Source organism: Dermacentor albipictus, chromosome 1 (assembly GCF_038994185.2).
Source record: "Dermacentor albipictus isolate Rhodes 1998 colony chromosome 1, USDA_Dalb.pri_finalv2, whole genome shotgun sequence".
NCBI lineage: Eukaryota > Metazoa > Arthropoda > Arachnida > Ixodida > Ixodidae > Dermacentor > Dermacentor albipictus.
The window spans coordinates 457647368-457719456 of record NC_091821.1 but is presented as its reverse complement, the minus strand read 5'-3'; positions in this window follow the sequence as shown (position 1 = coordinate 457719456).

The following is a 72089-nucleotide window of genomic DNA, read 5'->3' as shown; positions in this document are numbered from 1 at the left end:
CAACAAAAAAGCAATAGGAAACAGGTGAAATCACATAGCGCTTTATGTCGCCTCTTTTCTGTACTTCTTTCTGGGAGGTGTATGCATACATAGACTATATAGAAAGCATTTGCTAAATTTTCTTATCGGGGTCGGTTGTTTCATTGGTGTTGGTCGCAATTGTTTGCCAATGACATAATATAGGTCTCGGCTTTCAAAGATACATATATCCCTATGAATATATGTATACCAACTAACGCACACAAGCCGAAAAAAAATGTATCTAATGTTTTCCTTATTTCCAAATCTAAAACTGCCAGACAAATTGGCTCTATCGAAGGCATACTTACAACAGGTATATTTTTGTTTGCTTTAGCTGAATCGATGGCCGTGTAGACCATGTATGCCACGCTTTGTAATGCCAGTACAGACATGCCAGCAGTGACTCATTAATATGCTCCAATTGCCTGAACTCATATACTCAGTGGCTCATAACATGTATTCTGCTGGTACCGACTCGGCCACCAATAAACTCCAAAAACATGATAGCCAGCAGACATAGGTTCATTACGGAGCTTTAGCTTGAGGTCCAACATTACGGAAGGCTGCTGTTCTAAGCCTGTAGCTGCAACCCTAGGTCCTAGTGAACCAAGTGGCCAAATGAAAAAAAAATATCGGCATGTGAAATCATTTGCATCAGATAACATGGCGTGTTCTGCGAAGACGCACGATTCTATGATTCTTGCCGCAATTTGCATAACGCGTCGCTCGTAACGTCTAGGATAAAGCAGCCGGATTTATGCAACAGTGACTGTGTCAGGTGCAGTAAGTTCCGTGAAGTTGTACTTTTTGTAGCACTGCGCATAGTACTGTACAGTTTTTAGAGCGCAGTACTGAGGCGCCCGTTTCTGGGTTGAACGTCGGCGTCCCTCGGCGTAACCGCGTCAAAGCGTTCGTTCCACTGCTCGCGCGTTCGTCGTATTCTTCCACAGCTGGCTCTGATGCCACTCATCATGCCAGCGTTCCCATACTGCTGCCCCTCCCTCTGTGAAGGCGCTGACGGCAATGGGCCGTGGCTAGCCGGTGCGGTGGTTTCGGTCTCACATTAATAAAGCGAAGCTTTCTTTGCGTTTTTCTTCGACCTGCTGCTGCTGCTGCTGCTGCCGCCGCCACCGCCAGGGACGTAGTTGAAACGTGGCAATATCACAAAACATAAACAGGCATGCGCTATCGGTGTTTGGTTTAGTGACATTGTTTTTAAGAGCTGTGATTCTCAAAACTGCGGGGAGCAACCCTATAAAGAATGTAAGACAAGTTATGCGCCGCGCGTAGGGCCTGCGCGGTTGTGGTTCAGAATGAACATTCGCGAAGCGACACCCGCGGAGTCCACACCAGATTTTTTGCGTCACAGGGCGCTTAACGCTATCGCGTTAGTACATTACATGAGTGTGGAAAAATACGACCCGAGAAGCTCGGGTCAACATTTACGCCGCGTCGAATGTGCACAATGCCCTCTGGACGCCGTAACTAGGCATGACCCCACAAATGTAGTGCAGGAGTTGCCGCGCTCCTCTCCGTGCTGGCCCGCAACGGCAACGACCGTAGAGGGAGGAGGTGGGGACAATGTTAGTGAAAGACTAGAGAGAGAGAGAGAGAGAGGAGGCAGTTATGTGGGCTACAACGCTAGAACCTGAAGGAGACGAAGACTCGCATAAAGCGTAGATCGGAGCAAGAACAAGCACAAGCGGAGCAGGCACAGTAACATTTCACATCACGTCACGACTGTCATACACAAGCGATATATCACCGCAAGTAACGTTAATGAACGCAAACAGCAGACAAAGCTTCCACAATGCGCGGAATCTGCATATTGTTTGCCTCATTATATCGGGAAAGGAAAACACTGTCGATCTGCGCTCAAATTCGCATTAGGGTGTATCGTAATCGTCGGACACTTTTTTTACTATAAATAGTTCAATAACTACGCACATATGGATAGTATTATTAGCATATTCGAGAGTTTTAAATCACTTGTATTTACACTACGATTTCCTGTGAAAGAATGATGAACCAAAAACCGGAGCAAATACAATACTTTGGTACTCTGAACTATTTTCTCAGGTCTGTTCCTGGTGTTTATGATTTTATGCAAGACGTCTACATGAAGCCGTATTTTCGCATCGCAACGTATCTGGGCGGTATTCTCTTGGGACACTATATTGTCTACAATAAAGACAGCATCGCAATGAGAAAGGTAAGTGATTAATATTCACCTAATATATCGCGTATATATGACAAAATTGCGCCGGACATGTACCATCAAATAGATTAATACCGCTGATTCATGCCAATACAAGGCATCGCCCTGGCTACACTTTACCCGTAGATCCGCCTCTAGCACGCTTTATCCTTATCATCGCATCGCGCAGAAATCGGGTGAGGCTCCAGTTCCTATTGCTCGGCAGGTGCTTTCCTCCGCATTCCAGCCTGACTTGATCTATCAAGGAGGTTCCGCGCCTCATCGAAGAGAATGGTCTCCACCAGCAAACCGTCACCGCGACGCCGTGCGTGTGATTTCAGCCCTTCGAAGGCTCACGCTGATCATGGCAGATCAAGCGGAAGCGCCCTTGAACACACTTGATCAGTTCATTAAATAAAGACGCGAAGCACGGGCAACGGAACAGACTAGAGTTGCTTGGCTGTGGACTTGGCGAATTACAGGGACCCATCTGCGTCCTTAGTAAATGAACCTTTATTGCCGCTACCAACATGGGGATACTGCCGAGGGGCTAAGAACAAGACCCTCAGTTGAATTTGCAAGGTGGATAAACGAAATTCAAATTCCGTGAGCACCACTGCACCTATGGCTTCCTGTTCGGAACTTCAGGAAGTTGACCTAAATGCTTGTGTGAATGTGTTCCATTCCGCGATGGCCTGACTGCACTGATATCATCGCCAAGATGAAGCGCGCACGAAGCGTCATTCTGTACACCGATTGCACGCAAGTGATGGGCACATTCCGTCGCGTCGACCTGTCAGCGGGTGCTGCGACGGAGGTTCATCGATATGCGGCGCATTTCCCATGCCGGCTTCGAGACTACCAGATTCGTCGATCTAGTGTTCGTGCTCATAACACAGGAAACGCCGCGTGCCATTCGTCGAAGGTCGTGCACCCGTTACCATTGCTGATGGTTCCACACTCTTAAATTGTGGGCGTTCACAAACAAATTCTCCTGCACACCACACCAGCTTTCATAACTCTGTGCAGTTCTTACTTCCCGGGCCTGGCTTTCCCCGGGCCCAGTGTTACGAGGTCACGCGATAAAGTGCGCGCTGGTGTAGCAGAGCACGCGTCTCCTCCCCTAACGCGGCCGTGGCTGCGCATGGCTGTCCTCGTGGCTAAGCGCATAGGGGGCTCGCGCGCCATATCGTGGATACCATCTGCGGCGGGTACAAACGCTATGCGAGAGGTTGGAGGGGTTGGGAGCAAGACAGCTGGCGGCTTATCTTGAGGCCATTGTTGGGGCTGGCAATACATCAAGTTTCGGAGACGAGGTAAACCAAACACAGCATGAAGCTTTTGATCCCCCCCTGCCACCAGGCTTCGTAACGCGAGCGCTGAGACCGCATCTGCTCGCGGTCATCCATTCAGATCTCTTCGTGCTTGCCTGTACGCGCGGCACACCAGGCTCCTTAGTTTAAAAGCAAATGCTCAATGCAATTTATGGGGCCGATAAAACTCCGAACCTTCGTTTAGTTGTCCGATGCTTTGGAATCACTATCAGCGCTTCGCCTTCCTACCAAAAGTGGAAATTTTTCATTAATGCTCTTCAGGTACCCGGCTAGCAATATTTTATCTTCTCCAAAGAATTCATCCTGGTGTAACCGTACACCTGAGCTTCGCTTCTTTAAAAGTTCATGTTGACTTCGCTCAACGTGACTACAAATGTTTGCATTGACTCTTGCACACGCAATAACTTGCACACAGCTTCATAAATGGAGGGTGTCCAAACTATCATGCACAAGTATTTAAAAATATGCATACATCACGTGCCTGGACAGAACAAGCTAATAATGTTTGATGTCGCTTCGACATACTGAGACTATATTTTTTGCATTCCGCCTAAATACATAATTAATCCTAATTAATTGATCAACTTCTCAAATGTTCGATATACATGAAAAGTGTCAATGAGAAAATTCTAGGGTAAGATTAATAACGATGCAGCTTTCTGTTGCTCAATGCGTGCTACACAAAAGTGGTTTCCTAAAGTGAAGAAAGCCCGCAAATACATTACAAATTGCTGCGGGCTTCTTTCACGCTCGGAAAGACACTTTTATGTATCACGTATTGAGCATCAGAAAACGGTATCGGGAGTTTTTTATGTTGCTGTACTCTCTTAATTTACTATTTTCGTGTAATTATAATGTTTGATACATTCCATATTCAATTAAGACTAATTATGTAGTGCCGTGTGGAAGAGGGTGAGTAACTATTGAGAGAAAACCACGAAGTCCCGCAGCTCGGAGAGTGTGAAATAGCGACCAACGCTCTTGGACCAAGACTGTTGCGTAGCTTCACTTGTAAGTAAACCCCGCTATAGTTTGGTGGAGGGGCAGGGTAGCCTCCCAATCACCCAACCTGCAACTACGAAGCCGCATCTTACCTGCAGCGCCAGCGATGCCGGAAGAAACCACCACTAAGGGCCCCTCCCAGACTCAAGCCGCCATATGTACCGGCGTGGTGCCTGAGCGTCACCAACCGATATTCAGCAGGATTGACAACCAAGTCATAGAGGACTGGTTGGCCACTTACCAGAGGTTGAACGGAGTCAACAAATCGGACGATGCGGCTAGGCTGTCCAATGTAATATTTTACTTGACCGGCGCCGCCAGTCTCTGGTTCCGAAATCACGAAGCGGAGATTAATATCTGGGCGTCACTGAAGACAACTTTTTCGGAAATCTTCGGCCACCCGGGCGCATGCAGGCTCCGCGCAGAACAGTGACTTCGTGAACGTACACAACAATTCGGTGAGAGCTTCACCAGTTATATTGAAGGCGTCGTCGACTTGTGTAAGCGCATGAAGCCGCCGATGCACGAGTCGGATAAGTTGAAACAAATCCTCAAAGGAGTAACTTATCACCCGTTTTAGATGTTACTGGCCAAAGTCCCACAAACCGTAGCAGGTGTTGTCAGTTTGTTCCAGAGTTCCGACGAATTGCGCAAGCAATGCGCCCAAACTCAACGCCCTCTGGAACACAACGGCTCGATTGCGGCTTTCACTCTGGGTGACGAGAATGCACTCTTGATTCAGACGAAGCAGCCTGTGCGTGAGGAAATCGCCCGACGGCTTACCATTTGATCCAGCACGCCCGAGCAAGCACAGGCCAAACATCTGGCCTCAGTCATACAAGTTATAGAAGATGAAGTCACTGACGCTTTGCCTTCCGCTCCTCCGCCACCACTTGAGTCTGCGCCCTTGACTTTCGCTCAAGTCGTCACTGCCGGGTCGCCTTGTCGGCCAAACTATTCTGCGTCAACACCCGTTCGGCCACCACCGGTTGCGTTAAGCAGACCAGTCCCCACGTTTTCGTATCCACGGCACACTGCGGAGAATCACCCAAGTTGTTATTATTGCGGTTACAGAGGACTTGTGACATGCTTCTGTCGCCGTCGCCAACCTGTTCAAACGAACGGCTTGCTACCGTCTGCGTACGATCCTCGACGCTTTAACCTCACAGCGCGGCTTCAGCAGTCCTCTTCGCCGAAACGGCTGCCTGCCCTCAGCTAGCCGCCGACCTCGATCACCCCGACGTCGCTCTCTGTCACGTATGCGCCGTCGACCCTGCCCTCCTGACGCGAACATCTAGATGCCGCAGTTCCCGAGGCATAGACTGCGTCGTCGTTAACTCCTCGAATTTCTTCAGAAAACCTCATGGAAGTTGTTGTGAAGGGATTTCCTACCCTTGTACTTCTGAACACTGGTGTTACCGTTTAAGTCATAGATATAAAACTTTGCCGATCGAAGAGCAAGACTACCACGACGCCAAAGGCATTGTCCCTCGCTACCGCCAGCGCACACTATATTCAGCCGTCAGCCGCTTGCACAGTCCGCGTAGTAATTCAAGATGTTGAGTATCCCGTTGTGTTTCTTGCGCTACTGGCCTGTTCGCATGATGTCATCGTCGGTTGGCATTTTCTCCCTTGCCATCATGCTGTTATGAACCGTGCTCCTGTCGAGGTGGCGTTTTGGCAATTATTTCTGCGACGTCTGAACCTACGTTAGGAAAGTTATTTGTCGCCGATGATATGAACTTACGACCCAGTAGTACAGCCCTAGTTCCCGTGTGCTGTGCCCGTGTTGGTGAGTCTCCGACGGGTCGATTACACCCTCCGAGACCGCTCAACAGCGCAGGAACCTCGCGTTGCCACTTGTCGTTCTTGACATATCCAACGGCGCCATATACTTGTTTGTAACGAATTCGTTGCCAGTTCTATCAACGTTACTCCGTGGAGAGAGCACAGACACAATTTAGGCATTGGACGTATCCTGTATCTTCTGCCTAGACGACGCGGACAACTTGCATCTTGTGCCCTGACGCCACCGACTCGTACGCCTAGTCGCTCATCTTGAAGTATGTTTGGATCCGCAATCGCCTACAAAATTGCAGAGGCGCACAGCGGCAAACGTCTTGCACTTCTACGGCAGTTTTTTGGCTCATTTGATTGCCAGAAGACGTCATTAGGCCGAACACACACTGTTTTCCATTCGATTGCCACCGGTTCACAAGCGCCTTGGCGACAGTGCCTTTACCGCGTATCTGCAGCTCAGCGTCGTGGGATCTGCAAACAAGTGGACGACATGCTTCAGCGTGGCATCATTCAGGAGTTCTGCAGTCCGTGGTCGTCGCCTGTTGTTCTTGACAAGCCAAAAAACGGCGCGATACGCTTCTGTGTCGATTACCGCCGAGAAAACGATGTTACGCGCGAAGATGTCTATCATTTGTCACGCATCGATGAGGCCAAGGACTGTTTACAAGGGGCCGAATTCACTAGAATTCACTTTCACTAGAGTTAAGGCCCGGGTATTGGCATGTCTCTATGACACCATCCGATCGCCAGAAAACTGACTTTGTAACTGCCGAATGGCTGTACGAATTCAATGGTATGCCGTTCGGCGTGTGTAATGCCCCAGCAACGTTCGAAAGGATGACGGAGAGTGTCTTGCGTGGGGGCAAAATGGAAGACAAGCCTGTGATACCTGGGTGACGTTGACGTTTTCTCCCCTGATTTCTACAGTGACCTGTGTCGTCTTTACCAAGTATTCGGCTGTTTGACACGCACATGACTAACACCAAGAAGTGCCGATTCAGAGCTGGAAAACTCACCATCATGGGCGACGTAGTCTCCAGTGAAGGTGTCCTTCCTGATCCGCAAAGACTTCGTGCTGCTGCTGAATTCCCGAAACCTACCACCGTGAAAATGCCTCGCAACTTCGTTGGTCTGTGCTCATATTTTCGCCGCTTTGTAAAGAATTTCACGTCTGCAATAGCGCCACCGACGAAGCTGCTCACCGGTGATGGCTATCAGTCTGGTTGATCACCGGCGTGTGATAAGGTTTTCGCAACATTACGTCGTCTCCTGACTTTGTCGCCCATTCTACGTCACTTAAACCCCACCGCTCCAACAGCGGTACACACACATGGCAGTGGGATCGGTCTTGGCACTGTACTTGCCGAATAAAAGCGGGTCTTATATGAGTACGTAGCTGCATGCTCGAGTCGTGCCCTAACGAAGGCAGAGTGGCACTACTCGGTTACCGAAAAGGAATGTTCGGCAATTATTTGTGTGTTGCAAAAATTTAGCCCTTACTTGTACGGCCATTCGTTTGATGCCGTCACCGATCACCACTCGCTCTGTTGGCTGGCTTCATTGAAGGATCCGTTGGGTCGACTTTGGTGCTAGGCGCAACGTTTAGAACAGCTCGATATTAGCGTCATCTACCGCTCAGGACAGAAGCACGTCGACGCACTTTCTGACACCTTCTGACGTTGCACCTGTTTCCCTTTCCGTATCTCCGGTCGATAACATCAATATCACTGACATGCTTTTAGAACAGCGCAAGGATCTTTGGGTAGCCTCGCTGATCGACATTCTCGCTATGCCTTTGGCGACACCATCCCCACGGCTCTCTCATGCGCGTCGTCGCGAAGTACCTCATAATGCGCTCCAGGACGTCATGTTGTACCGCCGCAACTATTAGCCAGATGGTCGTAAACGGCTTCTTGTTAAGCTCGCCATTTCCGCTCCGATCTGTACTCTTACTTCCACGCAGACACACTAAACGTGCACGCTGGCGTTTTGAAAACTTATGATAGACTTCACCAGTGATTCTACTGGCGTGGAATGTACTCATACGTTCGAAAGTACATTCGTTCCTGCATTGAGTGTCAATGCAGGAAAATAACTTGTCACACGCCTGGGCGATTACAACCTTTGCCGTGTCCAGCTCGCCCGTTTGATTGAATTAGCGCTGGCCTGCACGAGCCCCTTTCTTTCACCCCCGCGGGCAATGGTTGCATTATTGTGGCCGTCGAGCATCTCACTCGTTATGCCGAAACCACCGCTCTAACAAGAGCTTCAGCTCGTGATAGAGCCTTATTGATCTTGCGCAGGTTCGTTCTTCACCACGGCGCGCCACGCGACTGGCTTAGCGACCGAAGTCGTGTGTTTCTTTTGAAAGTCGTCCAAGAGCTTCTTAGTGAGGGCGATACTATTCATCCGCGGACTAATGGCCTGACGGAGCGCTTTACCCGAATACTCGGTGACATGCTCTTCATGTACATAGCTTCGGACCATTCTGGTTGCGACTTCGTGCTTCCTTTCATGATATATGCATACAAAACAGCCACACAAACCAACCGCTAGACTCTCCCCTTTCTACTCCACTGACGTGAGCCCTCTTCCACAATGGATGCTATGGTGCGATACCGCCCGGATGCATAAGAATGCCGCCCTGGCCTCAGAACTCACTCAGTGTCCCCAAGAGTGCCGCTAACTAGCAGGCTCATTTACGTCCGTGACACGAGGTCTTTAAAAAGAACACCTTGACCCGGGTAAATCTGCCCCTACCTTACCTGCTGGCCACGTTCGTTCGTTGCTTATCTTTCAATTGCATGCCAGACCCTTTGCAGCGAAGTTTGCAGCGAAATATCACTGTCCCTACCGGGTCGTTCAATGCACATCGCCTGTGAACTACATCCTCGAGCTTGCGACACTTCCCACCGAAAGACGCAGCCGCGGCCGTGAAACAGTCCACGTAAGCCTAACCGTTAAATCCCCACTACTACCATAGCGTGCTTACATCGCCTAGAGTGGCCAGGATGGCTGCTCTTCGCCGCCGGGGCCAGTGCATTGGGGAAGAGAGTCAGGAGCTATTGAGAGAAGATGACGAAGTCCGGCAGCCTGGAGAGCGGGAGATAGCGATCGACTCTCTTGGACCAAGGCCGTTGTTGCGTAGCCTCGCTTGTAAATAAACCTCATTATAATAATTAGGTGGCATGCAAAAAATAATCTGAGTATCGTCAAGCGACGGCAAACAAGATTACTGTGGTTCTGTCCAGCCACCTGGCATTTGCATTTTTTTAAATCTTGGTGCACCATAGTTGGGACACTTCAGCTTCAGCATAGATGCTTCAGCCTACACGAACCAGATGAGGCTGCTTTCACCCTTACATGTTCACATAAAGACTGGGCCACACCAATACTGGCTCGCGGCTCTTTTTTGCCTGCATTGACGATTTTGTATTTTGGTGAAGCCAGAAAATAAACCAAGCCACTTTTGTTCTGCCAGCACCTTTTGTAATCGTTAATAGGATCTCCTAAATACTCACGTTACATTGGCTTGTTTCCAGTTACACAAGAGAGCCGAACGTAGTGAAGTGACCAGAACATAGCCTTGTAACCCTCACCTCTTGCCACTTCTGGAGGACAACTGAGATGAATAATATAAGGAGTCATATTGAATAGCTTTTATTGAGCTAGCGTCCAACACAGCAATCCTGCTAACTAACTCTCCTATTTACATGTGGAAGCACAGAACCATTGCACTACTAGATATTTAATACGTTGTCATGCTTCAAGTAATGTCAGAAATAACTTTGCTATAGTTAGCATACAGTGGAGCCCATACATTATGTTACCACTGGAACAGGTCTCTTTCTCCAGGAACCACATAAAAGAGTATTTATATTTGCGGATAAATTTATTTCAGTTGTGACGAAAAAGATAGGCAGGCTAAAAAAGCCCCGTTGCCATCGCGTGGCTCATACCCAGTTCGTTCTCTGGCTCTGGCATCCAAGACACGCTGCAGCAAGCCATCAACCAGGTCGTTGCATACGTAGAACCAGGCGGCCTGGCGTGCTGCCCACAGAAATCGGAGCTCCTTCTGCAGAAGCCTAATTGGGGAGGTCGACGTCCAGACCCTCAGCCGCCCGAGATGGAACTCCACGTGCACCAGCAACGCACACCTACTGTACCTAGCATTCGTATCCTTGGCTTACGCATCCAACAAAACGGCAGAAACACGGAGATACTCAAGCAATTAGATAATCATGTACACGAAACCACTCGCCTCATTGCGCGCATCGGAAATCGACATCACGGCATGAAAGAAAGCAACCTTATACACCTGGTAACCGCCTACGCCCTGAGCAGGATCACCTATGTCGCCCCGTACCTTAGCCTCAATGCACCTGACAAGCTCAAACTCAACACCATGATCAAGAGGGCCTATAAACAAGCCCTTCATCTTCCCATCACCACCTCTAACGAGAAACTGGACGCCCTCGGCATGGATAACACCATAGACGAGCTTATTGAAGCACAGCGCATTAGCCAATACGAACGACTTGCCAATTCCACCACGGGCAGGCACATTCTAGGCACCCTAGGCATAACCTACACCACCCAATTCGGACCAAAAGTACCCATCCCTCCAAACATTCGTGCTCAACTAGTTACCACACCCATATCTCGCAATATGCACCCTGAACACAATCCGGAGCGACGTGCAGAACGAGCTAAACGACTACAAAAGCGCTACGACCAAGCCGCTGACGTAACCTACGTGGACGCAGCAGAATACCCCAACCAAAACGCCATGGCGGTCGTCGCAGTCGCGGGTTCGCAGTACCGCGTCGCCGCGGCCGCATCAATATTCACCACGCCACCTGAAGTAGGAGAAGAAACGGCCACCGCTTTGGCCTACGCGGCTACCAATGCACACTGCATCATCAGTGATTCAAAAACGGCCATTCGTAACTACACAAGAGGACTGATAGCACCCGAAGCGCAGAAGATTCTCTCTGGCACTCCTCCCTCAAGGCAACGCCGCGTGCAGATCATCTGGGCCCCTGGTCACTCGGGTCTGGCTGGAAACGAAGGCGCACACGATGCCGCCCAAGCTCTCGCACACCGGGCGCATCATCCTTCTCCTGCGTCTTCCGATCCCGACCAGCCCTCTGTTCTGCATCGCGGTCACGCGCGGGATCGAATGGTCAAGTTCAGAGAAATTCTCCTGCATTACGCAGAGAGTGGTTGCGCTGCCCCCCAGCACACAAAACGCTGAATAAGTCTCAATATACCACTTGGCGACTCCTTCAGACACGAACTTTTCCGAACCCCGTGCCTTACAACCGCATGTACCCCGATGCACATTCCCTAATCTGCAAAGCGTGCGAGGCCCGCGCTGACCTCGATCATATTATCTGGCAATGCTCCAAAGCCTCACCCACTAACACCTCCCGCACTAACACACGCATAACTACGGCCGAGCAGTGGGAGATATTGCTGCTCAGCTTGGACCCGGAACAGCAGCTCTGGGGCGTCCGGATGTCCGAAGAGGCCGCCAGAAAGCAAGGACTGGCCGCCGTCTGAGGAAGGGGGGATTGGGGGTTAGTTTCCCGACCCCCTCCACCTCTGAACTCCATCAAGGACATAACAAAGTTTCATCTCTCTCTGGCTGCGCCCTACCTGCTCTTGCCGTGTTGGTCGCTGATTCTCTACGACCCGAATGAAACCCCTTAACAATAGGTGGAGCTGCTGGATGCAAAAGGAATTCTGGAACTTCACAACCAGAGACTGCAGCCTGTCTTCATTGACTCACGACGCCCTTGACTAATTTCAAGTAGCGGAGTTTTTTTCCTCTTTAGATCTCCGCTCTGGCTTCATTATGCCGCAAGAAGGACCACCGCAACCGCAACCCACTGCCCCGGTGACTACCGTGGTCTGCCCCGGCCCGTTACGTCAATGCGACCCACCCATGTTCAGCGGTACCGAAGACCATGCCGTAGAAGACTGGATCGCTGACTACTGTCGGGTAAGCATCCACAACCACTGGGATGACAGCAAAAAACTGAATTAGGTGTCGTTTTATTGGAGCGGTGTCGCCAGCATGTGGCACCACAACCATGAACGTGATCTCACGACGTGGAGGCCTTCAAAACTAACGTGACGGAGGTATTCTGGCGCCCCGCCGTTCGCAAGCTTCGCGCCGAGCAATGTTCGCGCGGTCGTGCGCAACAGTGCGGGGAGTCACTTACCAGTTATATAGAAGATGTTGTCGACCTCTGTAACCATGTTGACGTCACAATGGCTGATGCCGAGCAGATCCGCCACATCTTAAAAGGCATTGAAGAAGACGCCTTCCAGATGCTGTTGGCGAAAAATCGAGTGAGTCTCTGAACTCGTCAGTCTGCCGAAGCTTCGACAAACTCCGCAAACAACGCATAGCCCCCCGTCTATCTCCTCAGGCGACTTCAATGTCAAGCTTGGCTGTTGCCCGGATAACATGTCGCTGCTGCAGCAGATCAAGGAGTCCGTCGCTCGTCAGCTTTCTCTGATTCCACTAACACACGGCCAGTCGGGTTTTCCGTTGGCGCCCGCTCACAAATCTGTCATAAAGGAGCAGGTAGGCGACCACATTTCACCTTCTCACCAGCACGCTCCGATTGCCGCTCCCCTGACGTACGCCGAAGTCGCTACAAGGCCTGCACCACAGACCTACGGTCCCCTTCGCCCGCCTTTGCGCCCGCCCGTAATCGTTCCAGTCCCGCCACTGGTGCAGTATGCACGACCTCAAGATCATTGGCGCGCGGAAGACAATCGTCCGATTGGTTTTATTGTTTTATTGTTGCCGTGCTGGACACGTAGCACGTCACTGTCGCCTCCTTACACCAAACGTCCCCAACAATGTGCGTCCATATGCGCCACGTTTCCAACAACACTGCAACTATTCGGACACCTCTGAATATCCTCCTGCCGTCGAAACCGCATTCTCCACTCGCCGTTCACCTTCTACTTGCCGCCGCTCCCTTTCCCCCATGCACCGTCAGCCGAGGCCTCTGCGCCAGGAGAAGTAAAAATCACAGTTAAGGAGGCGAGAACTGCGCTGTCTGCGAAATGTATAAGGCCTCACACTTCCTCGAAAAACGTTATTGAAGTCGCAATAGAAGGAACATTGACGCTAGCACTTGTCAACACCGGCGCTGCACTTTCATCGATAGATGCCCGTGTTTGCCGCACGGTGACGACGACGCTGTGTGGACTGTGTCCTCGGACTGCCAACAGGCAGCACGTCGAGCCATCCGGCGCCTGCACTGCTCGTGTCGTCATCAAGGAGATGCTCTATATCATAGAATTCATCATGTTGCCATCATGTTCACACGATGTAATATTAGGTTGGGACATTCTCTCCACACATCATGCGATAATTGACTGCGACCGCGAGGAAATGTAGCTGTTTTAGTTTTCGGCCAATATTATAACTTACCACAGGGCCCGTTGTCGCAGCATCGTTCTTTCTGAAGACACCGTTATACCTGTCTGGTCTTCCGCTCTTGTCAGTATCTCGTTTGACTCTGTAGATGATGGAACAGTACTCTTCGCTCTGCCGGAACTCTTAGTTCGCCGCCGTTCACTACCGCTGCCGCTCACCACCCTCGAGTTAAAAACTGGCGCCTCTCTCATGTGGGTGTCAAACCCCTAGGCCCAACCAATTGCTCTTGGCCCAAGCAAGAGCAGAGCCTCTGGCTTCATATTCAATATTTGACACGATGGACGACTCCACTTATCTTGCCGCTCTCGAGGCATCGCCTCCTCCGTCACTGCCGCGTTCTTTTACGCCAGCTATTGCCACTGACCTTACCACGACGCAGCCCGATTAACTTCTTCACTTGCTTGTAGGCTTCTTCTTTTGACTGCCAAGCAACATCACTCGGCCGCACACCCACTGTCTCGAACATCATCGACACCGGGAGCCATGCACCCATTCGGCATCGTCCCTACCTAGTATAAGCGACCGAAAGACGTGTTATCAGTGACCAGGTGAACGATATGCTGAAACGCGGTGTCATCCGGCCTTCTAGTAGTCGCTGGGTATCACCAGTCGTCTTAGTTAAAAAAAGACAGCACCATACAATTTTGCGTTGATTACGGAAGGCTTAGCAAGATTACCCGAAAGGATGTATACATGTTGCGACGTATCAACGACGCCCTTGACTAATTGCAAGTAGCGGAGTTTTTTTCCCCTTTAGATCTCCGCTCTGGCTACTGGCAGGTTCCGATGGCTGACGCTGGCTATTCTAAAACCGCGTTTGTAACACCAGAGGGCTTGTATGAATTCACTGTTCTGCCGTCCGGACAGCATCCTGTGCGGCCTGAGCTGGCATACTTGTCTCTGCTACCTGGACGACGTTGTCGTCTTTTCCCCTGATTTTCCGACCGATCTTCGTCGTTTATATCAAGTTTTGACCTGTCTCTGGAGTGCTGCTCTCCAGCTTAACTTTAAAAAAGTGCCTATTTGCAGCTCTAAAACTGACTATATTCGGCCATGTTGCCTCCAAAGAAGGCATTCTTCGTGATCCTGCTAAACTTCGCGCCGTATCCGAATTCCCGAAGCCCAGTAACTTAAAAGCACTATGGAGCTTCATTGGCCTATGCTCCTATTTTCGACGTTTCGGTCGCAATTTCGCTACTGTGATCGCACCACTAAACCAACTGCAACAAGGCGACAATGAACTTTCTACTTGGTCGGAAGGCTCCGGTGATGCCTTTACGATTCTTCGTCGCCTACTAACGTCTCCGCCGATCTTGTGCCATTTTTATCCAAGCGCACCTACAGACCTTCAGACTGGCGCCAGTGGTGTCGGCCTTGGTGCCGTGCTCGCACAACATAAGAACACTAATGTCGAATACGTGGTCGCTTACGTCAGGCGTGCCCTCACAAAACCTGAGTCCAATTACTCGGTAACAGAAAAATAGTGCCTGGCTATCGTATGGGCTCTACGAAAATTCCGCCCATATCTCTATGGTCGACCCTTTGACATGGTGACGGATCATCACGCTCTTTGCTGCTTGTTTAACCTTAAAGGCCTCGCTCGGTGGGCCCTCCGAATCCAGGAAAATGATATCCGTGTCGTCTATCGCTCTGGACGCAGACACTCTGACGCCGATTCTCTCCCGCGCTTACCAGTTACTTCAGACAGCAGTACTTCTACCTACAGAGGTGATATCTCACCGCTTGACATCCTGGACATCGCCTTGGAGCAACGTAAAGACCCATGGACCGTCATGGTATTCGCGACGGACTTTTATATCGCCGAAACTACCACAACGACAGCCGCACATGGCTCTCAGTAGTGCCCCGCCACCTTCGACAAGATTCATGCTCCGCTTTTCACTATGAGCCACAGTTTGGTCACGGCGGAGTGTCGAAAACCTGCACATGGCGTCGCACAAATACGCACGCTCCTGCATTGCCTGCCAACGCCGCAAATGTGTCCCGCATTTCTCCACGGCATCTCTCCAGCCGCTACACTGCCCAGCTCAGCCATTCGACCGTGCCGGCATTCATTTATACGGGCCTCTTCCATCTACTAGCGCTGGCAACTGATGGATTGTTGTCGCCGTAGATCATTTGACACTAAATGCTGAAACCACCGCATTGCCTGCGGCATCAGCAAAAGACGTCGCCTCATTCATTCTGAACAGCTCTGTTCTCCGCCATGGCGCACCTCGTGAACTGCTGAGCGATCGCTGTCCCGTATTCCTCTAGGACGTCTTGCAGTCACTCTTCTCTGAATGCCAAATGATTCACCGCGCTACTGCTGCTTGTCATCCACAAACCAATTGATTAACAGAATGATTGAGTAGAACTCTTGGTGACATGCTATCAATGTATGTCGCGTCTGACCAATCCAGCTGGGATCTTGACTTGCATTCGTCACATACGCATATAACACTGCCTCTGAACCACTACAGGATTTTCACCATTCTTGCCTTGTTACGGCTGCCATCCTCCCAGCACCATTGATACAGTTCTCCCGCACCGGCCAGGCCCTGCTGAATGCTTACCTGTTGATACGGTCACTCCATACGCCGACAAATGCCGAAACTGGCCTGCTCTTTGACGTCTGCTAAACAGTGCCGCAAAAATGAGCGCCATGACCTCAGCACACACCCTCACCCCTTTCCTATCGACTCACTCGTGCGGCTACGGTTCCGTCCAAGCTCCTAAGTACCACGGGCCCTACCGCGTGGCTGCGCAACCATCACCTGTTAATTACACGGTCGAGCTCATACCCCATCTCCCGATCTTCGTCGTCGATGGCGAGAGGTTGTGCACATTGACCGGCTGAAGCCGTAATACGATCGGCTCACCTCTTCCTATGTCGCCATGATGGCTACTCTACATTCCGGGGGTGATTGTGACGAAGAATATGGGCAGGCTGAAAAATCCCCGTTGCCATCGCTTGGCCTATACCCAATTCGTTCTCTGGCTGCGCCCTACCTGCTGTTGCCGCGTTCGTCGCTGCTTCTCTACGACCAGAAGAAAACACCTTTACACAGAATTCTTATAAGTGTACCAACGAATATTGCCGCCGTCGATGGGTGACTGCTGATCAACTATTCCAGGCATAATTGGGAGCTAGTATGCCCGTTGTAATGGCTTCTAGAAATCTTAGTTTGAATTAATTCGCTATTGAAACCAGTGCGTGTATTATGGGGAGTGCGAGCGTAGGAATGGTACCTAGAACTTCTGGTTTGAATTAATTAGCTTTTGAGACCATTCCTTGCACTGTGCACTATGCCAGCGTAGAAACACTGAAACGGAAATCGCTTAAACGAATGACTGGTTAAACGGCACGGAATTTTGTATTTTGGTTGGTTTTACGTTTTAATCATGCAAAAAAAGCTGTCGTTAATTGGAATTCAAACTACCGCAACTCCTAGTAAACGAAGCAACGAAAGCAAGCTCTAAAGTATTTTATAGAGAAATGCAGGCCTTGATATTTTTTCTTTTTGAAATGTGTCTACTAAGACGAAAGCCATCCTTAAAATAGCTCGAATACTTAAAACACCAACAATATCATAGAAATTTAATGCACTCCATGTGCATGCTGGATGGCTCGGCGGTACTTTATGCGCTCTACGTCGCAAATTCGCTTATCTCTAAGGCTCTGCCTGCCTTAAAGCGTGTTAGATAGGGCCCTTATCCTCGCATCCTTCGGCTTCACCAGACCACACCGATGCGCCGTCTCACCTAATTAAGGTACGCAGAAGCGCATCTACCACGTTCCCGATGCGCAGCACGTCCAAATTGGCGACCCCCACCCACCTCGTGCGCTATGAGGGGAGCTATTGTCCTACTGTTTGACTCTTCCCGAAAGTGAAACGGGAGCCTGGCACGGTTCGAGGTAATCTGGGTCCCTAGTGAAGTTGTTTTGCCGTTCTGAAAGGTCGCTCGAAAACAACGCCTCTGCCCTCCCGCTGAGCGCTTGCAAACCCGGAGTGAATGCCGGCTGTAGGTCACCGTGAACCCTCTGACCAACACCATCTGCCGATTGTGACGGCAGTCGCTGACCAGGAAGGCGATACCGGTGGCAAGTGATCCCTCGGACAGTGAAGCCCATCGAGCGCCCCCCTCAGCCGTAGGTGACCACACTCGCACGGGCGCCTACCATCGGCTGAAAATTACGACACCTGAGCGGGCTCAACAATTAGCCGAAGATGATGATACCTGAGCGGGCGTGACGGCCGGCCGAAAATGGCCTGACCCACAGACACCGCAGGCGTTAAAAGCCAGAGACAGGGAGCAGAGAAGAGCATTCCTTCCTTCATTCAACTCTTTCGGGCTTCTTGCCACGGGCCGTAGCGTCCGATTTGCTGCCGGCCATCAGTGACTTCATCACTGCGAATGACGTCAGGTTTTACTGTAAATAAACCTCTCGTTTTCATTCCAAAATCTTCCTCAACGTCGGCCAACTCCCGCACTCAACGGCAAGATCCGATACACATAATATCGTTATCTTGTTTGAATTACCACAAGCTCGTCAAAGCTCTGTAAGCTGCGAAACATGTAAAGAGGATGGTCTGAATTATAGGGAATATACCTAACAATGCTCGCACTGAGGCTCTGCTTAGTTAAATTAGCATTCACAGAATAAAAGAAATTTACTATGACGGACTCATGCCCAACTTTATACTGACCATAAACGCTATAACAGGGAACGCGAAGGCATAGCACGCTTAGTTGAACCTGTTCCTATACGCGTCAGAACACAACCTTAATAGCGGAACGTTTTACACCTAAGAGAACGTACGGGCTTCAAATGCTTAACTACATTTTACCAACCACCATAAACTTTTTCAGTGTATGAGGTATTCACTTGCCTTTGCTTTAGAGACATCAAATAGTTCGTAGTTTAGTACTCTATGCTGTGTTGGAATTGCTTTTATTCTTTCTCCTTTTGGTAATGCTTTGTGCTATTCTGGGGCCTTTGGTTTCTCAGCGGGTGAAGCTGAACATGTGCATTTGATCTGAGGTACTATGTGAATTTATTGAGGCGCACACGCATTTTAATCTTGCGCTGTTACTAAAACCTCTGTACTACTACCGTCATGTGTTTTATGGAAAAATGGGGCTTAGTAATTTTCAAATTATTTCTGCAGCTTCTCTCTTGAGCCTCCTCCATTTTATAGGAAATAAACGAACTAAATGAAATACGACTGAACTTTCGGTCACATTGCATCGTCGTTCAATAACTGGGAACCAACTAGCACCACCACATGCTTTGGTAATCATACAGTCGTGCCTTCTCGTGTTGTGACCTTATGCTTTCTTTTGACACGTCGCTGGTGTCTTCTCTGAAACAAAACTAGCGACACCTATTCAATCCAGAAGTCGCCTACCATGCCGAAAACAGGGAGGTGAACAATCTGCTGCATTTACTTCTTTATTCGTAGCATGTTTAACACTGTTAGGAGGAGTATGACGCATAGTGGTGTACCTCTCCACATCTCGCGCAGTAAGCAGAACTCATGCTCCTTTGTAATAAGTCATTTCTCCGGTCCCTTGAGGTTCCGTTTTACCAGATCCTACTGTATCGTTTTCGGGCATATTAAAACAGGCAAGGACTTCAAGGCATATAATGCAACTTTCTATGGTACAAATGGTTTTCTTAACTAATTAAATTAAACAAAACCTACATTTATTTGTTCATCCATACGGGGTTGATATGTTCGACACCCATGACCATTGATGCTGTGCGTAAATCGAAATATGAATTTTGTCAACGAACTATCGATTGATCACTTATGAGATGATATTGCCATGCATTTTGACGCAGATGTCTCTGTTAGTTTTTTACTAGCAGTTAATGTTCTTAAAGATATCAATGAGAAAGTTCGCCTAGTTACGTCAATTGGCAATGAACCGAGCTACATGGACTACCCTACGCTCTTCAAGAAACGATATAATTTAGCCGAAACAAAGTGTTTTCCAGAAATACATCCCCTATCAAAAGAGATGCGTAGCTTTAACCATCTCAGCACCACCTTAAGTATTTAAAGAATGACTGCCACATAGTTTTTTGTGTTTTGCAGTAAAAAATATTAATTTTATATTTACAGTGCTATCAGTGCGTAGGCTGGTTTGTGTGCCTGCTTTGCTTGCTGTTCGGCCTCCTTGGCTCAAGAATCATAAATCCTGCACCACAAAGTTCCTTGCGCGGTGCTTTGTATACTGCTTCATCGACGTCTTGGTGCGTGGGAGTAGCGTGGATTGTCTACGCCTCCATGGCAGGATTTGGTGGTAAGGGGCACCGCAACAAGCAGCCATTTTCTTGCGTCATGTCACCAACAACGCATGGGTCGCATTTGTCATGTGATATCAACTGCTTTAGCGAACATTTAATTTTGTTCTGAAAAATGTTTCTCTAGTTTTTTTGTTTTAGTACTTTTGTACTGTAATTCTTTGTTTTCTTTGCGTGTTACACTACAGTATTTGCAGGCTGTCCCTGCTAAAGTTATTTAACGTGTTAAAAGAATCAGCATGATATACAATTTTGAGACTGTCGTGTCCGCTTAACTAGGACAGAAATATTCAGGTGCTGGAAAAGTGCTGATCATCAAATTGCGTAGATATTAAAACAATCAATTATGCCCGTATTTATAACAAATTGGTTACCATTCACTGGGCCGCCAGGGCATGTTTACTTGTGCAGTTAGCACCAGCTACTCTCCGCAAAACGCTTGAAGAAGTTGCTCCAAGTATTACAAATGTATATTGCGTACACCTTCCGTCATCACATTCTTGGATTACAGCTAACATGGGCGCTATAACGAAAATCTATTCCAAACGGTTCTGTTCCCATTCTGCAGTCATGCCTCCAGGATTGGTCAAAACGCTTCGGGTGACCCCAACTTCGCTTGTCTGTCACGCGACGTCATGAAAACCACGAGAGCGTCCCTTCTGATGTGATATGTGCCCACTGATTATGCTTCATTAGACAGAACAGACGGAAGATTTCTATTTCTGATTCGGCGTTTTTTTTTTCTGCCCGTCGCCCTCTGCTATTGGTCAAAAGTTTTCCGGCTGCGCCCACTTCGCCTGCCTGTCAGGTGACGTCACAAAACCACGAACACTAACCGCGTCAAAGCTACGTGTACGCGTCATTAGAGTTGTAGCGACGATCCCACCGGTGGCGCCCAGTTGTGAAGTTTGTCGTCGGGCATGAACTGTGTGGTAGCTGGCCCATGCCGTCGTCCAACTCAACCACGCTTGGGCGTGGTTGTAGGGAGGAATTTGCTCTCATCGAGAACTATGAGTACAGCATTTATTTACATATTTGTATTAAGACATGAGATACATTACAACAGTCTAGCATGACTCCCAAATGGAGCACGCAAGACGAAGCACACAACTGCTTAAAAACACTCGCCAAGGACGCCGGAAATTTCTACCGCCTGGGGATCTTGAACGTGCACCTAAATCTAAGTACACGGGTGTTTTCGCCTTCCGCCCCCGTCGAAATGCGGCCACCGTGGCCGGGATTCGATCCCGCGACTTCGTGCTCAGCAGACCAACACCATAGCCACTGAGCAACCACGGCGGGTGTTACGTGAATTTGTCGTCAGGAGATTGGAATAAAAACAGATTGGAATAGTTTTGTGTCATAGGGCCCCATTTTTCCGAAAGAAGCAGCTCCCGGCGACACTCTCAACAGCCAACTGCTATTGATCTACAGCGGCTGACGCACATCTTTTCTAGAAAATTTGTCATCACATCGTAGCTATGTCTACAGAAAGTACTAGAGCACTTTTTTGCTTGCAGCTCCTAGACTCTTGCCCCGGAGTTATGAAACATTAAACAAGAGTATTGTCATCGTCTTCGAGCATCTTTGAGGAAGAAGAAGAATATATTATTCACAAATTTGCGCCAAGAAGAATAGCGTGCGTACCAGGCCTAGAATACATTTCCAGGGCTCATGTCAAAAAATAGTTTATATGTGTGTGTACCACATTAAAATGCAAATATTTCGTAAGTTTATTATTGCAAGTTCATATTATCAACAATATTACCGAGAATAATTCAGTCCTCACAAATAAAGTACATCCGCTGTATTTTTAAGCAACAATCATTGTTTCGCACCTGCAGACATGTTCACAATACAGATCACTTGTAGTCATATGCATAAGAACACCGCTTGTGAAGAGCCAGGAGAAGACAAAATACGGCCAGTCTGCGATACAAGCAGTGACCCCCCTTGCATACTTTGCACAAACTTCCTTCCATCCAACAGCGCCCCCTTTTTATTTTAGTGTGCGGGAGTTCAGTACCGCTACTTCCTTATCTTTTAAAATTATGGAGTTTTACCTGGAAAAACCACTTTCTGATTATGAGGGACGCCGTAGTGGGGCACTCCGGAAATTTCGACCACCTGGGGTTCTTTAACGTGCGCCTAAATCTAAGTACATGGGTGTTTTCGGATTTCGCCTCCATCGAAATGCGGCCGCCGAGGCCGGGATTCGATCCCGTGACCTCGTGCTCAGCAGCCCAACACCATAGCCATTGAACTTCTTTTTTTTCATTATTATTTAGTTTGCTAGTTTTGATCAAATCACAATTGCCTATCGCCCTAATATTACGTCAGAAGAAACATTTTCCTATATCTACAAATATAACACATCGCAACATCATTTCTATTGAACGCTTATTTTCTCTCCGTGCTGTGAGCTGACTCATTTTCTTCCGTCTGCATTCATGTTTTAGGTTTCATTACCAAGTTTTTCTCCTGTGGTATCTTCGTGCCGCTCAGCAAGCTTGTGTTTGCAGTATACATTATGCATCAGCCTCTTCTGTATGTATTCTTTGCATCACGACAAGAAAGTTTCGACTACGACCACTTCCTTATGGTGAGAATGTTTCTTGATGTGCCATGAGTTATGATTTTTCGCTATATTGCGAGAGGAGAATGCGAGAATCACGCACACCGATATATATATATATATATATATATATATATATATATATATATATATATATATATAGTCTCGTACATATACGTATTGTACGTAGTATAGTATAGGACTATACGCAAGTATAGTCTCGTATATATGTATAGTATATATATATATACACATCTCGTACGCCGACGCGACGTTTACGAACGAAAGCGAGCTCACATCCTTGACTTTGTCGTCGACATTGAAGATACGCGGCCATATCTATCTATCTAGCTATCTATATATATATTGTAGGAATTTATAAGCTAGTCTTTGTTATCTGCGCATGATCATGATCATGTGGGATTCATATGACGTTCTTCTTCATCATCGCTTGTGGGGCTGGTTCTCGAGTGTGATCCGCGCTGTGGGCGTGGTCGGTTCGCCGCATCTTTGACGCGGAATAACCGTCGTGATAACTGCTGCGTCGCAATATATTGATGAAGAACGTAGCTTCAAAATGCAACGTACCGTAACAGCCCGAGCCACCTGTTCCGTAGGATAAACCTCACTATAATTGGTGGAGGTGCTGGGATCGTTAAGAAGGATATCCCAATCCGCTTCTGTGTTGACTTTCGCCGCCTAAATAAGATCGCCCGCAAACACGTATATCGTCTACGGAGAATGGATGGTGCCCTTGACTGTTTACTGGAGTCTGAAATTCTTCTCTTCACTGTGCTTGCACTCAGGGTATTGGCAGGTATCCATTGCCGACTTTAGAAAGCCTTATGCTGCCTTTTTTACTTCTGATGGATTTTATTAGCTCAACTTCATGCCCTCTGGCTTCTGTAATGCCCCCGCAGCTTTCGAGCGAATGGTGGACACTGTTTTGCGTGACTTGAAATAGCAAACGTGTCTCTGCTACGAGGGCTAAATTGTTGTCTTCGTTCTGCATTCTACGAGGCATTTTCGCCGCTTCTGTGGTGTTTTGACGTGCCTCTGCAACCCTGGGCTGCAAGTTAATTTCAGGAAATGCCACTCTGCCTCTCGAAAGGGAACCACCCTCGGCCACGTCGTGTCTACGCACGGCATATAACCATATCCCGCGATCTTTTGCGCCATTTCTGAATTTCCAAGACCGGCCAATCTTAAACAACTTTCGCCGTTCGTACTTTCTACGTTTCGTTCGCAACATCGCATCTATATTAAGCCCTCTGACGCAGCTTCTGGGTAGGTCTGTCGACCTGTCGTCATGATCTCCAACCTACGACGAGGCATTCACTACTTTACGACGTCTTCTCGCCTTGCCTCCTGTCCTGCGTGAATTCTACAGTGGAGCTGCGACGGAGGTACAAACAGACGCCAGCGGCATCAGCGCCGTTATAACACAATAAAAACCCGCGCATCCTTTATAGGTTGTTGCTTATGTCAGCGGTACGCTCATTAAAACATAAACCAACTACAGTGTACCTGATAAGGAATGCCTAGCCATAATATTGTCCTTTAGCAATTTCTGTCCTTACTTCTACGGCCTCCCTTTTGATGTCGTCACGGGTCATCACGCCCTTTGTTGGCTATTAGATTTGAAAGACACATGTGGCCGCCTTGACCGATGGGTTTTTCAACTTCAAGAGTTTGTCATGAACGTCGCCTTCCGCTCTTGCCTCAAGCATTTCGATGCTCATGCTCTGTCGTGGTCGCCCCTGCCTACCGACCTTAGTTGCCTGTCTACACTTACACCCATCGTCTCGCCTCTCAACATCTACAGAAATGCTACGAACCCTGGATAGCGGCCCTCCTAGACCCGCTTTCCGACACGCCAACGCTTCCAGCCTCTCGCGCACTTCACTGCCAAGCTCCTCACTTTGCCATTCACGAAGACGTTCCGCACCGACACAACTACGCATTCTACGGCCTCAAATAGCTGCTTGTCATACTGCGAGGCCTGCGGTGAACTAGCTCCGCCTACTATCACGTTCACCCGCAGTCGGCCCACACGGGTGTCTTGAAAACATATGAACGACTCCAGCAGCGTTACTACTGGTGTGGAATGTTTACACACGTCTGCAAGTTCGTTCGCTTATTTAGGACTGCCAACGTCGCAAATATCGACCTCGCCGTTCAGATGTAACGGTGCGGCCCCATCCCTGTACCGCCCGCCCATTTGATCGCGTCGCCCACTTCCAATAACTACTGCCGGTAACCGCTGGATCAGCGTGGCCTGTCGACCATCTTACGCGGTACGCTACAACGGCAGCACTCCCTGCTGCCACGGCACGTCACGTCTCAATCTTCCTGCTCCTAAGTTCCATCTTTGGTCGCGGCCAACCCCTTCAACTTATCACCGACATAGGGCGCGTCGTTTTGTCAGATGCTGTCGAAGCTCTTCTCGCTCAGTGCCACGTCATTCATCGAACCACCACCGCCTATTACCCCAAGGCGAATGGGCTCACCGAAGGTTTCAACCGCACCCTGGGTGACATGCTGGTCATGTACGTCGCACCTGACCAGAGACATTAGAACGTGATTGCACTGTTTGTTATATTTGCCTACAACACTACAACTCAGACTACCAGTGACTTTTCTCCCTACATTTTCCTTTGGGACCATCACCCATCCAACATCGTGGACAGCCTATTGCCCTACGAGCCCGATGTTTAGGAGCGTGGGCCAGTTTCTACTGCAGCACGTTATGCCGAGGAGTGCTGCAAGTTAGCGCGCCACTTCATTACCTCTGAGCAAGAGCGCTACAAAAGCATCCATCACGCCACGCTATACAGCCTGCCTTTTCTTCTGGCGACCTCGACTGGCTATCAGTACCTTCGAACACTCATGGCCTCTCTTCATAATATCTTCCCCCCTTCGATGGACCTAATCCCATTGTCCAGCGCACGTGTTCGGTAAATTATCTAATCGAACCCTCTGGCCTTCATGGTCGTGGACGTGACATTGTTCGGATAAATCGCCAGAAGCATTACCATGAGCCGCTCGTGGTTATTACGCTTGACACGCCACAATGATTGCTTTTTCTCGCAGGGGTGATTGTGATGAAGATGACGGACACCATGCGCCGGGGCCTGACAATATATCAAATGCATTTTTTGAAACGATACACGCAGCAGCTTTCTCCATTATTGCAGAATATATTTTCCGAATCGCTGAGTACAGCCTCTCTTCCCAAGGAATGGCCATGTGCCAAAGTAATCTCCATTCATAAAGAAGGCGACAAATTACTCGTGGAAACATATAGACCAATATCACTAACAAGTTGCTGCTGTAAATTTATGGAACACATAGTAAGTAAAGCCGTCATGAGATACTTAGAAGAAAAAGCATACTATGTACTAAGCAACACGGTTTTAGGAAAGGCTTGTCAACTATAACACAATTATTACAGATAACACATGACTTCGCATCAATATTTAACTCCAAATTCCAAGCTAATGCTATTTTTATAGATTTTTCGAAGGCTTATGATCGCGTCGTGCACTGTAATCTAATAGAGAAAATAAAGTCTATCGGAATTGAACACAATGTGGTAGAATGGATAGCAGCCTCTCTGTCAAGCCGAACTCAGTATGTTACCATAAATAATTATTACTCGGACCAATTCGAAATTTATTCAGGGGTGCCATCGGGGTACGTATTGGGGCCATTATTATTCCTCATATACGCTAACATCGCTGGTTGTGCAGAAAATGGAGTAAAATTGCGGCTCTTCGCCGATGACTTGGTAATTTATACATGAGTGCAAAGAACCGATGGCCAGCTTAGACTACATACTGCACTAAACAATATAGCCCGCTGGTGTGACATGTGCGGAATGGAAATTAATCTTAAGAAAACACAGCATATGACCATAACTCATAGGAAGTCGATCTTTAGGTTCAATTATACATTAATAGGTAACTATTTAATAGAAAATGACACAGCAACATGTTTAGGCATAAACTTTCCAAGCGCTGTAAATGGAATACCATATCGGTAATACATGTACGAAGGCCGTCCAAACACTCGGTTTCTTGCGGAGAAAATTAACGGCAGCACCATCCTACGTGAAACTAACAGCATGTAAAACTTTAGTAAGGCCAATTCTTGAGTATGGTAGCGTTGTATGGAACCCGCTCCAGAAAGGTCTCTCACAGAAATGAGAAAGTATTCAAAATAAATCATTGCGATTTATATACCTTAAGTATTCTCGGCACGAAAGCGTAAGTGCCCTTAGAAACCAAGCAGCACTGCCTATCCTTGTTTTTTGGCGTCGTGTGGCTGTTATGAAATTTCGTTTTATGCTATGTAATGAGAACATTAACATAAATAAGCGAGATTACGTGCAGTCACCACGCCGACACTCCAATAGAACCTGTCGTAATAAACACATCAGGTGGTATCCGACACAGTGCGACACGTTTAGATATTCATATTTCTTATGGGTAATCAAAATATTGAATGCGTTGCCAAAGGAAATTGTAGAATCAGATTCTGTGGACGGCTTTGCCGCGAAATTGGAGCCACATTTTGGTTGGTCATGAAAGTATTTCAGCGCATAGTTTAAAGGTAATGAGTTGGTTGGATGATTAGACACTAGTGCATGCGTGATTGTATACAGCCTTACGATTTGAAATGTAAATATTGCAATGTGCTGAATAGTGCTGTTTTATTGACCCCCGATAACAACAAAGATGTTATACGACAAATATTGCAATTGTTTTGAGCACCTTTTCTTATTCCTTGATTCATCAGAAACAAAGAAAGTGTCTTGTATTGAATACCAGTGTTGTTGTATGGCAGTTTTCTTTTGTTTGCTATATTTTTTTTATTTTTTCCTGTTTTTTCCATGCTCATGTGTATTTTTACAATTCCCTTCCTATTTGGGCCTGTGCAAAGGCCTGCAGTATTGTTAAAGAAATAAAAAAAATTCAAGATTAGGCGCCAAGTCCAACAGCAGAACCATCATGATCTCTTCACTCAAGACGACGCTGAAGTTACGCGAGCACTGCCCGGCGTAACTGCTCTAGGGGCTTGTTCCGAACAGTAAACCTCATTTCATTTGTGGCCCAATTTCTGCAGTGTTATTGAAAAATTGACAGTTCGTTGTTATGGCACCAAAATTCAATGACACCGAAATTGATGGTGCCACCATTGATGGTCGAACCCACCAGCTTTGGTGTTAAGATTTTGTTAATTGAGGCACTCGGAACTCATGACCTTTGGTGGGAGTCAGGCCCTCGACTTTTGGTGGGACCAAAATACAATGCCACCAAAATTAGTGGTGCCGCCATTGATGGTGCAACCCACAACAACTGGAAGGAGTCGAACCTACAACCTTTGGTGTTTTGTAAGGCCAAGTCAATGAAGGCACAGGTAATTAGAATAGAGTGAAGGCACAGAGACTTAAGAAAGAGTTAATTAAGGTGCTCGAACAAACAACGACCGGTGCTTATTAGGGCGAATTTAATTAAGGTACTGTTAATTAGGGTATAGGTAAGGCACTGGAACTTACTACCTTTGGTAAGAGAAAAGATGTAAACTGAAGTAACAATGCATTCAAATGACATTGTCCTTGCAAACTAATTGTTGATGACAATTTAAAGTGAAATGTCTCGCGAGCGCTTAGGCTTTCGTCTTCATCCTGTTTAGCTTATGCTGAAGTGACTGCAAACTTTTTCTTGAAATGTAATGAGAATGAAGCAGAATTACTGAATAGATGCTCAGGAAGATAAAGTAGTTCTTCGCGACAAATCTTGCTCCAAATTACGAACTCACTCTTTGTGCTTGACCATTGGACTGTAGACTTGGGTCGCACTTTATTATGATTTTAAATGCTTGCACCATTTTAGAGCACAAACATATTTACTACACAGTTGATAGACCTATTAAAAGCCTGGGACCTTTTTTTCTTCCAGGGCTATTTCTTCGCTGGAAACCTTGTGCTGTCATTTGCTGTCGCAGCAGTCGGAAGCCTATTAATAGAGGTGCCCATATCCAGCGTTCAGAAGGTTATTCTAGGGCGCGGATAAAGAAGTAAAGAGAACAATAAAAATGTAATTTCAATAATAATACCTACCGCTGAAAACAAATTTCCTAGAGGATGAAACGTGTTTATTGGAGTAATTGTAACGAGATCATCATGCACGCCAAAGTAAAAACTTGAAGTACTCCGCCTTGGAGTGCAACACGATGTAGTTCCATTGACTATGCTACAGGTACCCTGAGTCCGTGGTATCTTAATTCCGTTGGGTGTAATCAGACTTGCACTTGCCAAATTAGAAGCAATAAATTGCTTGGTATCAAATACGTTATCATGTACTGGTAATTTTGTAATTTTACGACTACTCTGTTTGTTCGGTAACGGTCACTGTAATTCGAATTACTTTCTTTCACTATCCCATTGAATGTTAGCAGTTACATATCTCGCCTTTAAGCACATAAATTGACAGGACACTACAGTGTTCACACGGAAGAAAACGCTTACATCGGTGTGGGCAAATGTGTGGGCGCAGATCAGCCAGACCTACTAAGGAATACGTTGATAGTGAGCAATGTTGCCGTTTTTGATACGCAGACAATACCTTCTTCTATTAACACCTACTTACACTCTGTATTTGCGACTGGTAACTCGGTAATCCCTGCTTTTGATTCCGAACCATACCCTCCGATCGACGATGTATCACTCTCTCCTGAGGGTGTACTTAATCCTAAACTTAGACACCAAAAAGTCGTGTGGTCCTGACGGTATCGTGACCTGTTTTTCTCGTTCTATACTCTCTTCGGTGCAGAAAATATCTAACAATTTTCTTGAGAAAATCTCACTCAACCACCACTCGTCCTCTCTCGTGAAAACTTGCTTCAATTCTCCCCTTAATTAGGTGAGGTAACGTTCTACTCTTATATTAAGGCCCATCTCCTTAACAGCACATTCATGAAAATACTAGAACACATTATCTTTAAACAAATTATGGAATTCCTTGAAATTAAAAAAAAATAATGCACTTTCCAGCGTGGTTTTAGACATGGCCTCAGCACTATAACACAGCTAACAGAATTAATTCACAACATCAGCAGCTCTTTAGACATAGGGCACCAGATTGATGCTATATTTATACATTGAAAAGGCCTCTAACTTTCTTCTCCTACTTGGTTTTACCCCTCTTGAAGACTCCTTAACATGTTAATCGATTCTCCTCGTCTCTCTTCTCTAGATACCTATTTGGCTTTTTCCGAAATGAGGTACACAATTCCCCACTCTCTATAGCGTTTAGTACCGCAGCGTTCCGAGAAAAACTACGGGGTCAGTTCCCTGCCCCCTATTTCCTCCTTCTCATTAGCTCTAGTATAACCACCCTCCAAAGCTGTAGAAAAGCTGAAGACACCATTGGGAGCTGTCAAGATCGCCTGCTTGGCGCGGAGCTCAGCGCGGTATTGATACGGTGGCACGACCCACGATTCTGAATAGCTACCAGGGAGCGCTAGTTTTCGTACGTCAAGAGAAAGGCGGACGCGACAAGCGCACGAAACGCGGCTGGGGGCCTCTCGGTAAGCGCTGAAAACTTTTCCCTTTTTTATTTTACACACAAGTCTTAAGTGCTGTTGAAATTCATCGAAAATATATCGTGCACCTAGGCGCGTTCAAGACCGCGTGCGTGATTCGGGAAACACGATGTTAGGACCACGGAGAATCGACACCATATCATTCAACCTATGACGATCAGCAAAAGCTGCAAAGGGCAGACCAATTAGCAGATCTCTGAGGCATGTAGGGCCCTCTGGGCCGTACTTTTCGGCGACGAGGTAGCCTCCCCGTCTGCGGGATTATCTGACTGAGCTATGTCGAATGCTCAGTTGCGAGAGCCGGAAGTTCAAATCTCCCCCATGCCCCTTTTTGGTGATGGTGTATCTGAATTCGACATTCTTGAGTGCAATACATCTGCAGAGTTGGAGTGACGCCTGACACGGGTGAAAGATGCCGAGAACGAGTGGGGCTATACTAATCTAGGTATAACCAAATTAGGAATGCCCACTTAGCTTGAACAAAGACAGTCACTCACCAGAGCAGGAATTGACCTCCCTGGTGCAGGATTCAGCCATATCCTCCCTGATGATATCAACAGTTAACCCACGGCCCTCAGTCCCCAGCAACTTAGGAGCACCTGACCAAGGCGGCAGTTAGACCTGTAACGCAGCGGAGGGTGCTAAGAATCTCTGTGTCCGGACAGGCTGCCAACGGAAAGTGACCATGTCCACCGTTAACAGCCGAACTCTATCGAGTTTAGCTGGCTTAGCTGAACTCTTTGAGGGACTAGCAGAGGTTGTTTGGGATACAATCAGCCTTAGTGAGAATAGAAGAACTGGTGAGGCTTATACGTTGCTAAATAACGGCCATGTCCTCTGTTGTAGAGCTCTCCCTGATAAGAAGCAATACTGGCTAAGATTCCTAATGCATAAGGACATAGCGGTTAACATTGACGAATTATACAGCATTAATGAGAAGGTAGCAGTAGTCGTAATCAAACTTGACAAGAGGTGTAGATTAAAGGTAGTGCAAGCCTACACTTCAACATCTTGTAACGATGATGACGATCAGTTTTATGAAGATGTTGAATTAGCGATGAGAAAAGTGCAAACTCGCTTTACAGTAGTAATAGGTGACTTCAATGCAATAGTGTGGAAAAAGCAGGCGGGAGAACAGGCAATTGGCGACTACTGCGTTGATTCCAGGAACGCTAGAAGCTGGTAGAATTCACAGAAAGGAATAAGCTTCAACAATGAACACCTTTTTAGGAAGCGCAGCAACAGAACGTGGACCTGAAAAAGCCCCAATGGTGAAACAAGAAATGAAATTGATTACATACTTTCTGCCGATACCAGCATAGTGCAGGATGTAGAAGAGATAGGTAGAGTAAAGTGAAGTGATCATAGCATACTGAGGGCTAAGATTCACTTCAACTTGAACAGAAAAAGAGTGAAATTAGCCAAGAAGAAACAGGTCGATCTTGAGGCCGTAAGAATAAAAGCAGACAAGTTTAGGCTGGTACTTCCAAACAAATATGCAGCTTTAGAACAGATATAATGATGATGGCAGAGAGCTAATGAATGAAACCGTAACTACGCTGGCTTCAGAGGCAGCAATTGAAGTTGGGGGCCAGGCACCAAGGCAACCAGTAGGCAAGGTCTCTCAAGTAACAAAGGATCTAACAAAGGAAGAACAAAGAATGAAAGTGTACAACTCAAGTGCAACGTTCGCAAAATTTCGGACAAACCGACGGAAGTAGGAGCAAAAGCCCAAGAAGCTGCGAACATCCTTGGCACATGTTGGCAAGGGAAAGTCTTAGACTGCCAGTATTTTATTGTGATCAGGGCGTACACCAGAAGAATCAACGAGATGGCCAAGCACAAAAATTTCACGACGACCGAAGTGGCACTTGGACGAATTGAGTTGTAGCCGCGCCTGACGGAAAACGGATAGGATCGTTGACAGGCGCTCGAGGTGTGTCGCAAAAGTCGGAGAAAAAACGATTGCGTCGTCCACGTAACAGAGGCAGATGGACCACTTGAAACCGTGTAGGAGGGCGTCCATCATTCGTTCAAATGTGGCCGGAGCATTGCATAAACCGAAAGGCATCACATTGAACAGGTGCAGGCCATCGGGAGTAATAAAAGCTGTCTTCTCGCGGTCCATGTCATCGACGGCAATTTGCCAGTAGCCGGAGCGAAGGTTGATGGACGCAAAATATTGTGCTCCATGCAGGCAATCCAGGGCATCGTCAATGCGTGGTAGCGGATTGACGTCTTTCTTTGTTACCTTGTTGAGGTGTCGATAATCGACGTAATATCGCCAACTGTTGTCATTCTTTTTAATTAGTACAACAGGGGGTGCCCATGGGCTGCAAGAAGGTTCGATGATGTCTCGTGAAAGCATCTTGTCAACTTCGTGTTGGATGAGATGTCGCTCAGTAGGCGAGACGCGGTATGGTCACCGATGGATCGGGCGCGCTGCACCGGTGTTTATTCGATGTTTTACGACAGATGTTTATCCTAGAGGGCGTTCTCCAAGGTCGAATATCGCCCAGTACGAGGCAAGAAGGCAACGTAGCTCTTGAGCACGCTGGGGAGGAAGGTCACGAGCAATCATTTCTGTTAGGGAATTCAAATCCGAAGGGACAGGAGGCGAAGCGAGAGTTACACGAGGAGCTGTCACAAGCTAAAGCCGAAATGTGGTAGTCTCTGGCTGGCGTTATTTGAGCCAGGGATATTCCGCGCGGGAGTACTTGTGTACTGAGTCCAAAGTTCACAAGGGGAAGGCAGTATGTGTTGTCCGAAATAGTAACGACGGTGTGGGAAAGCGACGTTATGCGAGAGCAGGACATCTGGATTAGGAGATACGATGTAGTCACCGTCTGGGACATGTGGAATGGGGGAGACACCTATGTAGGTAACGGCACGGTGAGGTAGGCCAATATACTCTCTGGAACATAGCCGTATCGCAGCACTATCGGGAGGGTCAATAGCAGCAGGTAGAGCGAGTTGCGCAACACCAGCAGGACAGTCTCAAAGCGGAATGTGGACACGGAAAGTCAAGGCCCAGGATGAGCTGAGGGAACTGCTCTAGTACATAAAATAAAACAGAAGTATTATGTCCCACGACACTCACGCGAGCCAATACGTGGACACTCACGCGGACAAATGCCAATAACGGCTGGTGTTCCACCGTCGGCGACTTGGACCACAGGAGAAGGGGAAGGAGTGAGGACTTTCTTGAGACGATTCCCAAGCTGAGCATTCATCACAGATACGTGCGCGCCAGTGTCAATCAGAGCCGTAACAGGTACACCCTCCACGTTCGCGTTAATGAGGTTCCGATGTGTGGACAAGGTTAAAAGAGGATTCTTGCGTCGGGTCGGTTTGCCAGCACCACCTCCAGGTGGTGCACCCGTTAATTTTCCGGAAGGGTGCCCCGGAAGGAACTAGAAGACAGTGATCTGCGAGAGGGGGCGATCGGGAGAAGCGGTGACGTGGCGAAGGAGAGCGGCTAGAGCGGATAGGACGAGAAGTGTCGCCAGAATTTGCTGGCTGCGTTTGCGGGGCGGACCGGCGAGCAGTATGAGGGCCGTGAGATGGGTGGTAGGACCGGGTGTCGAATTCCACGAAGACCGGTAGTCACGTGAAATATGGCCGATACGGCCACAAGTGAAGCATATAGGCCTGTCGTCTGGAGTACGCCATTCGGCCGGGTTGCGATACCGCGTCGGGGCATTCATGCTGCGGGTGCGTTGGACTGTGCTGGACGGAGTGTAGTCAGGCCGATTAACTGAGCAGATGTTGGTCAAGCCAACGTTGGTCAATTCTTGGCGCACGACGGACTGTATCAATGAGACGGTCGCCTGGCAATTGTCGGGGCCATGGGTTGGGGTCGTGAAAGGAGACGCGGCTTCTATTTCACGTCGGATGACATGGAGGATGTCATCAGAGCGATTGGGTTAGGGCGGACTGCGGAGGTCTTCGCCGGTGGACGTAGCAACCGTGTTGGGAAGGCGGGGAAATGGCTGGGCAATGGGGCGACTCTTGGCTTCTTCAAACAGCCGGCATTCGGTAATGATGGCTCGCACAGTGGAAGAATTCTTGAAAACAACGAGATGGAAGGCATCATCTGCTATGTCCTTAATGACGTGTGCAACCTTATCTGGTTCGGACATCTTCGGATCCACTCTGCGGCACAGAGCGAGCACGCCCTGGATGTAAGTGAGATAGAATTCTGTGCACGTCTGGACACGCGACGCGAGGTCTTTTTGGGCGGTGCGCTGACGTCCAACAGGCTTTCCAAACAAAACTTTCAGTTTATATTTACAAATGCACCAGCTGGTAAGTTCCTCCTCGTGGGTCTGAAACCATATGCGTGCCGTGCCCACGAGGTAAAATATCAGATTCGCGAGCATGATGGTGTGGTCCCAGTGGTTGCTGGCGCTCACCCGCTCATAAAGTTGAAGCCAGTGTTCAACATCAGTGTCGTCGGCACCAGAAAAGGTTCCTGGGTCACGGGGTTGTGCTAGAATGACGGTGGGCGTGGATGCCGACGGGCCCGAAGCATCCTCGCCTTGAATTGGCATTGTAGATGGAGCCAAGGAGCGCCCGCTGCGTAAATCCGCCTTGATAATGATCCCGCAACCTCCACCAAAAGTATTACGGCGTTGAAAACAGTGAGATGTGTAATTACAGAATATTTACAAGAATTATATCAGCCGAGAAGATGATAGGCAGCGCGCCCAGCCCAGAACATCGTCTTCTTCCGACGATGATTAAAACTTCTTCGTCAGCGTGTCACAATATTTGCCAGATTACAGCAAAAAATGGCGAGAGCAATAATATAGGTAACCGGGAGCATATTTATTAAGAAACACAAAAGTTCAATAAGAATTGAAGCAGTCACTCTGAGTGCATAGAGGTTAGAACAAAGTAAACTGTAGAAATAAAGTAGAATTGTCAGTAAGACGGTGCAGGCAACGCCCGAGCGAACGAGTTGAGATCGGCGCTTTCGAGAACCACGGGTGGTAAATTATTCAAGTCGTTAGTCGTACGAGGAAATGAGGAATATCTTTATATATTGGTGTGGCAGAGGTGTTGAGTAAGTATTTTAGGTTGAGACGAACGCGTTTCGGGGTGCTAGATTGGCTTGATGTACTTACCTTTTCCATTGCCATCTTGTTATTATATTCTTACAAGCACGAGGAAAAGATATTTATTTAGGCGTGCGAGACCAGAAACGGCAGGCTACGAGCTGACTTTGTCGATGACAAGATACGGTCCCTCGTAGTTTGCCTGCAGCTTTTGGCACAAACCGCGCTTCCTTGTAGGAGTCCAAAGCCAAACGAGATCACCAGGGTGATATGTAACAGGCCGGTGCCGTGCGTCGTAGCGGGCTTTGGAGTTTTCTTGTGGTGCCAAAGTCCGCAGACGCGCAAGTCTCCGAGCCTCTTCAGGAGGCATAGCGTATCGCGACCGTAGGATTGTCTCAGTGGTAAAAAGGGAGGACAGTGTCGAGCGTATACCGGGGTGGCCGAGCATATAGAAGGAAGAAGCGACTGTAGCCGATTGTCTCGTGCTTGGCGGTGTTGTAGGCGTAAGTAATAAATGGTAGAGCTTCACCCCCAGTCTTCTGATCGGACGCAACATACATGGAAAGCATATTTGTGATTGTTCGATTAGTGCGCTCAGTGAGGCCGTTCGATTGCGGATGATACGGCGTCGATTGCCTGAGATGCTAGTCACATAAACGCACAAGCTCTTGCACGATATCCGCCGTGAATTGACGTCCCCGGTGGCTGATGGTATAGCCGCCGTCTCGCAATAGCGCGTGAAATAGTCGGCGCAGACTATTATCCAGCGGTGCCCCTTAGATGACATTGGAAAAGGGCCTAACGGATCAATTCCAACTTGCCGAAAGGGCGAGCTGGGAGGCGGCACAGGTTGAAGGAGACCAGATGGGGCAGTGGTTGGGCGTTTCCGACGTTGGCACTGTATGCAGCTGGCGACATACAACTCAACCGAATGTCGCATCCGGGGCCAGTAAAAGCGTTCTTGAATGCGATAAAGGGTGCGCACAGTGCCTAAGTGACCGGAGGTAGGGTCATCGTGCATAGCCTGAAGGATTGCTGGTCGGAGGCGCTCCGGCACAACTAGAAGGAAGCGTGCACCCGTGCTTGAGTAGTTCCTTTTGTACAGGAGCCCGTCACGTAGACAATAGCTGCTTGTTGCACTTGAATGGGCAGAAGTGAAGAGTGGCTCCAATTTGGTGTCTCTCCGTTGTTCTGCTTTGAACGCATCGATATCTGGAAAAGCGGATGTCACAGAAGCGACGAGATGATCAAAATTGTCTGCATCGCAGTCCGTCGTGGTAAGCGGCATACGGGAAAGGCAGTCTGCGTCAGCATGTTTTCGGCCACTCTAGTAGGCAACAATGAAGTTATATTCCTGCAACCTCAAAGCCCAGCGCGCAAGGCGACCACAAGGGTCGCAGGGGTTCACGAGCCAACACTGTGAATGGTGGTCGGTGACGACTAGAAATAGGCGTCCGTACAAGTACGAGCGAAATCGCTCAACTGCAAAGATTACAGCGAGGCATTCTTGCTCTGTCACCGTGCAATTTAAAGTTCAAGTTCAAGTTCAAGTTTATTGTTATGACATGTACAAAAAACGGGCTTACATATTATATACTGCATCAGGAGGTCCCAGAGTGAGAAACTGCCAGGGGGACCTCCTATCATCAGTGGGTGTATAAGAGTATTAGAGCAACAAGTAGAGGGCGAACAAACAAACAAAACAAAACAAAAGAAGGCGTTAAAAATACAATTGGTAGGGAACAAGTGCAAATAAATAGAAGACATTTAGATACATAGTAAAAACAGCGTTATACAGTAATATCACAATAAATATTCATAAGCGGGAATATCTAGTAATCTAACAAAAATTTGGTTCTTCTGCATACTACGAACTAAGAAAAGTGCAAAGTGTTTTACAGAAATATGAAGCCCAACGATACAACAATAGAAGTAATGCAAAGAAAATGTAATAAATATGAAAATGTTTTTATGATAAATGAAAAGATGCTTCTGCTAACAGTATTCTTTTCATACTGTGTTTAAAAAACTGCAATGAAAGAGATGACTTAATATTAACAGGGATGCGATTCCAAAGTGAAATACCATGGAAACGAAGTGTAAATTTACCATAGTTAGATCTGATTTTAGGCAATAGAAGGTTATTGCGTTGTGCAAACCTGGTATTATTTTTGTTCATGAGGTTATCAAAAGGAAGACTGTCTAAGGTTAGTTCACGATGAAAGAGACGAAATGTAATGAGTGACAACTTATGATAGAACAGCTGTTGAATGGGTAAAACGTTAAGACGTTGATAGATAGGTAAAGAATGGCACCGGAATGAGCTAAAGGTCATTAATTTTATTGCCTGATTTTGAAGACGTTGAAGTGGTTTGAGATGAATGGCATATGTATTACCCCATGAAGATAAACAGTATCATAAATGACTGTTAATATAAGCATGATACAACAATCTAATAATATGAGATTTGAAGAACTCGCGTGTTTTAATGATAATGCGGATGCCAAATGAAACCTTCTTTATTAGCGAGTTCACATGGTTATTGAATTTAAGGTGTTTGTCGAGAGTAATACCCAGAAATTTAAGAGTATCAGATGTCGGTATAACATAAGTATTTAACGAGACAGTTATTGGAGAAGAAATCGGCGTTTGTGGAATATGAAATAGGACAAAGGTTGTTTATAAAGGATTGATTTGAAGTTTATTATCAGTGCACCAGGAATACACATTGTTAAGATCATTGTTAAGTGTGTCTTGAAGTGTGGTAAGCGATTTCTGTGATGAGTAGATGGTAGTGTCATCAGCATATAACAAACAGTTACAATTGGTAAGTACATTTGGTAGATCATTTATAAATAATAAGAACAACAATGGGCCTAGTATAAAGCTCTGGGGAACGCCACAGTTAATTACTTTAGTAGAAGAGAATTGGCCATTAAGATACACTACTTGAGGCCTGTTAGACAAGTAGCTACGAATAAGATTTAAAGGTGGGCCAGTAATACCAAAAGATTCGAGCTTATACAGAAGAATAGAATGATCTAGAGTGCCAAAGGCTTTTGTTAGATCGATGAATACGGCTCCTGCAACAAACCCTTCGTCAATAAAGCGTTTATTGTTATCCGTGAAGTTAATTAATGCCAATTCCGTCGAATGATTCTGCCTGAAACCAAATTGGAATGGAGAAAGAAGATTAAATTTATTGAGATAGTGCATTAGACGAGTGTAAATGAGTTTTTCAATGGCCTTACTAAAAAACGGCAAAATGCAAATTGGGCGGTAGTTATTAATCTTTTCACGAGAACCCTTTTTGAACACAGGGATTACTTTACCCTGCTTCATCAAATCTGGAAATATGCCTGTGCTAAAAATTTTGTTAACGATATCTGCAAAAACAAATGATATGTCTGCCGCAACCAGTTTTATTCTAGAAGGCTGAATAGAGTCTAGGCCAGGTCCAGTAACATTAAGAGAAGAAATTACCTTTAAAACTTCTTCGGAAGAAACCGGTCAAGGAAAAAATGACTGAGGGCAACGTGGGAGGTGGCGTAAAACACTAGCGTGTTAGGCGATAGCGTGTTCTGGCAAGTGGCAAAATGATCAATAAAAGCATTTAATATGTCAGCCTCGGTTGTGCATTCCTCGTTGTCGTAAATTATCTTTTTAATGCCCGTGTTAGACTCTGTAATATTAAGAAATTCTTTAATAAGCTCCCAATTACGCCTGGCATTCATACCGTTTTGAATTATCCGTCTTTCATAATAGTCCCGTTTTGCGCGTTTAAGGATACCAGAAAGGATATTGCTATATTTCTTAAATTTAGTTCGCAAAGCTGTGTTGAACAGCTGCAGCCTCACCTTTTTGTGAAGATTATTCTTTTTTGTTATAGAGCGCAGCAACGCATTTGTAATCCTTGGATTTCTGGGAGACGAGAATCTTTGCTGAAAGGACACATGCGTTGTGCACTCATCGATATAGTTTGTTATTGTTGATAAAAATATCGAGTACGCCCTGTCAGGACAATTCTCCTCAAAAACGCTCTCCCAACAAGTGCCTTGTACCTTCTGTATAAATAACGTTTCATTGAAATAATTTTTGGAATATTGGTGAGACTGCGTACCTTCTGCGACACCCAGAAGGAAGAACAGAGGATAGTGGTCAGCAATGGAATAATCTATTACTCCAGTGGTATAATCAGAAGATAATGAGGAAAATATATGATCTATTAATGTGCAAGAACCACAAGTGTCGCACCTGGTTGGAACATCGATTAAGGAAGAAAAACCGTAGCTAAATAAGCAGTTGGTATAATCAGAACATGACTGACAGTTGGGATTAAGTATGTTGTCACCACAAATTATGATGTTCTTGCTTTCATTGGTAAAGCGCTGAGTATTTTTTCTAGCTGCGAACAAAAGTCCGAATACGACGATGAAGGGGAACGATAAACGGACGCCAGGATTGTATTCCGGTTATTGAGGGACAGGACATTGCGGTCGAACTCCAGCAAGACAGACTCGCACAACAAATTGAGGAACGAAAGATCATGACGACGAGTGTATGAAATCGACGAATTCACAAAAATGGGAGATCCGCCACTTCGCTGAACCCCACGGTAACTATATTCACTGGTATATCCAGGCAGACCAAATAGATTGCCATCTACTGGTGTTAGCCATGTTTCAGACAGGCATATTAACTAAAAATTGTGGTTAAGTAAAGTAAGGAAGTTCAAAAGGTCATCATGATGTTTGCGCAGACTTCGAATATTGCAGTGAATGAACGAAAATTTTGCGATTTGTCTTGTAACAATGTTTTCACCTGATCACATGAAAACATGCCTCTATTCATGGTGAGGATTTACTTCGGAAAAACTGGAGTGCAGGCGCACTGATTATGTAAAGATAGCCAGATCGCTTACGCCTGAGATGCGATAAACGCGGCTATTCTCAGTCTTTCTAGCTTTGATTGCGCAGTTTTCAGTCCAGAGGAATCGCCATCCTTTCGTCTTCTTCAATTCGAGAGCTTGGGCGAAACGCCGCTTGTTCTCTGGCGTGAGGTGATCATTCACAAAAAACGGGGAATCATTGTTTCGCGAAAATCCAGTGACTGATGTGGTGAGCCTAGCCTTTTTAGCTTTACTAATGAATTCAGTCCGCTTCGACCTGGAACAGAATCGTGCGATAATGTTCTTGTCTTTTTTTGCGGGGACACGATGAGCAATGTCAATGTCGGAGGGGACAATAGGACAGCCAGTCTTTTCACCAATAGTTTGTATTACAGCCAGAGAGTTTTCACCTTCCGTGACGGGAATGCCTTTTACTTCAACGTTGTTCAGTCGGGAATACTGCTCTAGAGACATGAGACGTTGAGACAGCTTTGCATTTTCATCCTTTAACAGCTTATTTTCCTTCAAAATGGTCTCATTCTGTACTTTCACGGATTCATACAGTCCATTAAACATGCTAAGACTTTCTTGCATTCATTTAATTTCGGCATGTAGTGTTGCTATTTCTTTCGCTAGCTCAGCACACGACGGCATCTCCAAACAAACACAACAGACACTTGTGGCAGCAAGGCCGCGGCAAAGATGAATTAGGAAATGCACAAATTTGTAGGAGACAAACCTGTACGAAGTATGGGGACGTAATTAGTTGAGTGCTCGCTGCCGCAACCCTTGCTGCCAAGTGACGGGCTGGCTCTTGGACACCCCCTTTTGTAGGCGCTCCGGTAGATACGGTCACACCGGTAGATGTCGCTTGACTTCACGAGTATGCAGATAACTGCGGGCGTGAGTTGTGACGTGAATCGGCAGATGACGTCACTCCATCAGATGCTGCTTGATTCCACCAGGCCGTCCATAACTGCAGGCGTGAATTGCGACCTGTACGAAGTATGGGGACGTAATTAGTTGCGTGCTCGCTGCCGCAACCCTTGCTGCCAATTTCGTTCAGGTTTGCTTAATGAGCGGCTTGCATAAGCAATCACGTGCTGACGGTCGTCACTACGTTGGACCAAGACGGCACCCAGACCGACGCCACTAGCATCTGTGTGGATTTCTGTCGGCACAGTAGGATTGAAGTGGCTAAGGATAGGTCGGGAGGTCAGCAGGAACTTCAACTGACGAAATGCAGACTCACACTCGGGTGTCCACTCAAACCGTACGTCTTTATGTAATAGATTTGTCAGAGGATAAGCGACGTCAGCAAAACCAGGAATAAATCCGCGAAAGTAAGAGCAAAGACCCAGAAACCTACGAAGTTGCTTCACTGACTGCGGTGCACTGAATGCCTCAACAGCTGCTGCCTTGAGGGGATCAGATCGGATACCATCTTTGTCAACAAGATGACCCAGCACAAGGGTTTGACGGTCACCAAAGTTACATTTCTTGGAGTTCAGAACCAGGCCGGCGTTTTTGATGCAGTCGAGGGCAATATCCAGGCGCGTATTGTGCTCATTGAATGTGCGCCCGAATATAACAACGTCATCAAGATAGCACGTACAGATGTTCCATTTTAACCCGCGCAGAATGGTGTCCATCAACCTTTCAAAGGTTGCTGGAGCGTTGCACAACCCAAATGGCATCACATTGAATTCGAATAATCCATCCGGGGTTATGAAGACTGTTTTCTCCTTCTCTGCTGGGTGTATCGGGATCTGCCAATATCCTGAACTCAGGTCCACTGAAGAAAAATAAGAGGCGGAATGAAGGCAATTAATTGCATCATCAATCCGGGGTAGCGGGTAGACATCCTTCTTAGTCACGGCGTTTAATCTTCAATAACGGACGCAAAATCTCCAATTACCGCCTTTCTTTCTGACGAGTATGACCGGAGCTGCCCAAGGACTCGAGGACTCTTGTATTATCCCATTTTTATCATATCACTCACTTGTTCCTCGATTATCTTGCGCTCGTTAGGCGACACGCGATAAGGCTTTTGCCTGATCGGGCGCGCAGGTCCCGTATCGATAGTATGGCGCGTTCGTGACTCGGGAATCGAGAACGCTTTGTCCGGCTGCGCAAACTCGGACACTGGCAGATGCTTAGAAAGAGTATCCACCAAGGTACGGCACTCCCTTGTGCTGAGCGACTTGTTTATCATAGACAGAAGCTTTTTCTCTGAGATGTGGCGAAGGTCAGCAGGTTCACACGGCGGGTCTGTTAGTACGGCTACGGACGAAGACGTGTATTCCGTAAAGTAGGCGAGTTTCAAGCTGTCTGGAAGCAGGACGGGTTCTGCCGAGCAGTTGGCCGTCCACAAGCCAGCACGCCCATTGCCGATGAACACCACACAATGAGGGACAAAAACGGTCTTCTTCACACAATTTAGATGCATTGGCTCTACGGTGGCATCGAAACTGTCTGGAACTTCACCGCGACATACAACCGGCACGCACACAGAGGTGGACGCAGGCACAACAGTATCTGCAGACACGCAAAGTTCACCTTGACTGCAAGTCTCCTCTAAGAGCACGGATGAAACATGGCCATCGACGCAAACTCCCCCGTGCGACAATCAACGGTCGCACCACACTGCCGCAAAAAGTCGATGCCCAAAATCACTTCGTGCGTCGATCGGGGAATAACTACAAACTCCGTCGCGAAACCTCCACCAGCCAAGGATACTTCAGCAGTGCACACACAAACAGGGCGCAACGACTCGCCGCTCACTCCACAAAATGTTGCACCATGGTCCCACGGAAATACAGCTTTGCGCCCCAACCGACCTTCAAAACCGAGACTCATTACGGATACAGTTGCTCCGGTATCCACTAAAGCCATTGTAGAAACACCATCAACAAGTACATGCACTTTGTTCTTAATCATAGCAACTGCAGGGAGCATTTCTGTCGATAGCAGGTGTCGAGCGACCTCACCCCCATCGGCCGCACTAGCTAGTTTTCCGGTTGTGAAGGCGAGGCGGAACGGCGCACTGGCGATGGAGATTGACGCAAACGCGGTGCCGGCGAGTGGCTCCAGAAGCTTCTCTGCCAGTAATCGTTGCCAGGAGGGACGCCAGCTGACCAAGTGGTGGTGTATGGCTATTGAGTCGTCCTCGTAGGAGGTGTGGTCCTTGTTGAAGACCCCGATCGACGATTCCACGTTGTTGGGCGACAATGGCAAAATCTCGCTATGCGGCCCGCGATACCGCATTGGAAACACACCGGCGAATGCCGCACATTTCGATATTCTTCCATGTAGTCACGCGTGTTGCTGTCGACTGCACAGCCAGCCGGTGGGTCCAATTCATCATGGCTAGGCATCGGCCGCCGGGAGGCGTGCGCGCGGCGAGGGCGTTGGTCGTAGTCATGATCTTGATAGCCTCTCGTTTGTGGGGTAGACTTATAGTCGACGGTCGTTGAGTGAACCGTGGGTTGCCATGCGGTCGATACGGCCGTGTTTCTCATCTCGTGTGGTGAGTACGCACCAGTGATGCCGGGTGTGCAACGGTACATCTCTTCCCGATGGAGCAACTCTTCGCGAACAATCTGCCGTATTGTTGATCGAAGGTCAACACACGTGCTCGGGTCTACACTTGCCACCGTTGTGACATTAGGCAAGCGACCACACTTCCGTATTATCCGTCGCATCTTCAGCGTCTCAAAGGTCCTGCAGTGGCGAACGACTTCAGACACGGAATCCAAGCTTTCTTTGCCGATCACAAAATTGTAGACGTCTTCGGCTATTCCTTTCAACAAATGTCAAACTTTCCGATCTTCAGACATCTGAGAGTTGAATATTTTACAAAGTTTCAGCACTTCTTCGATATAAGTCGTACAGGTCTCGCTGGGAAAATGAGCGCTTTGCGAAAGCGTCACTCAGCGCGTTTCTTTTTGCGCTAGGGTCTCCAAAACACGCTCTGAGCTCCTCTACGAAAAGTTCCTATGAAGTGAGCGTGTCTTCGTGATTCTCATACCAGACGAGCGCTGTGTCGGTAAGGGAAAACACAACATTGGACAACTGTGCGGTCGAGTTCCAACCGTTAGATCGGCTCACCCTTCGGTATTTCGTGAGCCACTCGTCGACATCTTCTCCGGCTTTTCCTCCGGAAGTGAGTGGCACCCGGTAGTATTGCAACGGAATGCCAGGTACTGTCCTTGAAGCCGCGTCACAACCTTCGGGAATTTGGCAGGCGTATTCAGTCATGTCAGGTGAGGGTGGCGGAAGTCCGGCAAGTCGACGGCTTAGGCGAAGTTGTAGCAGCGTAGGCTCCGTTGTTACGAGGTGTACCCCGCACCGTCCACCAATTTGTTACATTCCCGGGAAAAGAGGTTTACTTAGGCGTGCGAGAGCAGCAACGGCAAGCTACGAACAACAGGAATGGCTGCTGCACCGTCTTCGTTCTCTTCTTCCCTTCTCTTCTTGATCCCCGCGCCCCTTCTACGCGCTTGGACGTAACAATATGTAAGATAGGATAGCTTCAGTCTTTCGCGATACCGTCTCACTTCCAATGTTTCCAATCTGGCGCTTTAGAAAAAAAAAAACCGTTGGTGATGTGTCGCGTTGGGCGCCAACAAATATAAATCTTAGGTCTTTCATTTACACTGATTCAAGTTCATCTATGTCAACGTGCGTGGGCTGGTAAGTAGTTTAATTTCATAGGTTGCCTAGGCTAGTGTCCGTGTTAGGTATCCCAGTTTTCTCAAAGCCTCTTTCTTTCAATGTATGATGCATGTTGATTCCATACTCAATAAGATGTAATGACAAGTTACGTATTTACTGAAACAAAAGAAAGCAATGATAGCCCAGGCTGTACTAGAATTTTAAAGGGTCTTTCTTGCGGATTATAATGATGGCCACAGTTCTTTCCGGGTTATTGTTCATTTGCCATGTTGAGCACCAATTTTGAGTTTTAGCTATGGAGTTATTCAGAAAAAGTTGGTCACTGTAGGCGTTAACGTCCTTATAAAACACACAGTCGTCAGCAAAAAGCCATATCTTGACGGGAATATCGTGGACCATATCATTAATAAAAGCGAAAAAGAAGAGATGCCCGAGGATAGATCGCTGTGGTATGCCGGATCGAACCGGCGCACACGGCGAATTGCTGCCAATAACCCTGACGCACTGATGCCTTAGTTTAGATTTGCTTCGATACAAGCTAATAAGGAATCGTTTTTCAGAATCAGTTTTGTTATGATAAGAAGTTTACGGAGTGGAACCCGGTCAAATGTGTTTTCGAAATTTAAGAGTAGGATATCAATTTGGCTCTGTTTGTGTGTGCCAATGTCAAGGTCCTAAACGATTTCGAGCAACTGCATGACTTTCGACAAACTGCGTTGGAAACCATGCTGGCGACTATCTATTAAACCATTAACTTCTATGAGCACACAAATGTGCTTTAATATTATGTGCTCCCGTGTTTACCACATGCGCATCAGAGCGATAGAGGTCTCTATGCTGACGGCATGGACTGGTTTGCCTTTTTTGGTATGGAAGTTACTTTGGCGTGACGTGACTCATGGGGAACTTCTGCCCGAGCAAAGGATTTGCGAAATATTAGATTCAGATGCTTAGAACACCATCCTGTGTGTCTTACTAAAAAGGCGATTAGTATGTTGTCGACTGCAGTGTATTTCTTATCATCTAGCCTAAAGGCAAACGGAAAACACGTCCTCGTCGTCCATGTGTATCTTCTATGTGTATATTCTCAATTGGCGGTAACTCTTGGAATCAAAGTAACTCACAGTCTTTACCGTTATCAATAGTATCACTAGCATGTAATTTCCGTGCTGTCAGTCACAGGAATAATGTTTATAACAAGATTAGATAGTGATTTCTTTTGGGGAAAGATACGGCTGAAATTTCACCCGCGAAGAAGACATAAAATTTTGGAGTTGCAAATTTTGGTAGATAGCTTTGGAGCAGACAATACAAACTTGCAGCTGTAAGCTCATTGCGGAAATCTCATTGTTTGCGGAGATGATGTGTTACGTCGCTTGAATCTTTCTTTTGCCTTTTCAGTCTTCGTACCACACACATATATATTTATATATATATATATATATTGTGGTGAAGAGGAATGCCCGGCGCTGCAGCCACCTCGCCAGTCGTCCGGGAGGCGCGAGCTCGAGATTGCATTAGCTACTCTGGTTGAGACACGCTTCCTGCTGCTCTCTTGTACTGTATCCGTATTACATTCTGGTGGAGGTGCTGCGGTTTTCCCCCAACCTGGAATTAGGCACCCGAAATCTGGCATCGGTCATGCCTGACGACCCCAGCTCGACATCCCCACCGGTATCTCCAGCCATCCTATGTGCCAGTGTCCAGCGTCAGCGGGATCCTGATACCTTCAGTGGCACCGATGAGAAACACGTTGAAGTTTGGCTGGAATCGTATGAACGCGCCAGCAACACCAGCAAATGGGACAATCCCCTCAAGCTCGGCAACGCGATCTTCTATTTATTGGGGTTCGCCTTGCTGTGGTTTAAAAACCACGAAGCCGATCTCCACATCTGGGCTAGCTTCAAAACCGGCATCGCAGACGTTTTCGGCCGCCCTGGCGTGCGCGAACTTCGCGCTGAAGAACGCCTACGAAGCCAATCCCAGCATACTGGTGAAACATTCAGCTGCTACATAGAGGACATCGTCAACCTCTGCAGGCGTGTCAACCTGACGATGGCGGAGGTTGGCAAGGTACGTCACATCGTGAAGGGCATTTCCGACGATGCCTTTCATATGCTGCTGTCCAAAAACCCAGGCACTGTTTCTCAGGTTATTGAGCGAGCTCTGCAGACAGCGTTTTCTCACGTGGTGCCCCCCTGCGTCCGACAAAACCCTCGCGAGCCTGACCGCGGCTCCTGAGATGGACTCCCTGCTTTGCCAGATAAAAGACTTCGTCCGTGCTGAGGTCACTCGTCAGCTTTCGTTGCAATCCTCACCTACCACACCACCTTCATCTTTGCCGACCAACCTTCGCCAGGTCATCAACGAGGAAGATTGCGCAGCTCTTCCTTCATCCAGCGAGGCTCAAGTGTTGCCGGCTCCCGTTGCTTTTCCCGTGGTGACTGCACCTCTCAGCTATGCCTAGGCTCTCGCGCGGCCACTCCCTCCGACCTTTGCGCCATCCGCATCAGTCGTGCCACTGCGTGCAGCTCCTCACTTCATTCAGCCGCGGTACCCACACTGCAGTGGACACTGGCGCACTCCTGACCACCAGCCAATATGTTTTGCGCGTGCTCTACCTGGCCACGTTGCACGATTTTGTCATCGCCGCGCAACGTCCTACCGCCGTAGCTTCGACGCCGCACCATACATTTCCCCATACCCGTCATCTTCCGCGTTTCAGAACGCTGGCCAGATGTCTTCCTACTCGGACCACCGCCTTCTTGTTGAGCACAGTTAGCTATCGTCTCGACGCCGCTCGCTTTCGCCGATGCGTCGTCGTCCTTCTTCGCCGGAAAGGGAAACCTAATCGTCTCAGTTCCAGAGGCAAGAACTGCGTCACCCACGAACAGACCAAGGCCTCTCCCTTCTCCGACTAATGTTATTGATGTATATGCGGATGGTGTCACAGCACTAGCACTCGTTGACACTTGTGCAGCAGTTTCATTTATTAGTGCAAAAATTTGCCGTTTGCTCAGAAAAGTTACGACGCCACTGTCCAACGTGTCACTTTGTACTGCCAGCGCAGACCGCATCACGCCTGCAGCTGCGCGTACTGCTCGCGTTGTGATCAACGGCCTCCGCAACGTCGTCGAATTTTTGGTTCTGTGTTCTTGTTCCCACGATCTTATTTTCGTCTGGGACTTCCTTTCCGCTAATAAGGCCGCCATCGACTGTTCTCGCGCTGAAGTGGAATTTCAAACGCTGTGTTTCCCCACGCCTTGACGCTCGTGAACCTGAAAATAAAGTATTTGTGGCCGAAGACGTTACGATTCCCCCGATCTCATTTGCCCTTGCCACAGTGTCATGCAACATTGTTGCTGATGCGAGCGTACTTTTGACGCTGCCTGCAATTTTCGCTCGTCGCAAATGTTCCGCGATGCCTTTCGCTCTTTCGCACGTTCATGCCGGCGTCAGCAGAATGCTCGTCGCCAACCGATTATCCTGTCCTGTCACTTTGCTTCGTGGAGAGTGCGTTGGCCGTGCCCAGTGTGTCGACCCTGCTGCCATCATTGACATGCCAACTGGTTCCATCACCACTCATGAGTTCGCCGGAGTGACCTGTAACCACGCGCAGGAGCCGACTTCGCGCGATGTTTTACATAGCTCAATCGCCGACACGTTGACTGTTTCTTAACGCGCCCAACTTCTACGCCTTCTCGACAAGTTCCGTTCCTTTTTCGACTGCCAACATGTTCCCTTGGGCCGCACGTCGACTGTTTGCCATCGCATCGACATGGGTACCACTGCGCCACTGCGCCACTGCGACAAAAACCATATCATGTATCCGCGACAAAGCGCCGTGTTATCAACGACCAAGTAGCTGACTTGCTCAAGCGGGGCATCGTTCAGCGTTCGGAGAGCCCCTGGGCATCTTCCGTTGTTCTTCATCTTCAGTTCCGACCGAAGTACACACTGACGCCATCGGTGTTGGACTCGGGCGCTGTGCTCGCGCAGCGCAAATCTCGATTCGACGAGTACGTCGTTTCATACGCAAGCCGCACTCTCACCAAAGTCGAGAAGAATTATTCTCTTACGGAGAAGGAATGTTTGGCCATAATCTGGACACTTAGTAAATTTCGACGCTACCCCTATGGCCGCCCCTTCGACGGGATTACAAACCGCCATGCACTTTGTTGGCTGTCCACGTTGAAGGACCCATGAGATCAATTAGCTTGCTGGGCTTTGGGGTTGCAAGATTTCAACGTGCGCGATGTCTACAGGTCTGGCCGCCGTTACACAGATGCCGACGCACTTTCCCGTTCGACTGTGTCAACCGAAAGCGACGCCTGCCTCTCTGCCATTGGTCAAGTGCTTTCGTTTCCAGCAAGCTTCGACATGGCTTCGGAGCAACGCAAAGATGACTGGGTTAGTACTCTTATCCCCTTTCTTTCAAACCCGTCGACTGTTCCTTCACCTTCTTCACTTTTGCGCAGTCAAGCATCTCACATCGAAATTAGGGATGGGCTTCTCCATCACCGGAATTACGTCTCTGATGTCCGCAAGTGGTTGCTGGTCATTCCTCGCCATCTTCGGGGTCAAATATTTTCGGCCTGCCATACTGACCCGCAGTGCGCACAATGCGCGTGTCTTCAAGACGTACACCCGGTTTCGCTCCAGGTTTTATTGGCGTGCCATGTACACCTCTGTGTGCGCGTATATTCGGCCGCGCCCACAGTGCCTATGCCGCAAGGTTCCTGCACAGCATGTCTCTGGTCCACTCTAGCCAAGCCCGTGTCCAGCCAGGCTTTTCCACCGCATTCACATTGACCTGTATATACTCCTTCCGAGCAGGGCTTCCGGGAACCACTGGATAGTCGTCGCCATCGACCATTTGACGCGATACGCAGAAACATGCCGCTCTGCCTGCTACCACCGCTCGTGATATAGCATCCTTCCTCCTGAAAAACATTATACTTTAAAACATTATATAAAAACCGTCAACGTACAACGCCTGAAGCCATATTACGACCCCATCATTCTGTGTTCACAGTGCGCCACCAGGATGGCTCCTTTTCCTATGGGGGGTCATTGTAGTGAAGCGGAGTGCCCGGCGCTACAGCCGCATCGCCAGTCGTCCGGGAGAGAGCTCGAGATTGCCTGAGTTGCTCTGATTGAGACACGCTACCTGTTGCTCTCGTGTACTGTATCCGTACTAGAATAACACACACACACACACACACACACACACACACACACACACACACACACACACATATATATATGTATATATATATATATATATATATATATATATATATATATATATATATATATATATATACATATATATATATATATATAAGCATGCTTTACGTGCAAAAACCACTTTCTGATAATGAGCCATGCCGTCGTGGGGGACTCCGGAAATTTCGACCACCTGGCGTTCATTAACGTGCACCTAAATCTAATTATGGGGGTGTTCTCGCATGTCGCCCCCATCGAAATGTAGCCGCCGTGACCGGGCCTCGATCCCGCGACCTGGTGCGTAGCAGCCCAACACCATATCCATTAAGCAACAACGGTGGGTCGTCCCATGTGTAACATTTCCTGGGTCATCCAGGAGATTATATACCGAGTTAGCTCCCGCTCATTTGGTACAAGGTCGTCAATGAATTTTATCACAAGATCATAAAAATTCCCCAGGTGATCAACTGAATGCTTATCTGAATCATAGATGGAGACAATGTGTGAGAAGGAGCTGCCTGGTAAATCTAGTGCGCCAACATCACTTGCACGAAAAATATAGACACAGACAATTCCCGTTTTCTGATTTTACAGACGTGATTTAAGTGCATTTTGAGGCCTGCAATCTTATGGTATCATATGCCTTCTATAATATCGATAGTAGCATTGCGCTGCGACACCCTGTGGTTGCCCAAGAGCAGGTCTAAGACCGATTGTCTGGTACATTGAACACGACTGGGTACTTTAACTAGTTGCGTTAAATCATGAAACAGCATGACGTCAAGAAGAGGTTCAGTATCACTTGAGAGCGCATAATGAAAATCATTGCTGCAGGCAGCATGGAGAACAATAAAGTATCCGACAAGCATTAATTTATAAGAGTGATTTTCATAAGACAATAAACGTCTTTCGTAGAAAATTTTGTCGGAACTCTTCTTTCAAGATCATGGTTGTTTTATGATATTTTAAACAATTAAACATTCAGTTCCTACATTGTCAACCAGTCTTGATACCTGTAACGAATCTTTGAACGTATGCGTAACGCCATCACCGCACGAGTCTCTGTCATTTCTGCGGGTGCTGTAACCCGGGGATAGAATTTCAATGTTATTAATGTCACTGTTTAAACATGTTTCGGTAAGCACCACGATCTCAGGATTACGCGCGGTGTCTATACTCTCCAACTCAGTCGTTTTATTAACAATGTTACGAGCGTTTATATTTAGGTAAGTGAAATTTTATGTGCTCTTATTTGGTTATTCATGTCTCCGCCTCGTCATACGGGGATTTCTCGAAACTGGTATTCTTGCCATTTATTTATCATCCACAGTGACTTGCTGTTACGGCAGTCCTTGTAACTGCCTTTCAATTTCTGCGCATGCCCCGTCTTGCATATATACACACGATGTGGCAGCGCAATAAAATATTGTTGGAAGTCGGCACTGTGTAGGTCGTCTCTCGCAGTCTTTGTCCTTCGTGCTGTACGTCATTTTTTACCATTCAAACAATTCGTTATCAACCCAAATTTTATCGTACACGAGCTTGACTTTCTTTCCCGATTCGCGTAGCTTGGCTGTACTATCCGAGAGCTGCTTTCTCAGTTGCTTGGTGGTAGCGAAACAGTCTTCTCGACACAGACATGCGCTTTCCCTTTAGTTTGAAGCAGTTTTTAAATACGCTTATTTTTTCACTATGATCGAACAATCAGTATCACAGGGCCAGGTTTGTTTTCCCCGGCTGGCGACACCCCATTCTTTGTATATTTTCTACGCAGCGCACATTAACGTCCAACGTGTCTTGAAAAATATCAGGGACGACCTTGTCATTAAGAGCATTGATTGTTTCGTTCTCGGCTTCTTGGATACCGAAAACAATCAGGTCGTTGCGTCTGAATCGACTTTATAAATGCACAAGCCTTCTTTCTAGGCTCCGCACGCTTTTTTTCGATGCTGTGTACATTATTCAAGTTAAATTCAATTGCGCCAAGTCTTGTATGCATTTCTGGCCGTTAAGTAACTGTTTGGGAAGTTTTCGGGTACTCGGTCCGAGATGGGGCTCAATGTCCCCGCATAACGTCAGCAAAGAAAAAATAAGTTCTGCACATTATTGAACAATGCATAAAGGCAGTTTGGGCATGCCATCTGAATAAAACAAAGATCACTTGTTTTAACTGTAGATTAATCGTCACGAATTTGACATGATGGTAATCCTATGCCAGCTGGCGTTCTCCACTGAGTTGGCGTAGCAGTCTTTTTAAATCCACGGTCGATGTAGTCGAGGCGCCATCTTGCGGTGTCGCAAGATTCAGCACGTGCAGTTGCTAGTCGGGATTCAATTGCAGATACGGGAGCGCAAAACGAATTATGTTCGTCTGTGCCGATGCGTTGGCAGGTCGCCAGCAGCACAGGAAGGAACGACTGCAGATAGAATAGCGACGGGTTTCACATGACGCCGCTCCGACGCCAGCTGAGGTGCCCACTGAAATGCAGTTCATTTTTGCCACGACGGTGTGAAATAGTCGGCTTCTTAATTAAACCCCCCCACAGGAAAATTAGTTGCAACTAAAAAACGTGAAACGAAGAAAGTATTACCGTCAGTTGCCATTTTCTCCTATATTCCACGGTAACGGAATACTATTGCAAATTGCAGACACACGTTGTCAAATTCTACTGCGCGTAAAAAAAACGATGAAGTATCAGAAACGTCATACTGAGTGATGTGCACAGAACTGACAACACTGATCAAGGCAATGCATTGACCCTCAGTCAAACAGAGCTCAAATAATTTCGGCAAGCGTAGCATGCGCCACCAGTGCAACAACACGGTGACATTTAACCTACTATATACTTTATTTAGATGCAACAAGACAGCCATAAAACTAATATCCGGAGCCTTCAGCGCAATACAGAGGCAGACAATAGAAAGCTGTCATGTGCGTGGAAACGATGGCCGTCTGTAAAATTACGGTCACATCGGACAAACAGGAGAGCATGAGCTAATTTGCCACGTAGAGTGCGAGACGTCGTTCAAGCCGCCGGGCTGACCTGCACTCCTCCGCCGCCCAGTGATGCGGCGTACCTGGCTCATTCAGCAACACCGCTAGGGTTCGCGCAAGTTGCCATTACTATCAGCTGTTCGGCACTTCCACTTGTTAGGCGCCTGTGCAGGATGATCAGCTCGGACGAAGAAGATGAAATTCCTGATATTGTGCCTACCAAATGTCTAGTGACATTTCAAGAAGTGCAGCGTAAACTCGAAGATACCCCGCAAACCCCAGTGGTGGTCTAGCAGCCATCATCATCCTCCTCAGCCGCGTTTTATACATGGCGGGCTCCGGCGCGTGTCCCCTGCCTGGTGCTGCGAAATTAGAAAAAAAGATGGACGAAGAATAAAAAATTAGTGCTTCAACTACAAGCCGAATCATACAAGATACTCATGCAATCACAGGAGATACAAGAATCATACAGTCCGATACTAATGCATGGTACTTATCCAGAAGTATGTACAACAGATAGATGCAAAGTGTGGCACCAGAGTCACGCGAGAACACGTGCTATGCGAATGCCAGGGACTAGTACATGATAATGAGAGCGAGACCTCCAGTGACAGTCTCCACTGCCATCGAGGAGGTACCTGCCTCCTCGATGGCAGTTCGCGCTGCTCCGCCCCAACAGGGAAGAGCAACAATGGGTAGCCCAGCGGACCAAGCGAGCTGCCGGGAGACAAGAACTCTGCCGTAACCTCTGCGGGCACGCCCGCCCACTAATACGCCTGACGCGAATTGTTCTGTTTCGAAATAAAGTTTTCGCACTCACTCTAACATCTCATCCTGCCATCGGCGGGAACGGTTCGAAGGTTTTTTGCTCGCTAACACAGTGTTTATGTGGGCCTCACCTTGTTTCCTATAACGTGGTGACGTGGGTCTATGGCGCACACGAACTCATGGAAGAGGCCGTGAACAAGAGAGCGATGAGCAGCGATAGGGCTTTGCCAGGGTGCAGATTGACCTGTCGTTGTTTTGGCCACAAAATCATGACAACTGGTTTACTCAAGTGGAGGCCCTCTTCAACCTTACATACATTGCCTCGCAGCGCGGGCGGTTCCGGCACGCCATCTCCGCTCTATCTACAGAGACGTTTGCGGAATTCATAGATGTTGTGAACGCAGCCCATGGCACCACCTCCTATGACCACTTAAAAACGAAGCCGCTACAATGCGAGTCCATATCTATGCGCAGGCACCTGCAGCAGGTTCTTAACGAAGAGGAGCTCAGCAACCGTCGACCATCAGAACTTCTACGTTGCATCCGGTGGCTTCTCAGTGACTGTAGTCTGAAAGCAAACAGCCCACTATGGACTGAACTGTTCATTGCCTGCCAAGGGATCTGGTGGTCGCCTTGCTTACAACCTCAGAATGCATGTCCTTCGACAGTCTTGCAGAGCTGGGCGATACGCGTCACTGACTATTCTACAAGAGGTACTGTGGCAACAACGACCGTTGCGCTGTCCCCCTTCTGAGATGGCACTCTGGCCTTGAGCGAATGGTTGGCGAAATTGATGAGACCATTGCGGCACTATGGTCATCGCCCCACCGTCGTTAGCACGACCGCAATTGCCGCTACAGATTTCCTTTTCGGTCCAGCTCCCGTTCTGGCCCTCGTCGCGTTGCATGCAGCTGGTATGAGAGCAAATTCGGTGCCAGCGCACTGCAGTGCCATTCCCCTTGCAGCTGACAGGGTGACGTGCCTCAGTGTCACTGGTGGCGGCTGGCAACTCTTGCTCTGCGCCGAGGCACTTGTTCTACGTCAGTGACAGGATTGCCGGACAAGAATTGCCGGACAAGTGGAATTCGTGACGCAGCGACGAATTGCATAGACTCGGACAACATCGCCTTAACACAATAACGGAACGTCGATTTGCACTGCTCGGTTCACCCCACCGATTAGCCATCTGCTCGCTCAATGTACGTTCTCTGGTTGCACATAGACTGGACGTCATGTACGACTGCATCATAATGCGACTATTTCTCCGAAACCTTGGGTCGTCCACGTGACATCATCAGCTACAGGTGTGTCGCGCCATCAAACGAACTGCGAGCTTGGCCTGGGGTGTGGCACTACACGAACGAGGATATGCGTCCGCCACGCAAAGTGCTAAGAGCACCGGACGTACACTTCGCCGATGTGTGCGCACTTCGTAACTCCTAGGGTGTTATGGTTGCTTCAGTGTATGTTTTGCAAGGTGCTCAACAAATGAAGGCTGCAGCCTTCGTGGCACATGCCTTGGTTATTCAACACGATGTTCCCCTAATCTGTACAGGTTATTTCAACGCAAACACGAAGGAACTCCACAGCGCCTGAATCGTGCACTTGGTGCAAGAAGACCTCGGCATGTAATTTGTGTGAAATACACAATGCAACTGTTCGTGCAGACTTTGTTGTTTGGACTTTATATTCATAAACATCCAGGTATCTTTATTGCCCAGCAGAGTGTGATTCTCGACGTACTTTTCTGAACATTAAGCACACCTGAGTGTGTTTCAATAAATGTATGCCAATAAAAACACGACTTTCAATGTACTGACTACTTGCACTTACCATGTTCAACGAGTTTACGGCGGTCTCCAACGGAGACGCTCCTCCAGCTTAAGCTGTGACTGTACTGCGTGTGCCGCCAAGGCCCGCGGCGTACCGCGTCCAGCGTCTGGCATAAGAATCGTTTCGTAAAAAGCATTTCGAGCCACGAGTACTCAACCACCCTTATCACCGAAGTCGCTCATATCTAGTATTTCATTTCTTATTATTTTATTTCTCGGAATATTGAGAATGCAGCCCACATACAAATGTCATATAAAAAAAACACCGACACCACACACTTTTTAATGTTACAACTTGGGACAATAGGTACTCGACACTAGGTTTGTGCCGCTCTTCAGTGAACCTCTCTGATGCAAATTTTGGTCACCTAGTATGTTCTATCGTCGCTGGATACACGCCGCTTTTCAATGAACCTCTTTGACGACAACTTAGGTGACTTTGTGCCACATAGTATGTGGCACTCTCGGAGGGCCAAACAATGCATTTAATATTCGGGCAGTCCAAGGTGAAATAGAACCTCCGTCGTAAAGAATCAGACAATCTTGCCTGAATGTGTATTCCCGCAAGCGCCACCCGCGGACTTTGCGGCAGCGTCACTTAATGATGCAGCGGGTCCAGGAGGAAGCACCAGAGACAAGTCTCCCTGCAGAAACGCAACATGCATGAGGTATCTGTACTCGTATACGTCATGAGTGGTATTGGCACAGGTTGTTGTATATTGGGCGCGATAATCTGAATGAAATGCCATTCTGATCCTATTCCATTTTCACCGTTAGCTCTCAAAGATTTATTATTCAAAGGCTATGGTGGATGCTTGTTTCGCGTGCATGTCATGCGACGTCATGACACCGCCAAGGCACCCTACTTCAGTGTGACGTCCACAGACTAAGCATGCATGATCACGCAGAAATTAAAGATTTTGAAACTCCGGTTTTATGCCTTTGTTGACAATAACCTTGCGCAAAACGCCCGCTACGCGAGAGACTTAGGGAGGCACTCTGTAAGAGTCCAGGTAGTGGACACATCAATTCCGTCTGCTGTTGAAGATATGATTGGCTGGGGTCTACGCTTCTGCAGCAGCGAGGCGCCACAGCAAATCACCACTTCAGCAGCAGACGAAACACACATGTCCACGAGGTGGACTCTTACAGAATACCTCCCCCTGGTTGAGAGCGCCAAATTGCTTGGCTTGCATAAGTCGCAATTGTCACCACTTCGCCGCACTTCTCATTTGTCTGACTGGGCACGGCCCTGCGATCCTAATTTTCGCCTTTAGAAGAGTTGGCTTAGTGACTCTTCAACATTGTCCCAAAGAAATCAACGCAGAATAGAAGTTTGTCATACTTCTGCACGGCTGTTATCGCTAGCTTCCTTGTTGTTAAGGCGTCATTTCTTGGTTTGTTTGGGCGTCTACCCAACAAAAAAGGCAGCTGCATTCACCGAGAAAACGTACGTCTCATCTCCTCGATAGAGCGCCCGGTTGTACGATTAACGAGGGGAAAAGCAGGAGCAAATATACAGTCGAGTCTCCAACGCAGCGGATGGTGCTTTTTCTTTTAGGTAAATGGAGATTTAGAGGTATACTTTGGTTTGTAATCTACAAAATTATGTTGAACTTACGTGCAATATATATGTCACTCGTCTATAATACAATATAATTTTGTTTGGACAATACGTTACTTGGATATTTTTCTGCACCCCATTCAATTTCATAAACTAGGCTATCTTGCACAAACATTGGGCTTAACCCTTTTAGGGCCGATGTTTTTCGCCACATGCGACCACCAGGGTCGGTTTTTTTTTGCACATATAAATTCTTCAGAGGCAGATATTTCGAAAACAATTACTGTAATTTTTTCTAGGGTGACCGTAAAGTGCGAAAAAAATATTTGGCGTTGGCATATATGGACTGTTTATTCATGAAAAATAATAAAAATAGCAAATAAAGTTATAAGAATAAAAAAAATTGCCGCATTGCTATACACAATGTGCACGCGAGAAAAATACACAAGAAGAATGCGCACACGAAAATTTTTTGCAAGTCTCAAATGTTCCTTTTGCACTAATACTTCTTCAGCGTGTGGTAGTTCTTGAAGCATGGCTCCATGCAGAGCGGTCTATTGCACTCAGCGCACATCTACCTAGCGTCCTTGCGATGTTTTTGCTGCCGAGTGGTGTTGGCGCATACGTGGCACCTCCTCTGGGTACTGCTTCCCTGGCAGCCGTGGGAGGCAACTTCGGAATAAAGTGACAAAAAAGGAAACGCTTGCACGGCGGCATCCTTCGTATGCGGACCCCTGTGAGCCACAACCGAGAGAGTAATAGGCGGTCACCCTTTGAGTGACAAAAACGAGATAGCCATCAGTTTTGCGAGCGAAAGAAACCGAAACCGCGTGCGGAACAAAACCGAAACTAACCGCCGCGTGCCCACGAGCACGCCAATGCGCGAGCGGTAGCAGACGCGCCGGAGCAAAAATAAAAAAAACTATACAACAAAAACTGAAAGAAAGAGACGCGAGAAAAAAATTCCATGTATTCCCACATAGTGGTACCACATGCCAGGCAAGGAAAGTTAGGAAATTAGCGCGCGTTTTAAACGTACAGACGGCGCCGTAAATAAACGGCGTCGACCAATTTCGGACTTGTTCGCAGCGCCGTATATTTACGGCGTCGACCCTCAATGGGTTAATCCGAGGCCTAGGAAGGTGTTAGAGGTTACCTGCGCTCCGCTTTTGAAACAAATAGGTGCACGTAAAAACAAAAATTATTTTCTTTTAGTTTTATTGTTGAAGTAATACTTTTTTTTTACTCTCAGAAATGATTATCAGCAATATTCATAGTTGCTTTCCTAACATTACGATGAGAAAATGGCTGCAAAGTGCAATAAAGTCTAAATACTTGCATACAACGCATACTTGTCCATGTGCATGCAGAGCTTTGCTAAGATTTAACAGTATTAATTAGAATTTCTATCTCCAAAAGAAGAAATAAACGAAATTGAAAGATTCTAACCATTATTGTTTCTATTGTATATGACACGATATACACGAAGTTTGGCTAGAAGGCAGATCAATGTTGACGGAACAAGGTTAGATCTTTAAAGTTATCTTGACGCATGGGGGATAATCTAATAAGCCTTGTGCGCTTCCTCTACCAGACGTGGTTTCCTTGCCCAATGACGAGATTTTGGTTAAACTATTTTACAGCGATCTGCTTCATACTTCTCTCGGATCTCTGGCATCTCAGAGCCATCAACTCTCGATCTGAAAGGGCGACGAGGGCTGTAGAACAACGACAAAGCCTTTGTGGCTTGTGTAGAGCCAAGGCATGGCTGTAGGAGAGGTCATCTCCACAACAATCTGTAAAGCAAATTTTTTTTTTTGGGGGGGGGGAGGTGGGCTTGCCCGAAATGAAGTGAAACAAAGCGATTTGCTTGTCACCCTCCCACATGTAGTAAGCAAAGCCTTCGCATAAGCACATGTAATAAAATGGAGAATGAGATGGCACAAATTAATTAAGGGCCAGTGCTCGCCGGCGCTACACAGGCAAAGCTGAATGTCTGAGTGAACTTGTGATTGTGAGCCTCATCACTACAGCTTAAACGGAGAAGAGGCTTCAGGTTCTGCGCCTCGAAAAAAATTATGTTGAAAAGTGTTTCGGTTGAAGAAACGACTTCATTTTACACACAAGAAAATAGATCGTTGAAGCGTAATCTTAAAAACTAAAGTTTAATAAATGCATGTTTTAAATTTATTTCTCTTTTGAAACTGTCACTCACATTACTTACAGGAACTAAAATACCTTTCCACGAAGCAGCAGCACAGATGCATAAGCGAAAGCTCGTAGACCGGTACAAACTCATGGAGATCACGTACCTGGCAGGACAAGGGAAACAATAGTAACTGACGTAATACAGACAACGAGATGGGATCCTTTGTAGAAATTTGCTATGCTCGGGTGAATGTCTCATTTTTCTTTGTTAATCTAATCTCCCCACCTTGTAGGATTCCGCTTAACTATTACGTGAAACAATTTCCTGTGCTTGGAGTTGATAAATTCGACTTCTCTCTGCCATCTCCTAGCCGCCTGGTTAGCTCAGATGGTAGAGCGGTTGCCCAAGAAAGGCGGTAGTCCCGGGTACCAGTACCGGACAAGGACGAATTTTTATTCCACTGCCAGACTTTTCTTTCGAGGAACCCGTATTGGTTTCTTTTGTAGCAATGCGCTATGTTTGGGTGGATATGTCATTTTCCCTTCAATAATTACATCCCTCCGCCTTGAGGCTTTGCGCAATAATATTACGTCAAGCCAAATACACAGTGAAATTAAGGGATTGTCGAAAAAAAACGGCTCCAAAACTGCCGTTGTCAGGTTCAAAAGTTGCAGTCAGCAAATGAATGGCGAATGAACGACATAGTTGATAATAATTTGTATGTTTTTCTGGAGCAAAGGCCAAGTTTTACCAATGAGCGCAATGACTAATATAAATACTTCGTAGTGTTAACCCATTAGCGCGCAGCGTACTTCTAAACGTACAGTATCATTTTCATCTGTAAATATTTAAACACAGAACAAACGGTGTTTGTTGGTACGCCATCTTGCTAAAAATGGTCCTGTGAACACGGCCACATTGTAGGGCAACCCAGATTGCTGAAGTAGACATAGACACCACCTCTTGAAATGACAGAAAATACTATCGAAAATGACACCTAGCAATCAAACGTGATTGTAATGCAAGAAACAAGTGTCATTGGAGATGTCACCAGTATCTTGAATGTGTAGATTACCACTGAACCAAATACTGATTGCGTTAGTTTTGAATCATCATCATTATCATGATTTTTTTATTTTCACCACTCGATACAAGGTGAAAAAGGGAGAGCTGGAAAAAAGCCGAAAATTCTTCGGCTTGACAAAGCTCCGGTCTCCCGCACAGGCACGGTAGCGGCTGGTGTAGCAATACAATCACTCATAAAGTGTGGATATAAGAGCATTTTTACACAGAAATGCATAGACATTGTCGTGTTATTACACAGAAACTAGTTATAATACATTTGTGTCAAATACCTCCCAGTATACAATTACAATCTGTTATCTTGCATATTATTATTTTACACAGACTCTGTCGCACATATCATAAGAATGCACAAGCAATGTATATATATATATATATATATATATATATATATATATATATATATATATATATATATATATATATATATGCCCATACATAAAGAAATATAACAAATTTCACAGAAGTGTACAACAAACACAAGTTACCATCAGGAAACGTTATTTCTTTTTTAGGAAATTAGTTTACATACGTGCCAATAGATATGTGCGTCCAGGTTTAAACAACAGAAAAAAAGATAATCTGCATATAGACTGCTGCTTTCGTGACAGACACCTCGGCAGCGTAGCCCAGAGCGTCGTCACATCCTCGATTTTTTTTTTCGCGAAGACGCTCTTTACAACATCCAGTTTACAACCTAAACTCTGCCACGAGGTCCGGGCACAATCACTGCCGCGGAAAACCTGGATTGTAGGAATAATAGTTACAAGTGTGAACGTATAAACGCAACGAAAGTACATGCTAAGTTCTGCGGAACTGTTAGAGCCGTTAAAAATGCACATCTATAAGAACAAGTCCAATATTTTAGTTTTGTTGAGAGATAGTACATCAAATTTTGTTGGTTGAAATAGTTAAGTAGGGAAGGTAGTGTATGTTTAAGGCGTTGGCAACCATAATTAGTACGTGAGAAAGGAATCTGCTATAGTGCCTGGTGACGATATGAATATGTACTTCTATTTTGTTGTAGAGTTGCCAGGGTTAGGAATGAGTCGAGGTTTCCCAGCATAGCATTTTTATAGCTTAGTAACGTTTTGAATTTGTATATGTCACGGGCTCTTATTATTCTGTTTTGTTGGAAAAGGTCTTGCGTATGCTCGAAAAAAGAAACGTTCGCTATCGCCCGAATTGCTTTCTTTTGAAGTATTTCCAGCATTTGAATATTTTGCGCTGTAGTGTTACCCCATATAAGTGAACAGTAACTGACGTGTGAATGGAAAAGAGCATGATTAATAAGACGCTTAACTTTAAGGGGTAGTGCACTTCGATTCCTTTTTAACACGCCAACAACTTTTCGTACCTTTGAGCAAACATGACTAACGTGTTCATTCCAGGACATATGCGCTTAGAATATTACACCTAGGGTTTTTATGGATGACGAAATGTTAATTTTATACGGACCCAACACAATACTATCTTGAAATGTATTAGAACTTCCCGGATCATGAAAAATAACGCATTTTGTTTTGGTTTCATGGAGGATGAGGCCGTTTGCCTTAGACCATGCTCGAAGTCCATAACAAACGGGGCTTGCTATAGGCGTTATTTCTTTTAAATCTTTACCGCTAAAGAAAACAGAGCAATCATTAGCATACGCGACAAATTTACACAAATCGCTCATTTGTACAATATTATTATTGTAATATAGGAAAAGTATTGGGCCAAGGATCCTACCTTGGGGCACACCCGCTGTCAAAGGTTTCATCGGCGACCTGTGCTCATTAATTTCAACAAACTAACGTCGGCTTTCTAAATAAGATCGGATAAGTTCAAGTGTTGTGCCTCGGAAGCCATATTTTTCCAGCTTTATCAGCAGCAATTTGTGGTTGACCCTATCAAAGGCTTTGCTGAAGTCTAAGTATAACCCTAAAGTCAGAAATCATTTTTCGATGTTCTCTAGAATAAGCTCCTTCTGTATGCTTAAAGCAGTTTCCGTAGACCGCTTTTTCTTAAACCCGTGTTGACAGTCGGTTAGCAGGCTATGCTTTCGCGAAAAATTATTAATACGAAAGTTGACAATTTTTTCGGGTCCCTTTGATAGCACAGAAATATAGATACAGGCCGATAATTGCTGATATTATTTTTGTCACCTCCTTTGTGAACGATTACTCTCGCTACCTGCATATTATGCGGTAAAACTCCGGTTGACAGGGAAATAATTAAAATGTGCATTATTGCAGGTGCAAGTAAGTTTATGACGTACTTAATTGGCCTAATTTCTAAATCATCTACGTCTGGACTGTGGCTATTTTTCAGGGATGAAAATGTTGTAATCACCTCAGGGTGCTAGTAGGCTTTAGGAATAAAGATTCTCCTAATGAATCTGCACGCAATTTTATCCTGAATGTCGTGATCTACGCATCCTACTTTAACAAAAAAATTGTTAAAATGGTTCGCAAGTTCTGTACCACCTACAAAAGTGCCATCAATGTTCAACGTATCTGTTCGTGTATCGACTGACATCCGATTTAGTGTTTCGTTGATTTTTTTCCATACTTTGTCACTTCTGCGCATGCAATCATTATTAAATATACGGCTGTAGTAGTCATTTACCGCCTTTTCTTTTTCTTTGTTCAGTTTATTCCGAAACTGTTTATATTCTTTGCACTTTGACAAGTCCTTCGACTTGATGAACGACTGATAAAGCTTACTTTTTTTGGTTGATTTGCCTAATCATTTCTTTCGAAATCCATGGCTTGCCCGACTTTCTTCGACTCCGATAGTTTTCAAGCGGGAATGATTTGAAGTACAGCGTTTTGAGTTTGCTCATAAACTTATCATATGACTCGTTGGCATCTTCAATAGCAAAAATATCACTCCAGTTCATTTCGCGCACTGCTTCTCTGAATTTATCTAGTGTTTGAGCCGATATCTTGCGGTACGTTGTCTTTTCAGTGCACGTGCTTTTAGCGGAGCCTTTACACTCTAGAAAAAGGTATATAGGCATATAATCGCTGATGTCATAACTTATGACTCCCGATGTCATGCTATCGATAGTGGAATTTATTATGAAAGTGTCTAGTAATGATGATGTAGTGACGGTTGCACGTGTCGGGGATCTGATGATGCTGCAGAAGTCATTGCACCCTAGGATAGATAAAAATTGTGCAGTAGGTGCTGAATTAGTCAGCATGTCAATGTTGAAATCACTGCCCAGTATAAGCACATAGCCCTTTTCATTTACGTATGACACAAGGTTATCTAAAAACTAAAAAAAAGCAGAGTGGCTGGCATTAGGGGGTCGATACAAAATCGCAAATACTGTCTTTCCTTTATTTATGCTTAAGACTTCATAATTTACCGTAGCTCTGCTATATTCTCTAAGAATGTAATACCATGTTAGAGAAACTAGAATTGCAACGCCGCCACATCTGCTTCCCCTGCGGTTCACGAAGAAATGCTCGTATCCTTCAGGTAGGTAATGTTCCCAGTCATCATGGTACCAAGTTTCGGTAAACATCAGTACGTCAAATTTTACCTTGCATGACTCGATTAGTACAGTGACTTCATTTTTTTTGTTCAGCAGTGACCTTTCGTTTGGATGCATGAATGTTAGCAGCTTTGGTTCGCTGCTAATTTTGTGTGTCTTAACGATTTCCTCGGGAATCACACAGTCTGAGGATGCCATCTCTACTGGAGGTACGAATGTGTCAAAGCTTATGTTTGTTAAAAGCTTGTGATTTTGCTCAGGTCGCTTTCACGCCTGATGCGAATGACAGGTGACGTCTCTGTGCGACGTGCAAGAATTATGCCATTTTTCGTCCACACAAATTTCCAGCTGTGTTCATGTTTGCGTGCTATTGCCATTCCTAACATTTTCTTCACTTCGGGACAACGGTGTTCATTTACAAACACAGGAGATTCAGTTGGCAAGCCGAGGGATACATTTGTTAGCCTTTTCTTTAGTGACTTCTGAAGCACTTCGTTGCGTTTGTCACGGCGTTGAAACTGAACAATTATATTTGTATGATTTTGCTTCTTTGTACGAATTCTGTGACAAACATCGATGTCCTCGCGTGCTGTAGGTGCACCAACCACCTCACCAATTTTCTTTAGCACTTCAACCAGATTTTCGTTTGGTTTCTCGACTATTCCTTTAATTTCAAGATTTCGATTAGGCGAGTACTGCTCGGACTGCAAGAGGCCCGACTGGCAATCTGCCAAGCCCTTCTCCAGCGTAGAAACTTTATGTTGTAATAGTTCGTTTTCTTTCTTCAGCTCATTATTTTTACTTAATGTTGCCATCAATTTTTCATTTGTATCATCAAGGCGCTTGCTGAAGAAATCCATGCTTTTCTTAATTTCATCAATTTCAGTGCGCAAGTTTCTCTCTTCGGATCGCATGCTTCGCTCTAGCGCTTCTTTCATTTGTTTCCGTTCATTGCTCATTTCATCTTTGAAATCATGTAGCATTCTTGAAACTTCCTTGTTCATATTATACACTAGTCGTAACACAGAGACCACGTACACTCAAGATCGGGCAGCAGTGGCAGCTAAAAACTACCATTTGTATTCTGAAATGCGCTCAGCGCGCCACTAACCTGCAAAACACAGAAGAAATGGTTCAGCTTCTGCCTAAGAAGCCACCACTGTTGCCGTATGCGATCTCCGGTAAGATGGCAGGCTTTATATGTCCAGATGGTCAGGTGGTCCTGGAAATCACGCGGTCCCGGAGCCAGTTGCTCGAGGTGCTTTCGTAGATCGTAGATTGCGCTTGCTTCCTTTTGGGCAGTCAATGACAAGGGCACGTGTATGCGGATCTGCAGTATATCTAGCTGCCCAGTGAAACTTCAGAACACAAAAGAAATGGTTCAGCGTATGCCTAGGAAGCCGCCACTGCTACCTTATACCGGTATTCATCGCCAATTATCGCGTGTACGTCTGCATCACTGAAAAAAGTAGCAAAGCCCTTTGTTGGTACTTGATGAAGTTATGTTACACAAGTGATAATTGAAGACAAAGAGAACGAACAATACTTCCCAGAAAACGCTAATTTTGCTACCAGAAGGTTATACGGGCTTGCGCAAAATTTTGTTTGACCATTCTTTGCATGCGTTCTTGTGTTTGGAAGCTCCAAGACATAATATATACACTTCGTGACCTGAATCAAATTTCGCTCCCATAAAGGCCCAACGTACTTAATAAAATACGCTTTCGTAGCGTTTTAAAGAATAAAGGGCTACACACAAAACATTCACAATGTACTTGCAGTGAGAAGAGATCGTCTGACACCAAAAATAAACAAAATGTGACTGGTTGATTTTTCTTGGGCCTTAATGGGTTAGAATACAGTGTAAGGTAAGATTATTTTTCAAGTACTCAGTGAAGACATACGTGCATAACCTCTACTAAAAATGCTGCAAATGATGATGGTAGACATGTAGGTGTTATCAGTCCATGAGGATTGTAAGATTGAGTTTAGCAAAGAAAACGTTGTATAGTGTAGCTAAAGTTCAGTTGAAAATATGAATGTGAGAAGGTGTCCGTCCATGGTTAGAAAAGTAATGCTGTCCTCCAGCCTTATTCCATAACTCCTGCTTCAGTAGGGGCCGAGATATTGCCGCCATTCCTAGTGACATCAACACTCAACACGAAGTGTGGACCTGCAGGGTGGCCCTTTTATATAGTATATTCTTTCCGGTAAACCACCCCTGCGAAGCTAACATTTCGCAGAAATTCCATATGTGTGCCTGTGGTCAATAAAAAGTGAATAACTACGAAGAAACAGGGAATGCATCAGTATGCAGCATATATATATATATATATATATATATATATATATATATATATATATATATATATATATATATATATGTATATTGATTAATTCTTTCACATTCCATTTGTTTACACTCTATGGTTATACCGCACTCCTCACAGAAGAGAGGGGCATCACCGCCTCTGATGATGTAGGTGTGGGTCGGGTACGTGTGCGCTATTCTCAGTCTGCATAGTAATACATCTTTCCATCTTAGTAGCAAATGAGTTATTTCTTTGCGGGCGAATCGCATGAAGCTTGTTAGATATTTCTCCGTCCCATTACTGCTGCTAGTGCATTCTCAATTTCTTTTGTAACGTAGAGATAATTGTGATCATTTGCTGATTTTCAGTGATAGCAGAGGCAGCGCTTTCGTGAGCTAGTTTATTGCCCTCAATGCCTCTATGGCCGGGCACCCAGCTTATGGTAACGTGCTGACCGGATGCACAAGCAGCACGTAACAACGAGTACGGATATGTGAAAACATTAGTTTAGTGCTTCTGAAGAGACTTCAAGGAGTTCACAAGGCCTAAATAGTTTGTATTGATTAGTGCCTTGTTGAGGCTTCCCTCTCTCATCTGCTTGGCTGCTAACATAATTATGTGCGCTTCCGATGAAAAATGTTCGTGTCCCAGTTTAACACTCCTGACATTGAGCAGGATGTGCCTAAGGCTGCGTAGAATGCACCGGCTACCGACTTTGATGCATCTGTATAGTACGCCGCGCAAGAGTACTTTGCTGGTAGTTCAAAGAAGTGGCTGTGTAGAAGTGGTTTTGGGCTTCTCAAAGTTACATCCATGAACAATATATCGCGGTCAATGCATCGACAATGGTGGTGGTGCGCTATTCGGTAGATTGAGTATGGTGTTCTACGAAGAGACATCCTTATCTTTGAACAGTCTTTATTCGCAAAGAAAATGCGTTTTGGACTGCTGGCTTATGAGCAAATAAGGTTCCACTTGGCATGTCATTTATTGCTCGACCAGAAGTGTGTGCCAAATCCGCTTGTGACTTTAAGTAGATAAAACAAATGCATGACCTCTGCAGCTGTAGTCACCATTCACTCGCCTCGGCGTAAATGCTCTCCACTGGGCTGGTTCCAAATGCGTGTTTCCAGGAGGATGCCCACGTGGTGTACCGAGACGAGGGTTCTGAGCACGCTGTGTGTAACCGACAGGTACATGGGCGCGCTGTAATACATCCAAGACCTCATGATGCTTCTGTACAAATTCACCTTCACTTTCTGTTGCGTTCTCAAGTGGTGTGGGATAAAATGTGTAATATCATCATTGCTTTGAGGCACATTCCTGAAGGATAGTTCAAATGTGGGATGAACTTAATTTCTGTGTCATGTATGATGCCTAAAATTTTCGTTGCACACTACGATGTCGTAGCAGCCCATTTGGATAGATATTTGGATAAACAACTATGCCTCTTTTCTTGGACAACACCACGCATATACTCTCTTGTGAATTAAATTTAAGTTCATTGTGATCGGCCGACGCACACAGTTGCCTCAGTGCAAGCTTCGCTGTCATCTCGCAGATGCTTCAGCTACAAAATTTATAGGCAATCTGTATATCATCTACATATATTAAATTGACTATTAGCGCTGTTATAGATGCGGCCCTGGGAGTAAAATTTTACGATGAAGAGGGTACATCTTAGTAAAACTCCTTGAGGCACCGCCGTCTCTACAATGAATTGCTTAGATATTGCATTACCGAGAGAGAAAGATAGCAAGTACAGGAAAGGCAGGAAGGTCAAGCACACGAGCACCCGGTTTGCTATGCTACACTGGGGGTAGGGGAAAGGGGAATAGAAAGAGCATAAGAGGGAGATTGTGAGCACGGAGTGCGTGTGGGAGGATGCGCAGGGACACTATAAACGGTCTCATAAGCCGGTGCATTTGAAGTACTGTACTAGTGCGCGAATCGCTTTTCGTGCCAGTGACGGGTGTGGCCACGGTCCAAGTATCTTTGACTTGGAGAACGGTCTCGAGTCCAATCTGTTTAAAGTTGTTTTCAGAGAGAGGCGTAGTACGTCGTAGTGAAGGCAGGTAAACAGTAGGTGATCGATAGTTTCCTTGCACCTACAGGAGTCGCACAACGGGCTCTCGGCCATTCCGATACGATAGGACTATGCGTTTGTGAACGCCACTCCCAGCCAAAAGCATACCAGCAAGGTTGTGCCCCCTCGGGAAAGGCTAGAGGGGAGTTGTAGACGCAGCATGGGGTGCAGTTTATGCAATCGGCAATTGAAAGCACTTGGGCTCGAGAAATCTTCCGTCTTTTTACGTGTAAGCATTACCGGTTCTCACACAAAAGGAGCGGTGTCATAGGCAGCTTTCAGTGACATTTAGCATCTTGCCCCTGATGCCCTTTGCCAACAGATCTCGCAAAATTCTGTCGTACCATGTCGTGTTGTGTGCTTTTACATATCCGAAAACACCGAAGAAAAAAAGCTGCTTGTGTACGAATGCATGTCTAGTGTTCGCTTCAATGCGCACATGGTGCTCAGTTGTCGATCATCCGTCCTTGAAGCCGCACTGGCATGGATCACATATCTCACTGCTCTCAATTGAGTGTATATACGTCGATGTGCCATTCTACAGCGAAATGTTTAGCCTCTAGTTGGCCGGGATTTTTCAGTCTGGGCTCACTAAGGAATAGGTATCGCCCCCATGGCAGCTTCAAAAGGGCTTTGTGTTTGAATTTCCGCGATACTCAATTATAACACGATGGTATGATGTCTGCAGGTTGTGTATAAGTCGTACTTTACTAATTTACTGGCGCATATACTATAGGAAATTCAGTTATTTCAATAACACGGAATACCGCGCAGAATGAGGATGCTGCGCTTCTGCACACTTGCGTGCGCACGTGGTGAGCGTGTGCGCACAATGTATCTGTCTTGATGCGCGGGCGCTCAGCCTCCTCTCTCGTGGGTGCTCTGCACTCTCTCGGGAGAAGGCCACACTTTGCTTTCCTCCCTGTTCGCATTTTGTTTATCTGTAGAGAGCCTGCGCATGTCGTGTCAACTCTGCTTGTGCACTTTTCTAGTGCCACCTTTTGCCTGCTGAACATACCCGACTGGCCCAGCAATCTTTTCAGTATCAGCATCGTCACAAACCGTGAAGAAATGCTTGTCGGAGCACTGCTACAGAGATAAACAAAAAACAATTAGTAGAATGCCACAGCATAACACCTTTGGGTTGCTGTTGCCTTAATTGTGCAATAAGCTCGTGAAAACGAAGAAACATTTTAGAGCGCAGCTCCTAAAGGCCTGTTCATAAGGCGAGTGGCGGTGGCGTAATCGAGCGAGAGGGACGCTGGGAGGCGTTCCGAGAGGTCGGAAGTGCGACGCATCTACCCGTCGATTTTCGACTGGAACCGCGGACCAACACAAGGCACACCGCAGACTTTGGTCCTATCCGACGCCGAACATCGCAATGATCCGGCTGACACCGACCTGAGGCAGGTGAATCATTTTTCAGCATTCTTACGCTGATCTGAAGATCTCATTATACCACGGTTGAGCTGACCCTAACGAGGGCTAAGGTTCGCGCAGCCGCCGTCTGAAGTTCTCCGGACATGGTGACGCAGAAGATCACCGGGTACGACTCGAGATCCATGAATTGGACCGAAATCGAGCACAAGTCCGGAGATGAGGACATCCTGCCCATCGGAAGTGAGTGTCTTCAAGCACTTGTACGCATGCGGCAACGCAAGCAACAAGCGAACATGGCACCCAAGGGCGGCGCTGACGTCAACGGCGGCGGGGAGTAACCTCCGTGCCAGGAATACCGACGATGCTCGCGCTACGCCACTGCTGCGAATGCATACGGCTCGCAAGTGTCACCCGAAACAGAGGCCCAGACTCCTTTCCGAGGACGTAATCGCGGTGTTGAAGCCCCGATGCACCCTGCACATGAAAATGGCCTTCAAGCATGGTGACGTGCGATTGGTGGTGGCGTAATACGTGGGTGATGTGGCCGCCGATGATCTCAATGTGTAGCACGTATGGGAGAAGAACGTCATCCTGCGTGGAACCAATAGAACAGGGGCAGCTGACAAGCTGATCATAGATTTCGACTTGCAGGTATGGCAACACTACCATCGGTTCCGCGGTAATATGACGCTGAATGGATAGGTATGCAAGGGGGTGATCAACGTCCGCGAGGAAGAAACTTTCGCCTCTCTCAAAGCCAAGATCTACTGGAGGGAAGGCGAGATCGCTTTTGTCCGAAAATTGGGAACTACCAACATTTGGTAAACTTTGAAGGCCGAAGACTCCCCCATTACATACAATATAATTATGAATTCGTCCCGGTCAGCGAGTATAAGACCGACTCCGCGTGCTACAGATGCGGCACGGTGGGCCACAGGGTGGATAACTGCCCTCACGCAAAGGGAAAAAGATGCGGCTTCTGCGGCAAACCAGTCAGCCGCACAACGGACGGACTTGCAGAACATGAGTGCGCGCCAGCCTACATGATCTGCGGAGGAGCCCACCTCACCTGATACGCAGAGTGTGTCGAAAAAATTCGGTAAACTTAAGCGGCCAGGATCAATGACCCAAGCACGAGGAGCGGCAACATCATTAACGCGGCCGCAACGGGGAGGACGAGAACAACCACCCCAACAAAATAGCGCAGGCAACTCCGGACAAGCATCACTGGGACAGAAGAAGCAGCAGACGCAAAATGCTTTAGAGTCTGGGACCGCGTCGAAGCCGGCGGCCTTCAAAACCGGGGATTTCCCCCTCTTGGTAACTCTTCAAAACAGGTGAGTAACTGGGCGGGAGTCGCCTCTCACTCCTCCTCTCGCCCCTGCCAAGCTTCCCCAATAGAACTCGGGATGCGGAAAGACCTAGAAGCTCATGGCAGGCAAAACGCGCAGCTAGCTAGCAAAATGCATGCTCTGGAAAATGCTAGGCCAGACACTACGATTCCGGGAGGGACCATGTATGACGAAGAGGATTCGGCATCCATGTGCTCGGGCAGCACCGTAACGTCGACGCGCGCGTCGGCTACTAACAACCTGGAAGGCCGGGTTACCGCCCTGGAGCAGCAAATGCGGGCCTTAACGGGGCGAGTGGCTCAACTCTAAAATCTAATCAGTCAGGCAGTCTAGTCTGCCATTCAACTTGGAACACAGTAAATAGCCACAATAGCCACGCGACAGGTGACTCAAAACATCAAAACATGGATCCAAACTAACCCGAGACTCTTACGTCGCACCGGTCCCGTTAGAAGTGCCGGGCGTCTGAGAAAATTTCTCCGCGTAAAGGAGGACGAGGAACATGAAGAAATTGCTGATTCGCTGCATACCGTACAGCTTGGCGGCACGGTTACTCAGAGCCCACCAGAGTCTACTAATGCTAATCATGGCGCAGCAATCTAGAAAAAGGCGACCTAAATCAAGACAGGAACTAGTGTTAATCGTGCAGAGGAATGGTGGGGCTTCAAGGATCCGGCTAAGCGCGCTCATTTTTGTCTCTACCTAGAAACATTGCTATCTATAGCATCCATCGTGGCTCTACAGGAACCAGGGGCTCAGCTAATATTTCAGGATACAATGAATGCATTTCAGCGAGACCCATCTACTTGCATCCTTGTACACAAAGCGTACACGGCACAAGAGGTAGACCTCGACCTACAAAAAACTTACTCGCAGACCATGGTCACAGTATTACCACTGCGAAGCTC